This window comes from Orcinus orca, chromosome 3 (assembly GCF_937001465.1).
Source record: "Orcinus orca chromosome 3, mOrcOrc1.1, whole genome shotgun sequence".
NCBI classification, from domain to species: Eukaryota; Metazoa; Chordata; class Mammalia; order Artiodactyla; family Delphinidae; genus Orcinus; species Orcinus orca.
The window spans coordinates 23,648,707-23,720,197 of record NC_064561.1 but is presented as its reverse complement, the minus strand read 5'-3'; the positions used below and the strand labels follow the sequence as shown (position 1 = coordinate 23,720,197).

The following is a 71,491-nucleotide window of genomic DNA, read 5'->3' as shown; positions in this document are numbered from 1 at the left end:
TGCTTTCCTTCCAAGGGTTAGCTGAGTTGGCTCATCGAGAATATCAATCAAGTGATTTTGAGGCAGCTGAGAGACACTGCATGCAGCTGTGGAGACAAGAGCCAGACAATACTGGAGTACTTTTATTACTTTCATCTCTACACTTCCAGTGTCGAAGGCTGGACAGATCTGCCCACTTTAGTACTCTGGCAATTAAACAGAACCCTCTTCTGGCAGAAGCCTATTCGAATTTGGGGAATGTGTACAAGGAAAGAGGGCAGTTGCAGGAAGCAATTGAGCATTACCGGCGTGCATTGCATCTCAAACCAGATTTCATCGATGGTTATATTAACCTGGCAGCCGCTTTGGTAGCAGCAGGCGACATGGAAGGGGCAGTACAAGCTTACGTCTCTGCTCTTTAGTGCAATCCTGATTTGTACTGTGTTCGCAGTGACCTGGGGAACCTGCTCAAAGCCCTGGGTCTCTTGGAAGGAGCCAAGGCGTGTTATTTGAAAGCAATGGAGACGCAACCGAACTTTGCAGTAGCTTGGAGTAATCATGGCTGTGTTTTCAATGCACAAGGGGAGATTTGGCTTGCAATTCATCACTTTGAAAAGGCTGTCACCCTTGACCCCAATTTTCTGGATGCTTATATCAATTTAGGAAATGTCTTGCAAGAGGCACGGATTTTTGACAGAGCTGTGGCAGCTTACCTTCGTGCCCTAAGCTTGAGCCCAAATCATGCAGTGGTACATGCCAACCTGGCTTGTGTATACTATGAGCAAGGCCTGATAGATCTGACAATAGACACCTACAGGCGAGCTATTGAATTGCAACCACATTTCCCTGATGCTTACTGCAACCTAGCCAACGCTCTGGAAGAGAAGGGCAGTGTTGCTGAAGCAGAAGATTGTTATAATACAGCTCTCCGGCTGTGTCCCACCCATGCAGACTCTCTGAATAACCTAGCCAACATCAAAGGAGACCAGGGGAACATTGAAGAGGCAGTTCGCTTGTATTGTAAAGCATTAGAAGTCTTCCCAGAGTTTGCTGTTGCCCATTCAAATTTAGCAAGTGTATTGCAGCAGCAGGGAAAACTGCAGGAAGCTCTGATGCATTATGAGGAGGCTGTTCGAATCAGTCCTACCTTTGCTGATGCCTACTGTAACATGGGAAACACTCTAAAGGAGATGCAGGATGTTCAGGGAGCCTTGCAGTGTTATACTCGTGCCATTCAGATTAACCCTGCACTTGCGGATGCCCACAGCAATCTGGCTTCCATTCACAAGTATTCAGGGAATATTCCAGAAGCAATTGCTTCTTATCGCACTGCTCTGAAGCTTGAACCTGATTTTCCTGACGCTTATTGTGATTTGGCTCATTGCCTGCAGATTGTCTGTGATTGGACAGACTATGATGAGCGAATGAAGAAGTTGGTCAGCATTGTGGCTGACCAGCTGGAGAAGAATAGGTTGCCTTCTGTGCAGCCTCATCATAGTATGCTCTATCCTCTTTCTCATGGCTTCAGGAAGGCTATTGCTGAGAGCCACGGGAACCTCTGCTTGGATGAGATCAGTGTCCTTCATAAACCACCGTACGAACATCCAAAAGACTTGAAGCTCAGTGATGGTTGACTGCGTGTAGGATACGTGAGTTCTGACTTTGGGAATCATCCTACTTCTCATCTTATGCAGTCTATTCCAGGCATGCACAATCCTGATAAATTTGAGGTATTCTGTTATGCCCTGAGCCCAGATGATGGCACAAACTTCCGAGCGAAGGTGATGGCAGAAGCCCATCATTTCATTGATCTTTCTCAGATTCCATGCAATGGGAAAGCAGCTGATCGCATCCAACAAGATGGTATACACATCCTTGTAAATATGAATGGTTATACCAGGGGTGCTTGAAATGAACTCTTTGATCTCAGGCCAGCTCCTATTCAGGCAATGTGGCTGGGCTACCCTGGGACCAGTGGCGTGCTTTTCATGGATTATATCATCACTGATCAGGAAACTTCACCTGCTGAAGTTGCTGAGCAGTATTCTGAGAAACTGGCTTATATGCCCCATACTTTCTTTATTGGTGATCATGCTAATATGTTCCCTCACCTGAAAAAGAAAGCAGTCATCGATTTTAAGTCCAATGGGCACATTTATGACAATCGGATTGTGCTGAATGGCATCGACCTCAAAGCATTTCTTGATAGTCTCCCAGATATGCAGATTGTCAGGATGAAATGTCCTCATGGAGGAGACAACGCAGACAGCAGTAATACAGCTCTTAATATGCCTGTCATTCCTATGAATACTATTGCAGAAGCAGTTATTGAAATGATTAACAGAGGACAAATTCAGATAACAATTAATGGATTCAGTCTTAGCAATGGACTGGCAACTACCCAGATCAACGTTAAGGCTGCCACTGGAGAGGAGGTTCCCCGTACCATTATTGTAACCACACGTTCTCAGTACGGGTTACCGGAAGATGCCATTGTGTACTGTAACTTTAATCAGTTATATAAAATTGACCCATCTACTTTGCAGATGTGGACAAATATTCTGAAGCGTGTTCCCAATAGTGTACTGTGGCTGTTGCATTTTCCAGCAGTAGGAGAACCTAATATTCAACAGTACGCACAAAATATGGGCCTTCCCCAGAACCGTATCATTTTTTCACCTGTTGCTCCTAAAGAGGAACATGTTTGGAGAGGCCAGCTGGCTGATGTCTGCTTGGACACTCCACTCTGTAATGGACACACCACAGGGATGGATGTCCTTTGGTCAGGGACACTCATGGTGACTATGCCAGGAGAGACTCTTGCTCCCGAGTTGCAGCTTCCCAGCTCACTTGTTTAGGCTGTCTTGAGCTTATTGCTAAAAATAGACAAGAATATGAAGACATAGCTGTGAAACTGGGAACTGATCTAGAATACCTGAAGAAAATTTGTGGCAAAGTCTGGAAGCAGAGAACATCTAGCCCTCTGTTCAACACCAAACAATACACAATTGACCTAGAGCGGCTCTATCTACAGATGTGGGAGCATTACGCAGCTGGCAACAAACCTGATCACATGATTAAGCCTGTTGAAGTCACTGAGTCGGCCTAAATAATGACTGTGTGCACAGGAGAATTACCCCTGTACCTGAGCCTCAACCTTCTGGGGGAAAGGGAACTACTTTTTCCTTATCTGTACAATACCATGTTGCAGATGGGTGACAGACAATGATAAGAAATAGCACAGCCAGACTTGCTTCCTGCATGATCATGATAGGGAGAGACACAAGAGATGGGAAACTGCTGTTCCACAAGGAGTCTCCATAGAATTTTGCAGCAGCCAGGTGTCTGGAAGGTCTGGAAGGTAAGTCTGGAAGGTCTGATCTCCCTTGGTCTTCCATGGGATGGATGGTTAGTGTGGAAGGGAGATAGAGATTGCCCAGCCGTTTTGTGATTATCATGGATTGATTGAGTCTTCTGAATTAATATTTTTCTTTATATTTTGGGTATTGGAGCTTTTAAAAATGTTTGGTTTCAGGTATTTTTATTCATGTGAAGTGTATATGATTCTCTTGAGATAAGGTTTTAAGCTAAAATATTCCTTGTTTTAGTTTCTGAACTCTACAGATAAATGGGGACTTTGCTGGTGTAGTCTTTTTATAGGTTTTGTAAACCACTTGAGCCTATATCAGTCATTTTAGTGTCTGACATAATGTTTGGAACTATCAGTGCTTTGTTGGTTTATAGATGATGGCTTAAATTCTTTTCCTGGTCCGTTTCCTTCTTCCCTTCCCCCCACTTTAAAAATTCTCCTGTAACTTGGCTAACAAAAAACCAAGTCTGATTCAAAACCTCCCAGAGTGTTTCTCTTAAACGCATCATCTGGTGCCAAATGAAGATCCTTAGGAGTGATTATTAATTCTGAAGGGCACAGTTGTGGTACTGTCACTGATGATAATAATAATGGATTTTTGGCCTAGAGTGTTGACCTATTTCACCAGTGTTTTACCATTGACTGCCCCTCTATGCTGCTTCCAAAAGTCATAGTGTGTGATAAGATTTTTCCTTTCATTTCTAAAGTTTTTTTTTTTTTTTTTTTAGTGAGTCCTGTTCTTCCTTTTTCTTTCAGCAGAAATAAAATCCCAGATAAGTATAAGTATTCAAATATTTGATCAGTAAGTCACAGTAATCTCCAGTACATTAAATAACTTTCATCAAAGAAACATGTTATAGGTAAAAAGCTCTGAAGGACCAGCTATGTACATGATAATTATGTTTCAGATCTTCTAGGATATTATATATAATAACTTGTCTTCTGGACGTGGTCTTGAAGTCTTTATGGATTCAGCCTCGGTAGTAGCGAACTGCACTGCTACTTGGTTTGGAGTACAAATTAGACTTTAGCTCTCCTGGAGGTTGAGTTTTTGGTATTGAAAACCATAGGAATGAAATTATTGTATTTCAGCAAAGGATCGAGGGCTTGAGGCTTAAACAAGGCAACATATGTGTGGGAAGCATTCAGCCTTGAGAGCAGGCTACGGACATGCCAGGCATGCGGCCGCTGCTCGAAGGGACTGTCCCTACTTGTTCCCCTCCTTATTCCATTCCATGGGAGATAAATCACCAGGGCCCAGATATCAGAAAGAATGTAAAATTTGACAAGCAAAGCTGTCTCCCCCCTGCATGTGCAGGTTATTTTTGATGATTCTGGGTTTATGGGTTTTCTCCCAGGGAAGTTAACCTTGAGCCGAGACAGTCTGTAGGTAATGTAAACCACCATCTGGCAAGCTTCCTTTCTCTAGTCTATTTAATCTGCAACTGTAGCATAATGACTTTGGAATTACTGTTGCTGTATTACCAAAATCTTAAACTAGGATATTTTTGACAAATGCGGTCCTTAGTTAATTTTTAGAGCTACAAACTCTCAGATGGCTCTGAAATGACAATTGTATGGCTATTCTTCAGGGTGATCACAATATGGTAATGACCTTGAGGTATCACTAAAAAGCAGGAAGGCGTGAGTCTTCCTTTGGTTCCGGAGTGAAATGCGAGTTGGAGTTGGAAAAGAGGCCCACAACCAAGTGTTAGAGAAGGAAATGTGAGGTCATTAGTGAAAAACCAGGTTGAAGTTAAGGGGAAGAGGCATGAGGAAATGGTCAACTGTTCCAGTATTACAAAGATCATCAAGAAGCATATCCATGAATGTAGTTTGTATTGCAATAGCTGAAAAAGAGACAAATATCCCAGCCTGGCCTTCATGGAGATTATATTTTATTGATTCTGATAATAGATTATTGTTGAAAAGGGCCTCCTATAAATTATAACCATGCAAAGGCAGCAAGATAATTTTTTTTCCTTTATGTATGTGTTTCTCATTCCTACTCACTTCTCTCTTAGGGGAAGAGAAAATCACAAAAAACAAAATTGTCAAGTCTCAGCTATTCCTTTTCAAAATAATTTTTTTTGCAAAATCCAGTGGAGGCAATAGGTTAACTGTTAAGATTTGTAAGGCTCAAAAAGCTAGATTTTTACAAAGTGTAGCCAAATTTTATTCCATACATAATAGCTTTGGAAAGAATATGTGATGATGCAAAGTTGGAAAAAGGTGGTTTTTCTTCCGTGAATGGCTTCACTGTGTTGAGAGAAGAGGCACAGAAGAAATCAAAGTAATTAAACATGGGGTGAGTTTTCCTGATAGGGGGACTCTAGTGCTTTAAAATAGACTAGATAATCCTAGGGATAATCTGAGGGTAGAACAGACCAATGCCTCATTTCCAGTCTGGTACCCTGGAAGAAAACAGTATATTTCCTTTGAGGTCTTGAGAGGTTTTTCTTCTGTTTTGTTTTGGTTTTGGTTCATTTTGTAATCAACCTTATTAAGGTATCATTTACATACAATAAAATTCAGACATTTTTAGTCAACGGTTCAGTGACTTTAATTAATGTATACATTTGTATAACTAGCACCCCCATAAAGATAGATAACAATCCTAAAACCCTAGAAAGTTTCCTCCTAGGCTTTTGCAAAAGTATCCCCATCTCCCACCCCAAGGCCACCACGGATCTGCTTTTTATCTTTAGAGATGACTTTTGCCCAGTTTAGAATTTCATGTAAGTTGAATAATACAGTGGGTGCCCTTCTGATCTGGCTTCACTTGCTCAGCATATGGTTTTTGAGATTCATTCATGTTGGGATGTTTTAAACCAGGACTTTAGCCTGGGTGGCTGATGTTGTCTTGTGGGACTCGAGGGACATTGTTCCAGCTAATGATTAAGAACTCTCCAGACAATAGGGGCTTCTTAGACAATGGGTGAATTTCCAGGATGTCCGGCCCCCTTCCGAGAAGGAGGGAGATAAACAAAATGTAAAAAAGGTATCTGTCAAAGAACCAATCAGGAAGCCTGGGACAGGTTCCCTCTCTGGTCCGAACAGAAGCTAAGAACCTATCATTAAAAATCACAATTGAATCCACACTTTGCATAACAGGAAATTAAGACCTATAAAAATGCATGTTCACGCCCTGGGGGGGTTCCTTCTTCGGCCTCCTGCGTGAGGACCAAGGAACCCCGGTGCACCGGCCTTCAATAAACCTCTTGCGTTTTGCATCAGCTTCCGACTCTTGTTGTTTCCTGGGCGAGTCGAAACCCCTAGGAGACCGCGAAGGTCTAACAGTCTGAAGGCACCTATAGGTACATCTGAGTCTCTGGCATTGTCACTGTCTGTTCTTGGCTCAGTATTTTCAACTTTACTAAGAAGCACAAGGTTGAAGTAAGGAAGATCACTGTCAGTATAATGGAGGTGAAGTGGGTTCTGTTATATAATATTCTCAGCATAAATTGACCTGCTTGGAATCATTGTGTTGATAATCGACAAGGATACGCTTCCTCCAAAACCTTGATACTATAAAACTTCTAAAGGACGCTGTCCTAGGACTCTTTTAGTTTTCATTTTTTGGGAAACATTTCTGGAAAATTCAAATGCTCGCAACCTGAGAGAAGCAATTATTCACCTGAAGGCTAACTCTGCTAAAGTTGAGTTGTCCGACCTTTACATACTGATAGAAGCCAAATAGCCTTGCAAAACAATGCTCTCTTATTGGATATAAGCATATAGATTGTTTAAGATGGATGTGTATATGCAGTAAAGTGAAAAAACAAAGAATCTTTGAGTTTCCCTTGCTGGGTTTTTTTATTTTTTCATTTAAGTTTCTATAGCATATGCTAATAATTCACAGTAACCTCAGGTTAGTTTTAGGTCCACTCTTTACATAAATGTTGAAGTACTCCATACCCACCTTTTTTCTACCTTCCTTCTTTTCTTCCATCTTTCCTTTCTAACTTCTTATAATCCATTATACTTAATCCTGCATTTGCTGAGGTGGCAATTAGTGTAGGAAAATACTGTGAAATTTTGCTGTTCAGAATGCATGTTGACCAAATTCTATATTGAGAAAAGGTCTGAATTTACCCAGAGTAACCCTTTCTCAGCGTCTTTGAATAAAGGCCATAGAAAGTGGGCTATATATAGTATCCTGACAGGTATGTAGAATTCATAGCAATTGCCCTCAAAGAGCTTACCTAGCGTAGATGCATATGAATGCATTTAATAATTGCTTTATTGGCAGCAGTGCCAACATACACAGTCTATTTTGTTTTATATCATTCTCATTACCTGCTCTTTACCACTGTATACATTGCTAATGGCGTGGTTTCTATGGCTTGTGAATTTCACGGCCAAATAATATGTAATTTATTGCACACTTCAGTGTAGAAGATGGAGACTCCATAACTTTTCGTGTGCTCTTTGCCCCTTTGGAATGTATTACACTGAGATCAGTCAAAGTAATAAATTTATTTCAAATGTGCGTGATAGGTAGACATCAATTAGGACTGATGGGCAATATTTCTTCTTCCAGCAACATAACAGTTTTTAAAGACGAAGCCATTGAAGGTGGAGTTACTGAACATGGGACTCAGTTCACTGGGATCCTTCTTAGAAAAATAAAGGACAACTTGGATTGGATTTGTGTGGCTTATTCAAGTAGTAACTAATCAGCTACATCTTGGTGAACCTAATTTGTCACAATCGTTTGGTATTTTATTAACTCTCTTCCCACGACTCTCACGAGAACGGATCATGAGTATCTTAAAACATACTAAGTCGTCTTCCATCCCTGTGAATCTAACTACAAAAGCACACTTTCCTTATCCAATGCAACTTACTGTCTTTTAGAGTGGCTGGGGTTTTAATTCTCTACAGAATTAAAACCAGCAAAGAGAAACATTTTCAAGAGCCACCACATTGTAGAGCCTTAGAAAGAAGACTTTAGAATTAAGGACAAATATATCATTTTATAGCTAAAGCACCTGAGGCCTAAAGTAGTCAGGTAACCATCGAGGTCAGGGAAAGGGGTGGAAGATCAGGTTTCAAGCTGAGAAAGAGTCTACAGGGACTCAATCTGAGCAGGTCAAAAACTGAAAGGAGACCACGAATGTTCTGGGAAGGCTGGCATCTGGCCTCCAGTGTGGGATTCAGATGGGGAGTGGTTCCTGGGGGAACTGAGCTTCTGCAGTATGCAGAGAAGTCCACCTCATCTCCGGAAAGTGCCACTGACATCAGGGAGTTGAGGGGAAAGAGCAATGAGTTCCAGTCCACCTGAGAAAGCAGGCCAGTCTGATTAACTCTGAATTTAGGCTTATTTCAGATACTTCTTGAGAAAGAACTTGGACAAGAGCAAGTCCCACGCAGCCTCTTTTAAATCCATGCCCAGTATTTTCTGGTGGAGCTGCTTAAACCCTCCAAGTGACTCCAGTATTTTAATTTCACTCTGTATTTAATTCCGACAGTTCTATGATTGATTATTTAATGGGCAAATAAGTAGGGTCACAAAAGAGTGTGAATGTATTTTACAGGATGAGGATGGGCGGAGTGGAGCAGTCTGGAATGGGACACCAATAAAAAGGGATCTTGATAAAGTAGAACGTCTATTAGAAATGGAGAGGAATTCGCAAGGAAATTAGTGCCTGACACCATGCCCTTCTCTCTGCATGTCTAGAAGCTAGTTTCTAATTCTATTTTCATAGGAGATGTGCCTGTGATGAATTGTCTTTTACCTCCACACGATTTATCACATGGACATATTGTGAAGTTTGTGTGAGAGAAAGCAAGTATGAGAAATTGTCTTGCAAGCAGCTATAAGCACTGCCTGGAACAATCTAGGATAGAAGGGAAAGGAAAGGAAGGTGGAAACAAAGGAGAAAGACAGCTAATGATGCTGGAGTCTCTCGCTGGGATTTGTGGTATCTCTTTTTGAAACTAAGTACAGAGAGTCAGAACTTGACTGATTGTTTCTTGATCACGGTTTGTTTTCATTTTTGCTTTTTTCTTGCTCTCTCATCAGTTATTCCAGCCAGTGCCATGTCATTTTCAGTTTCAGTAAGCATGCCTGTCTTGTTTCCATTTGCATTATTCATGCAAACCTTGATTGAACTGATGACCCCGAGTTATCACGGAAACATTAGATACACCAGTGGATACATTTCTTAATTTTAGAAAAAAATTACCAAGTGAAGGTTAAAATAACTCCTCTTCAATTTGTCATTTAAAAAAACTTCTCCTAACATACAATACCTCATTACCTAACAATGCCAGATAAATGAAGAATTGCTATGTATTCATGAATGCAGGCTAGTCTGTATATCTTTTGGCAGGTATGACCGTTACCGAGGGTAATGGCCTTGTTTGCTGGCCATGTCCTGTCTCCTAGAAAGTTGTACTTTCTGTTGTCTTTCAGTTGGTCCATTGGATATCAGAGGTGAATTTATAAAACTATACTTCCCTTTACGGTTACTTTGTTTTGTTTTGTTTGTTTTACTTGAAGTATAGTTGATTGACAATGTTGTGTTTCAGGTGTACAGCCAAGAGATTCAGATATATATATTCCTTTTTCAGATCCGTTTCCTTTATAGGTTATTACAAGGTATTAAATATAGTTGCCTGTGCTATACAGCAGGACCTCGTAGTTTATCTACTTTATACATAGTATACACTTACTTTGTGTGATCCACGCTGGTCAGACCACATAATTATTTTCACATCTGATATAATTTTTTCAGGTCCAACCTCAAATCTTTGATGAGAAGATATTTTAAAATAAGTTTAGCATGTGTGTGCTCTGAATCCAACAGTAGTTATTAGAGATATGATTTTGCACTAGGTATTCCTCTCTTTTTTGGTCTTGGCCAACCAATTGAAAATTAGTTTTTATTTTCTGGTTGGTTTGCTAGATGTTTATGAGTATAATAAAAGTCTTAAATTTTGTCTCATATCTTAAAACACAATCTGAAATGGATATTGTGCTATACATAGGGGCTGTGATATAAATATAGTTTCTAACTTCAAAAACATATAGCCTAGAAGGGAACACAGACACATATGCAGCAATTATGGCAACTGCATTTGTTTACTAAGTGAAATAGCACTGAGATGGATAAAGTGCTAGCAAGCCTTGAACAGCCAAATTAGCTTCAAAAACAGATGCGCAGTTCTTTAAAAATCTTTTTAACATTTTTCCAGGTACATGTAGAATATAACTTAGCATAAAAACGGTATGGGTTTGAGGATATGGGGAGGAGGAAGGTTAAGCTGTGACAAAGTGAGAGAGTGGCATGGACATATATACACTACCAAACATGAAATAGATAGCTAGTGGGAAGCAGCCGCTTAGCACAGGGAGATCAGCTCAGTGCTTTGTGACCACCTGGATGGGTGGGATAGGGAGGGTGGGAGGGAGACAAAAGAGGGAGGGGTTATGGGGATGTATGTATATGTATAGCTGATTCACTTTGTTATATAGCAGAAACTAACACACCATTGTAAAGCAATTATACTCCAATAAGGACGTTAAAAATAAATAAATAAGTAAAAGAAGACTGACTCATCCAATTAAAAAAAAAAAAGAAATTCTCTTGTCCTGGATTCAAGAGAAGGGATGAAGTAAAAGGATGAGGAAGAACAAGAAGAGGAAATGTGAGCGTGGAGAGGGTAGGAGGAAGATCAGAAGGCAAATAAGTGTATGTGCTTCCCTTGCCATCCCTGACTTTTTTTTTTTTTTTTTTTTTTTGCGCTTCAGGAAAACCCAAAAGCCAGAGAAGAGCACGGAGGTGGTCACCACTGCATGTGAACAAAAAGGTGGAGAGAAGAGAATGGTGGTAATCTGCGCAGGCAACTGAAGGATGACCTGAGTGCATCTCGCCAGGGAACAGTCCCTGTTCCATAGAACCCCTGAAGATGCCAGGCTCTTATGTTTAGATGGGGGGCCGAAGGCGTCTGTGGGGTCACCACATACATCACTCCTGGAGGTGTTGTTCACATTGTGTTCTTTGTAAAGAGTGTCCCTGGTGAGGTTCCACATCTCCCTCTGCAGGACCCAGCCTTGCCCTCCCAACCCGCCGAGGTCAGCAGGCAACATCCCCAGTTAATCACCAGGTGTGGTGAGATATCTGGAGTGGCCCTGGTAACCCCCAGTTCAGGCGTCCTGGGGAAAGGGTGAGGAGGACAGAGGCACCGGGGCTTCTTCTCACGCAAGCAGACAGCTCACCTGGCCCAGCGCTGCTGCATCCCTGTGGGCACGTGGTAGCCCTGGCATCCGGTAGGGGACACTGCAGGATCCACACCTGGCTGGGATTTGCCCACCCCCTGGGACCCCGCAGCCTCTGTGGAGCCCCACTGAAGGGCCTGGGTCACCTCATGGCACCATTTCTCAACCTGAGGTTCTATAGATTTTCCATAGATGTGTAAAAATTGAATACAACACACACACAAAATGAAGGCAATTCAAAGCAATGCTAATTTAGGATGAGTTAAAGGGCCAGGATTCCAAGTTAATTATGACCTTAAAATTAGATAACAAATACATCTGGTTTTATTACACGCTGAAAAGCAGTGTCTTCTACAAACTTTTCATGTTGGGATATAGCAAAGCTATAGAATTTATGATTCTATGACCACAGCATCAGGATATTTTTAAATTAAAAAGCACAGGCAAGTTTGGCTGGGGTGTTAAAGAAAGAAAAATGATTATTAGGGGAAAAGGGAACATTGCAGTTCTCTGCCCACTTCCACTGTGCTGGTCTCATGATGGGCCGTGTTGCGTGTGGGCTGGAGGGACAGGGTCACTACTCCCACCTGTGTCATCAGACCTCCCACTCCTCACAGCGCCCAGGTGGGAGGGACCCACACTTTTCACCCTGGAGCCCCAGAGCCTCCCCTTTCCTCTGCATCACTTTCACTGTTCAGGGGACCAATCACTTGAATGCCGCCCGGCCAAATGCCCAGGTTAAATCGCCGCTGTAGGACAGGTCTCTCTGCTACCAGAACACACTTGGCAAAGAGCAGCAAACAGGCCCCAGTGCCCTGGGGATGTGAGCCCTGGGGGATGTCAGGGCCCAAAGTCACTTGCAGGGTCTGAGTAGCCCCCTGGGTCCCACACACCGACCCCAGGGAGCCCACCTCCCCACTGACTCCAGTCCCTGCCTTTGTGTGGCAGGTTCTGGTCTGACACCTGTGACGACTGTGACCTGGAGGCCTCAGCCTGAGACTCAGAGGGGATGGAGCTTGTGCAGCGTCTGGCAGCTTAAATGAGACAGGAAGCCAAGGAAGGAGGGCCGCCTCTCTGCTCCCCCTCCGCTCCTGAGTCAGCTAGTGAGTGCCGGTTACTTCCTGTCGGAGCTGTACAGATTTAGCATAAATTTTAGATATAGGTCTTATTTTTAACAGTGAAAGGCTGTTACATCAAGCAAAATTGATCTCTTTTTCTTTTAAACATTTCTATGTAAGATAACACACAAGTATAGAAAAGCACCCTCCGCAAAGGGAGGGCTCAGTGAATTACAATGGGCGCTGCACTCTGGGGAGTAGTAGTTTTTCCCTCTGTAAAAGCCCAGATGCTTCTGAGAAGCTCCTCAGCTTCCTTACTCTGGCCCGACCTCCACAGCGGAAATCCCAAAGGGACTGGATTCTCCCAGCCCTCCAGCACCCTCCACTACTTTCTGATTGTGCTGCCACACTCATTTTGAGTTATTTGTGTGTAAATCACTGCACTTGGAATATACGTGGAGTAACTGATTTCATTCTTATAACCGAATAAGTTAGCACTTATTCTTCTCCCCTTCTACAGGGGGCGGCCGGGTGCTGGGGACGTCCTGTATATTGAACTGGGTGTTGGTAACAGATGTGTTTATATTTACAAGAAACCATAAAGCTCTATGCTTAAGATCTGTGCCCTGTACAATACACCAAGGAAACTTCAATTAGAAAGAGATGCCAAAAAAATTTCCCCACAAAACAAACTTCAGGGCCCGGTGGCTTCCTCTGATTTCTACCAAACATTTAAGACAGAAACGATGCCCGTCTCCTACACACTCTTCCAGAGAACAGATACAGAGCGAACACACCCACACTGCTTTCATCGGACCAGGAGAATACTGATGTCGTACCCGCAGCAGATATTACAGGACAGGAGAAATTACAGGCTAAACACTTCTGAATGTCGATGTCAAAATCCAAAAGCAAATATTAGCAGTCTAAATCTAGAGGTTTTCAGAAAGGAAGGAAACTGGGATTTCGTGGTGGTTATTGCCAGTGGTTGATGTGAACAGGATCACTGGGTGTTTGGGCGCTGCTTGGGAACGTGGAGAGAAGGGACAATGCCATCGGGTTAGTGGAATGAACATTTGGTGACAGAGATTAGGAGGGCCTGGGTCATCCTCAGAGACAGTCCTGGGATGGGGTCTCTAGGCTGTGGCTATGGAGGGGTCCCTCTAGAAGGGCATGGGCCTCTCTCCTGTGCCACTGCAGGGTCTAGGGATGGATGAGGAGTTTGTAGGGGCTGGATTTTGATGAGGAAGGATGAGCAGGGAAGGTGCGCCCTCAGAGCCAGTGCAGCCACGGCCCCTCCCCAGCCAGGCCGTAGCCCAGGCTACTCAGACAGTTGCTCACATCAATAGTCAGGCGACAGTGGGTCACGCCAGCTTCACCCACTAAACCACCAAGCACAGCCCAGCAGGCCACTGTCCTCATTAATCAGCACTACCTGTGCATCCAGGGCTGGTTGTTGAAGACCAAGCTAATTTGTTAGAGACGTGCCATGTGGGCAACTGGCTTGGAGAGACCAGGGCTCTGAGCCACGTGGAGACAAGCCGACCACTGGTCAGACCACCAGGAGGCTCACCCAGTGTGTGAAGGCGCTGAGGGAGGAGGGACGTAGATGGGACCCCCTGATCCTTCAAGGGACCTTCTTTCAGGGATATTTAAGAGCTGTGGGGTCAGGGATCAACATGTAAGGGAGGCAGCAGGTCAGGCATGGGCCCTCCTGTTGGCTCAGACCCCTCCTGTCCTTGGAGCAACCATGGGGCAGGCAGGAGGATTGGGGTCATGGAGGGAGGGGAGCTCTGGGCTCAGGGGTCCAGAGCACCATCTAGAGGATTCAGGGGTTGAGGGATTTCTGTCCAAGGGAACCAACTACATTCCTGTCCCACATCCATCTGTCATCAGCTTTGCGACTCCGGGAAAGTCACTTAAAATCTCAACATTTTCGTGCCATGTACCATAAAATATGGTTCACAGCACCTGCCATGAGTTCCCCACGGGGCTGATGTGGGGATCACAGGAGATGATGACAGATATTCTTCACAAGCTCTAAAGCATCACATCCATAACCTTCCCCACTCCCCTGCCCTGTGGCATCCAGGTCCCCTCTCTGGAGGCAGCACTACCACATTTCTTGCTTATTCTTCCAGACATTTAATATTTGCACACTTAGGTAGCACTTATGAAGTAACCATCATTTTTCATCAGGGTCTCCCTGATTTGCTGTATTAAGCTTCATCATGTAATACTAATAAGTGGGCCCTATTAACATTTCCATTATCACAGAACAAGGAACTGAGGACAGAGGGTCTGCATAACTTTCCCAGGTTCATGTGGCTTCTGGTATGATTTGAATCCAGACCATCAGGCACCAGTCCCCACTCTGTCGGTCACTGTGCTGTGCTCCCTTTCTGTATTACCTCACTAAATAAAGTCATGTCTCCGTGCAGTCAGCCTGCTGGCTATTTTAAGTGCACACCACATTGCAACACCCTCTTCTCAGCCCAGCTTCGATTCACTTGACTCCCCTAGACTCCCCTAGGAGGCTGGTGAACAAAGAGAACAGACGTGTGACCTGCGAATGAATTGACACTTCTGCATGGTCTTCTCCCCGCAACATATCAATAGTTCTCTCAGTTTTTGTTGTGTTTTCCAGGATCATGACTCGGGTACCAAGAAGAAAAGGAAGATTATAAAGGAGTCAAACACAGGATGCACAAGAATATCATCTGCGATCAAGATAATCTGCTGGCCATCCGCAGCGGTGGTTCAGGCACATCAGAATCAGCATCTGGCCAAACAACAGGGTAGGGACACAAATAGCACCCCCACTAACCACTCCATTGAAGGTACTGTGGAAATAATACCAGCAAGTAGATTCAGGAGCAATGGCTGTAGTTTGTACAGCAGAGCCTGGATCTGGCTGAGGGAGGATTGGGCAGGGAAGGTGCCCACTCAGAGCCCGTGCAGCCACTGCCCGCTCTTAGCCAGGCCTTAGTCCAAGCTGCTCAGATGATTGGTCAGTTTCTAGTCAGTGAGACCCTGGGGGCCTGTAAACTTCATCTGTTAAGCCACCAAAACACCAGCCCAGTAGACCCTGTTCCCAGCTAATGAATATTAACTGCTCATCATCCAGGTTTGATCAGTTGAAGATGATGCTAATTCTCTGTGCAACTGTCATGTGGGCAGTTGGTTTGGAATGTCCTGGGTTTTGAGTCAGTTAGGGAGTCAACTAGACTACTGGTCATTCAGGGTGGTCACCTGACCACCAGGAAGTCTCACTGCAAATCAGCTGCTAGAATCAAGTGCTGAGGGGGAAGGGAGGGGAGATGCACACATATTTGGATACCCCGGTCCATCAGGGGGTCTGCATTTGGGGGAAAGACATTGTATTTGGGGTCAGGGATTGAAACGTAGAGGCAGGAGGTGGGTACAGATTTGAGCCATTCTCTTGGGCCAGGCACCTCCTCCGAGTACCAGCTGTCTCCCTGCAGCATCCTTGGGGCAGGAGGATGTGGGAAAGGGAGTGAGGAGAGCTCTTGGTTTGTGTATCCAGGGCATGATCTCATGTCCATGTGTTCAGGAATCTCTATCCCTCCCCTGCCTCAGACCCATCACTCATCAGTGTTGTGACTCTGGGCAAGTTACTCAATCTGTCTAAATTTCAGTGCCCTGAACCATAAAATATGGGTCACAGCCCCTACTCTGCCCACCCCACAGTACATCACAAGAAATAATATTCTTTCCATGAGCTCTATAACTTCTTACTCATGTCATCAATATGAAAAAGTAGGCTCTATCCTCCTGTTTGTAGCCTCCTAGGTGCCCTTTCTGGAGACGACCTACTTATTCTTCCAGGCATTTAATACTTGAACATTTATGTAGGTAGCACTTATGAAGTACCCATCATTTTTCTTCAGGCTTTGTATTTACTAATGTTTAGCCTCAGAACATAATACGAATAAGCAGGTCCTACTAATATTTCCATATCCCTGGCCAGGGAACTGAGAAACAGAAGGGCTAAGTAACTAACCTTCCCAGGTACACGTGGCGTTCAAATAGGATTTGATTTCAGGCCATCAGGCACCAGCACCCATACTCTCCCTCTTTGTGTTGTGCTGACTTTGTACTTGTCTCATGTAAATAAAGTTATTTTCCCCATGTGATCAGCCTGTTGGGTATTTTAAGTGCACGCTAAAATGCAAGGTCCATCTTCATAAGCCCTACTTTGATTCAGGGGACTCCCCGGGCAGCTAGTAATAAGGAGCTCTGAAGTTTGACCTGTGAATAAGTTAAGACTTTTGCCAGGAAGATGTCAACACCTCTCACTATTGTGAATGTATTTCCTAGGAACTTGTTTCAGGAATATGAAGAGAAAAAGACAAGGATTCAAACCAAGGATACATATGGGGATTGATCCTCCGTGAAGAAAATATACTGGCTGGCCCTCACCGTCATTCAACAGCTCAAAATGAACATCTAGTCCCAAAGGGTTGAGCCTCAAATATCATCCCATACAAGCCACTCTATTGAAGTCACTGTGAGAATTCCATCCTGAAACTGATCAAGAGTAATGACTATAAAAATGTTGTCATATTATCCTTTGATTGAGATATAATTCACATTCCATCAATTCACATTTTTTTTAACTGATTCAGCTGCTTTTAGTGTACTCAGGTTTTGCAATCAACATCTCTAATTCCAGTACATTTTCATCATCCCCAAGAGAAACCTCATACCTAGTATCAGTCATTCTCATTCTGTCCTCCCCTTTCACCCCAGCCCTGGGTCTTTCTGTCTCTATTGATTTTCCTATGCTGGACATTTCATATGAATAGAACCACACAATGTGCGGACTTCTGTGTCTGACTTTTGCAGTAAGCAAAATGTATTCACGGTGCATCCAGGTTGTAGCATGTATCTGTCCTTCACCCTTTTAATGGCTGAATAATATTCATTGTATGGATATAACACATTTTATTTTTCCATTCCTCAGTTGGCGAATAGTTGGGTTGTTTCCACTTTTTGGCTATTATGAATAATGATATGACAGTATAACACTCATGTACAAGTTTTCGTGTCAACATATGTTTTTTATTTCTCCTGGACATATACCTGGGAGTGGAGTTCCTGGGCCATACTGTATCTCTGTGTTGAACTTTTTGAGGAACGGCCAAACTATTTTCTTTTTCATATTTGCATCAGCGATGCTTGAAAGTGCCAATTTCCCCACATCATTGCCAACCCTTGTTTTTAAAAAAATTATATGGCACAATAGTGGGTATGAAGTGGTATCTCACTGTGGTTTCAGTTTGCATAATTTTGACTAATAATTTTGGACATGTTTTCATGTGCTTATTGGCAATTTGTGTCTCTTCCTTGGAGCAGTATCTATGCAGATTCTTCTTCTCATTTTTAAAATTTGGTTATTTGACATTTTATTGTTGAGTTGCCAGTGTTCTTTACATATTCTGAATACTAGGCTTTATCAGATATATGACTTGCAAACATTTTCCTTCATTCTGAAGGTTGTATTATGTCTTTCTTGATGGTGTTCTTTGAAACACAAAGGATTTTAATTTTGATAACGTCCAATTTCTTTTTCCTTTTGTTGCCTGTGCTTTTGCTATCATATTTAAGAGTTCATTGCCAAATCCAAGACTATGAAGATTTATCCCTTTTTTTCTTCAGAAATTTGTATAGTTTATCTCTTATATTTAACTCTTCGATCCATTTTAAATTCAAAGTCTATTTTGTCTGATATTGGTATAGACACTCCTGCTCTCTTGGTTACTATTTGAGTTTTCTCACTGAGTTTGGAATTCCCTTTTCTATCCTTTAACTTTCAACCTGCTTGAGTCTTTTGATCTCAAGTAAGTCTCTTGTAGACAGCATATAGTTGGGTCATATGTTTTTACCTATTCTGCCAATCTCTGTATTTTGATTGGAGAGTTTAATGCATTTACATTTAAAGTAATTGCTGACAAAAAAAGACTTATTTCTGCTATTGTGCTGTTTCTTTTCCATCTGCCCAAAGCTTTTTTGCCCCTCATTTCCTGAATTCCTATCTTTCATTGTGTGTGTTTAGCTGATTTCTTACAATAAAATATTTAAATTACTTTCTCACTTCCTTTTGGGACTATTCTATAGCTATTTTCTTTGTGTTTACCATGGGGATTACCTTTAACATCCTAAAATTAAAACACTCTAATTTGAACTTACACCATGTTAAACTCAACAACATCCAAGTTCTTGAAGCTAAAAGAGCATCTTACTATCTCAATGCAAAAGACCTTCTCCAAGACACACTGCAGTTTCTGCCTGGCTGGGACATTGCCCCAGAGTGGGGTTAAGTTTAAGGAGTCGAAGGAGGCATACATTTCCATCCTCTGGATCACTGCTCACCAAAAAATACATGATGCCAGGCACATATGTAATTTTGAATTTTCTACTGAACACACCAGGAAAATGAAAATGGTGAAGTCAATGTAAATAATAGATTTTTAATTCAGTATCTGCAAAGTGTTAGAATGTTTACATGTGGCACGAGAAATGTGGTCATATTACGAGGGCTTGAGAGCCGCATGGGGCAAGATAGAGGACAAAGAGCATGCACTTGAAACTCTAAGAAGTGAACGCTAACAGGCAGATGGGGCCTGGAAGTCCAAAGTTGAATAACAGCCCATAACAGGGTGATTATGGTGGGTTTTTTTCCTGCCTCTGTCTCCCAGCTTACGCAAGGCACGCAAAGTCCAGCAACAGCTGAAAGTTAAAACCATGGGATCAACCTTTTATTTCTAGCCAGACAAGTGAGAAAGTGGGGGGCTTGGATGTTGAGGAGTGAGGGGGTCATCCCCATTGGTCTTTTTCTCCCCAGTTACCACATCTCCCCTGCAACCTCAGTGATGGCAGAGGCCTTCACTGAGAAATGGCCTGTGTCTCTGGACAAAGGAACAGGTTAAGAGGCTCCTATTGTCTGAAGAGTGTGGGGGCATGCCTGTTATTTTCCTTTCTTTTCTCTTGCTATTTAAATTGACAAGAACAGATACTACACTTGATCTTAGCCAAAAGGCTGAGATGAAATAGACAAAATAAACTTTAAGCTAAAATTACTGTCAAGTATAAATTTTACTAATATAGTAATTCCAAAGGACCACAGAGCAGGGCAGTGGCTTTATTGAGAACCCAGGATTTCCGAGTGTCCACCATGCTCACTTTTAAATCATCAGCACAGCCCTATAATTCAGAGATTTAGGTGAAGTGACTTGCCCAGGGTCACACAGCTAAGTGAGAGTCTTCTGGGACCAACAGTAACTTTTGCAAAGGCGTCTCTTGCTATACTTAATCACTGCCACCATCTGACACTCACATTCTTTCTTTTTATACTATTCTGTTTCCTTGGGTCAAAGAATCCGACCCCTGAATTAAAGTTAAATAGGAATTAGTGGCAGATCAAAAGACAAAATCGCTTCAAGATATTCTTTTAATTCCCCCAAGTAATGCCTTTAGTCACAAAAATATAGAACAATATAGAAAATTAAAAGTCAAGTGACCTTAGTGTTCACAGGCAAGCACTAATACATTTTAATGTACCATGATATTAAAATAGAAATAACTATGAAACATTTTCTGCGGAGAAGCAGCCCCTGCGGCAGGCAGCAGAAAGGGACAGGAAGGCTGCATGGCGCCCAGGCCCCCAGTGGCCTAGGTCTCACCCTGCAGCTCACTGTTGATGCACCGGAACGCTGCTTCCTTCTCGGAGTCTAGGTCTTCAGCGGCGACAGGGAAACCCAGCTCAGGGGCTGGGGGCAGCCTCAGAGGCTCCCCTCGCCTGTGCGGCAGCAGAGGAATCCTGCGTTTTCGGGGCCTGGGACTGTCAGATGTGCAGGAGCCCTTCCTCCAGGGCCCTTTCTGCCCTCTTGTTGCCTCTGCATCTTTGTCGGGCTGGCTTTTCCTCTGGGAAACCACCGGAGCTGCAGAGGGCGACGGAGGGCCATCCTTGCTCCCTTTCTTTGCAGACTTTTGGAGCAGCCCTTCCGGTATGGCGGCACTCCTCATTCTCTTCACTGGCAGGAAACCTCGGGTGGAGCTATATGAGCTCGTGATGGCGTTTCTTTGGGGGCAGGAGCTCATACAAGTGGTCTAGAGTTTCCTGGTGGATCTGTCTTCTGCCCTCTTGGCGTGGAGATCTCTCTGCAGAGGTCCAGGCCTGGGCACGAAGAAAGAGCCCCCCAGGGGCCTAAATGCAGATCGTGCGCCCCCGGTGTCATTGGGGCCGCTTCTCTGGTCATCGTTCTTCCCTGTGACTGTGGGGACTTCCTCCTGCTTGGCCATCCCTTGCCCGCTCTCTCCCAGGGCCCTCAACACCGTCTTCTCTGTGCTGTAGTTCGAGACACAGCTGGGTGTCGTGGCCGGCACTGGCTGCCCCCGCGCCACACTGACAGTGACTGTGTCCACTGCAGACACTGAGCTGCGGGACGTCGTGGAGGTGCGAGCACCCATCACTGCCTTCTTCCGATGGCCTCGCCTGAAGATGGAGATAAGGATCCCCATAAGGAGTGCAGCGTCTGCGGGATGGTAGAATGGGGTCTCAGAGACTCTGTGGCAAAGCGCAGATGGCAGAGTCACTGGACACTTGTGGGCCGGCCTGCGAGTGGATAGCCGGCCATAGACAGCTGGGTGACCCGGGCCGGCCACGGGAAGTCGGTGGGCGCGGGGAGCGGGCTGGGGGCAGCCGAGCCCTCCTGGCAGGTGCTGGTCCCCCAGTGCCCGGGGCGGGGGTGAGGGGCAGGGCCTACCTAAGTAACTGCCCCTAGAGAACTTGGGTGAGGTCGGTCCTTGGTTAGAGAGCTGGGCTCCGAACACTCTCCTTCAGCTGCCAACTCGGCCAAAAGCGGAGTGCGCTCTCTTTGGCCTGTTGCTGGGATGCAGCTCTGGAACCTGTGAGCGAACAATGGGCGTGCGTTGGCGGGGCGCAAAAGTTTAGGGAGGGGTGGCGCATGCGCAGAGTACACGTCAGGCCCTGGGGCGCACAGGTGAGGATGCGCGCCCCTGGACCGTCTAGCGCTTCTGAATCTCCCCGGGGGTCTGAGGGCTGGAGGTGTTTGCCTTGAGGGTGATGAGCTTCTTGGCAGGGCAGCTGCCCCTTCTTCCCCGGCCGGCTCTAACTGTACAGGATGGGTCCCCAGCCACCAGAGTAGGAAAGCTGGAGAGCAGGGTACCTGGCTCAGCAGCCGCCGCCCGAGGTGGCAGATTTGGCATCAGCGCCTGTGCCTCCGCCTGCCCTCTCACCTGGTAACATTGGAGGAGAGAGCCGCTAAGAACAGAAGTGCAAAAAAAAAACAAAAAAAACCCCAGAAGTGCCCAAGCCAACCAGATCCTGCTGGGGTGACAACTGAAGGGGCAGGCAGGGCGGGCTGGGAGGGACATATATACCAGGTCCAAACCCAGAAAGATCTGAAATGCACGAGTCAGAGTGAAAGTCCAGAATCATCCTTGGGCTTTGGGCTGAGCTGGAAGTATAGCCAAACTCTTCAAGGTCTCCAGCTCCACCTGCAGTTTCTGCCTGGCTGGGACATTGCCCCAGAGTGGGGTTAAGTTTAAGGAGTCTTAGTTCCCCTACCAGGGACTGAACCCGGGGCCCCAGCAGTGAAAGTGCTGAGTCCTAACCACTGGACCGCCAGGGAATTCCCTGTATATGTATGAAAAAAGGATACCACAGTCTCAGAGGGTGGCGTTGACGTCATATAAAGGTAACACATATGACAGCTATAACAAAGAATGGAAGGTAAAAGAATCTATATGGATATAAGCCTTCTGAATTTTATTTAATTGGTAAAATATTAACTCTAGACTGTGAAACAATACGTATACATAGTGTTATTCCAAGAACAATTAAAAATGACAAACTCAAGAAAATTGGATAACCTCAATAGTCCTATATTTAGGAATTGTGGACAAGATAGCTAAAACATTCACATATGTGTTTTGTGAAAAGTTTTTCTCTTGGTTAATTGCCTAGGAGTGGGTTTTTGGGTCATATGGTAAGTATGGCCCTCTCAGCCAGCCCTGGCCACCACTTCAGGTGTCACCCCAGCAGGATCTGGATGGTGTGGGCACTTCCGTTCTTAGCGACTCCCCTCCAGTGCCGCCAGGGGAAAGGGCAGGAGGACGCAGAGGCGCTGCTGCCAAAGCTGCCGCCTCTTGTGGGAGCTGCACAGCCAGCAACCTTGCTCCACTTTTCTGGGCGGGGATCCCGTCCAGTACAGTTAGTTACCCCGACAGCACTGGGGCGCGGCCAGGGGAGAAGGGGCAGCTGTCCTGCCAAGAAGCTCATCACCCTCAAGGCAAACACCTCCAGCCCTCAGACCCCCGGGAGATTCAGAAGCGCTAGACGGTCCAGGGGCGCGCATCCTCACCTGTGCGCCCCAGGGCCTGACGTGCACTCTGCGCATGCGCCACCCCTCCCTAAACTTTTGCGCCCCGCCAACGCACGCCCATTGTTCGCTCACAGGTTTCAGAGTATAAAAAGGCAACAGGCCAAAGAGAGCGCACTCCGCTTTTGGCCGAGTTGGCAGCTGAAGGAGAGTGCTCGGAGCCCAGCTCTGTATCCACGGACCGACCTCACCCAAGTTCTCTAGGAGCAGTTACTTAGGTAGGTCCTGCCCCTCACCCTCGTCCCGGGCACTGGGGGACCAGCACCTGCCAGGAGGGCTCGGCTGCCCCCAGCCCGCTCCCCGCGCCCACCGACTTCCCGTGGCCGGCCCGGGTCACCCAGCTGTCTATGGCCGGCTATCCACTCGCAGGCCGGCCCACAAGTGTCCAGTGACTCTGCCATCTGCGCTTTGCCACAGAGTCTCTGAGACCCCATTCTACCATCCCGCAGACGCTGCACTCCTTATGGGGATCCTTATCTCCATCTTCAGGCGAGGCCATCGGAAGAAGGCAGTGATGGGTGCTCGCACCTCCACGACGTCCCGCAGCTCAGTGTCTGCAGTGGACACAGTCACTGTCAGTGTGGCGCGGGGGCAACCAGTGCCGGCCACGACACACAGCTGTGTCCTGAACTACAGCACAGAGAAGACGGTGTTGAGGGCCCTGGGAGAGAGCGGGCAAGGGATGGCCAAGCAGGAGGAAGTCCCCACAGTCACAGGGAAGAACGATGACCAGAGAAGTGGCCCCAATGACACCGGGGGCGCACGATCTGCATTTAGGTCCCTGGGGGGCTCTTTCTTCGTGCCCAGGCCTGGACCTCTGCAGAGAGACCTCCACGCCAAGTGGGCAGAGGACAGATCCGCCAGGAAACTGCAGACCACTTGTATGAGCTCCTGCCCCCAAAGAAACGCCATCACGAGCTCATATAGCTCCACCCGAGGTTTCCTGCCAGTGAAGAGAAGGAGGGATCCCGCCATACCGCAAGGGCTGCCCCAGATGTCTGCAAAGACAGGGCGCGAGGAGGGTCCTCCATCGCCCTCTGCAGCTCCGGTGGTTTCCCAGAGGAAAAGCCAGCCTGACAAAAATGCAGAGGCAACAAGAGGGCAGAAAAGGCCCTGGAGGAACGGCTCCCGCACACCTGACAGTCCCAGGCCCCGAAAACGCAGGATTCTTCTGCTGCTGCTCAGGCTAGGGGAGCCTCTGTGGCCCCAGACCTCTTGTATGAGCTCCTGCCCCCAAAGAAACGCCATCAAGAGCTCATATATCTCCACCCGAGGTTTCCTGCCAGTGAAGAGAAGGAGGGATCCCGCCATACCGCAAGGGCTGCCCCAGAAGTCTGCAAAGACAGGGCGCGAGGAGGGCCCTCCATCGCCCTCTGCAGCTCCGGTGGTTTACCAGAGGAAAAGCCAGCCTGAAAAAAATGCAGAGGCAGCAAGAGGGCAGAAACGGCCCTGGAGGAACGGCTCCCGCACATCTGACAGTCCCAGGCCCCGAAAACGCAGGTTTCCTCTGCTGCCCCACAGGCGAGGGGAGCCTCTGATGCTGCCCCCAGCCCCTGAGCCGGGTTTCCGGGTCACTGCCGAAGACCTAGACTCGGAGAAGGAAGCAGCGTTTCGGAGCATCAACAGTGCGCTGCGGGGTGAGACCTATGCCATCAGGGACCTGGGCAGCTCTCCCCAGCATAGGCAAGCAAAAGATCCAGCCTTTGCCTCTGCTCCAGGCCCCCCAGCTTCGGGCGGCCCCGCACAAGCATCTTCTGGAGGGGGTTCATCCACAAATTCCACCGTGGGCACCCATGCCAGCACACAGCTGGGTTTTGGGAGCAGAGCGGCTGCCCTAGATGATCTGAGCTGCATGTTTGCAGCTCTCAGCGTGACATCAAGAATGGAGGGGGCCCCCGAGCACCACACACAGCAATGAGGGCAGCGTGGGCCTGAACTCCTGGGGCCCTCCTCACCAGAGCCACCCCATGGCGACCACGGGACCCAGCCCTAAGAAGAAGCCTGGGTTTGGAGGCACTACTGCCCCCATCTTAACTCACATCCCTGGGGGCGCACCCAGGCAGGGCCCCCCTACTTCCAGCGGAGGGCGCAGCCCATGCCCAGCCAAGGCTGACTTTAGGGGTGTGTCGGTTCCGGCCTCTACTCCTATCAGCCTCAGCTCCGCAGTGGGCACAGCAAGGTGCAGCCTTGCTCTTAGGGCCCCCTCATCACCTGCCCAGGGCGTGGCTGGACAAAAAACCACTGGGCCATCGACCAAGTCATTCTCCTCCAGGTCGCGATTCATTACCTTGGGGTTTAAGAGGAGGAAGTTGGCCTGAGCCAATAACTTTGGGGCGAGGCCATCAGTGTCCACCTCCTCCCAGGCTGGGCCTCGTGTGGACCCTGTTTCGATGTGAAACTTATAATAAAGCTTTGTTCTTGTTCTTTTGCATAATCCTCACGTGTCTGTGATCTGTAGATCAAGTGTGGAAAAGCACTGGCTTGTATGAGTGGTAACATGGAAAGCCAGACCTGTTGACAGTTTCCTGTGACCCTGCTCATGGGTTGTGAAGAGTAGCACAACAAGATGGCTACAAGGGCCCTATATTAAAAGTGTGTTTTGAGTTTAAACGATGCAGCCGGGAATCAAATGGGCCCAGAGGGAGGGGTAAACAGGGAGGGTCATCCTTGTCTGTTGTAATTGCTACTTCCCACCCACCCCTCTGGCCTGGAGGGGGCTGGGTCATCCCAAGCACACACCAGCCGCCCATACTCTACACGTTTAGTATTTTCTAATGTAGCAGTTTCTTTGACTTTTTTTGTTTTACTTTAATAGGTCTTAGGCAAATCATTTACATGCACGTCTCACTCGGAGAGTATATGTCCATACAACCTAAAGCAATCTACAGATCCAGTGCAATCCCTATCAAAATTCCAATGACATTTTTTACATAAATAGGAAAAACAATCCTAAAATTCATATGGAACTGCAATAGACTTCAAAAGCCACAGCAATCCTGAGAAAGAAGAACAAAGCTGGAGGCAACACTTTTCCTGATTTCAAATTATACTACAAAGCTAGAGTAATCAAAATAGTATGGTACTGGCATGAAAACAGACACATACACCAATGCAACAGAATCAAGAGCCGAGAAATAAATCCACACACATACAGGCAACTAATTGACAGGGATCCAAGAATACTCAACAGGGAAAAGATAGTCTCTTCAGTAAATGGTGTTGGCAAAACTGGATACCCACATGCAAAACAAAGAAAGTGGACCCCTATCTTACACCATTTGTAAAAATTAACTTGAAATGGATTAAAGACTTAAATGTAAGACCTGAAACTGTAAAACTCCTAGAAGAGAACATAAAGAGAAAGCTCCTTAACATTGGTCTTGGTGATGATTTTTTGGGTATGGCAACAAAACCACAAGCAACAAAAACAAAAAGCAACCAATGGGACTACATCAAACTAAAAAGCTCCTGGAGAGCAAAAGAAACAATCAACAAAATGAAAAGGCAACCTAGGAATGGGAAAAATATTTGCAAACCACATGTATGATAAGAGGTTAATATCCAAAATCTATAAGGAATTCAAACAACTCCATAGCAACAAACAAACAAACAAACAAAAACAAATAATCTGATTCTAAAATAGGCAAAGCAGGGGACTTCCCTGGTGGTCCAGTGGTTAAGACTCCACACTTCCACTGCAGGGGGCATGGGTTTGATCCCTGGTCAGGGAATTAAGGCCCGCATGTCATGCAGTGTGTGTAAAAAAATAAAATAAAATAGGCAAAGCAAGACTAGGAAACAACTAAGTGTCCAACAGGTGAATGGATAAAGAAAATGTGACATATAGATATAGATAGATAGATAGATAGATATAGATAGATAGATAGATATAGATAGATAGATATAGATAGATAGATAGATAGATATAGATAGATAGATAGATATAGATAGATAGATAGAGAGATATAGATAGATAGATAGATAGATATAGATAGATAGATAGATAGATAATGGAATTTTATTCAGCCACATGAAAAGAAGGAAATCTGCCATTTGTGACAACACAGATAGACCTTGAGGGCATTATGCTAAGTGCATTAAGTCAGAGGGCGAAACATAAATACTGTATGAGATCACTTATATGTGGAATCTTTAAAAACAAAGAAGAAACAACTCACAGATACATAGAATAGACTGGTTGCCAGAGGTGGGAGGTGGGTGAAATAGCTGAAATGGTCCAAAGGTACAAACTTCAAGTTATAAGATAAGTAAGTCCTGGGGATGTCATGTATAGTGTAGTGACTATAGCTAACAATATTGTTGTGTATTTGAAAGTTGCTAAGAGAGTAGATCTTAAAAGCTCTCATCACAAGAAAAAAATAATTTGTTACTGTGAGTGGTGATGTATGAAAAGCCATGGAAGAAGCTTAAATGCATATTGCTAGTTGAAAGAAACCAGTCTGAAAAGACTACACACTGGATGATTCCAACCATATGACATTCTGGGAAAGGCAAAACTATGAAAACAAGAGGACATGTGGCCCCAGTGGACACCACTGTCTCTCCTTTCAGGAGCCTCCAGGTGCTGGAGACCTTCCCTCCTGAGATCCAGGTCTTCATGAAGGACTCCAGTGGCCAGGGCAAGCCTTACGCCATTGACCCTGATGACTCCATCCACGACTTGAAAGAGAAGGTTGAAGAGGCTGGAGGACCTTACATGGAGGGTCCCGGGGCCAGAAACTGTGGAATCAATAGCTTCTCTGACTGCACATCAAGGATTGTGACACCATCATGCTCGTTAAGAGAGGCCCCACATCCCCACGAGTGCCAAGATCAGGCTGTTCATTTTATAGACTTCTATGGTCATGTCCCCGTAGCTCACCCCTTTCTACCCAGACCACTGTGCTCTTTCTGAAGCACAAATAGAAACAGAATCCTCCCCTGCTTAAAATTCTCCAATGGCTCCTATTACCTACAGAATCAAGTTCAAGTTCCTTTGCTTGGCATTCAGGGTTCTTGACCATTTAGCTCTTGCTGACCTCTCAGTCTCTCCTCGTCACTCTCAAAACATACCAGACGTGGCCAAACACTTGCAATTCCAGAACACTGAATGTTGGCTCACAACTCCATGACTTTGTGTCAACTTTCCTTCTCCCCCATGTTGTCACCATTCAAAGTTCAAACCTCTAAGTTATTGATTCTCAAAAGTATGGACCCCAGACCAGCAGAATCAACATCATCTGGGAACATCTTTGAAATAAAAATTCTCAGCAGCTAGCCCAGAATTACCTGAGTTAGGTTCTCTGGAAGTGGGACTCAGCAATCTGTGTCTTAACAAGCCTTCCAAGTAATTCTGAGCAAATATGGAAGTTCCAGGGAGTTAACACCCCAGGGGGTAAGCCTTGGCCCATTGAAAGACAGGAACCAGCGAGTGCAGTGAGTGCATACTCCCCTCCTCCACCCCTCAGGTGGATAATTTTGAGGCATGTTCTGCATTGCTCCTTAGAGGGTCCCCAGTGGGATCAAAGCTCAGCTGCCCACAGTAGTGATCAATTTCATGATATTTCTTGGACTGTTTTTTCCTCCTTCTCAATCCCCCACACCTGTCCCTTGGGATCATTTCCCAAAACAAGTCTCATGCAAATCCTTGTCTCAGGCTCTGCATTTGGAGGAACACAAGCTAAGAGAAAACCCATCTTTATGCATCTTCCTCCTTCCTAAAACCCAGCCCACACCCTTCCTAACTACTAGCTCTTCCCCCACTGCCATAGAAATGTGCAAAACTGCGTGGCATTTCTACAAACCATAAAACCAATACACAATCGACTGCATGTTCCCCCTTTTTTTTTTTATGTGGTACGCGGGCCTCTCACTGTTGTGGCCTCTCCTGTTGCAGAGCACAGGCTCCGGACGCGCAGTCTCAGCAGCCATGGCTTGTGGGCCTAGCCGCTCCGCAGTGTGTGGGATCTTCCTGGACTGGGGCACGAACCCATGTCCCCTGCATCGGCAGGAGGACTCCCAACCACTGCGCCACCAGGGAAGCCCCATGTTCCCTTTTTAAATCGTTTTTTTTTCTTTTTTGGCCTCACTGCAAGGCCAGCAGGTTCCTAAATACCAGACCAAGGATTGAACCCTGGTCCCTGGCAGTGAAAGCCCAGAGTCCCAACCGCTGGACTGCCAGGGAATTCCCCCTTTTGAAATCTTGAAAGCTGCTGAACTCCCAGATATCTCATGAAAATGAATAATGAAATGAATCAAAACTAATATGTAAGGTCTATTGAGCAAAGTGGTGGCTACCAGTGGGGAAAAGGAAGTGGGGAGAGGCAAAATAGGAGAACGGGATTAAGAGGTACAAACTACTGTGTATAAAATAGATAAGCTACAAGGACATATTGTACAGCACAGGGAATAGAGCCAATATATTATAATAACTTTAGTTTTTCAAAGGTTTATTATTTATTTAATTTATTTTTGGCTGCCTTGGGTCTTAGTTGCGAGACGCAGGATCTTCATTGAGGCGTGCGGCATCTTTCATTGCAGCACGTGGGCTCTTCGTTGTGGTGTGGAGGTTTCTCTCTAGTTGTGACCTGCATGCTCCAGGGCACATGGGCTCAGTAGTTGTGGCGTGCGGGCTTAGTTGCCCTGCCGCCTGTAGGATCTTAGTTCCCCGACCAGGGATCAGACCTGTGTCCCCTGAATTGGAAGGCAGATTCTTTACCATTGGATCACCAGGGAAGTGCCTGTAATAACTTTAAATGGACTATAACCTGTAAAAATATTGAATAACAATGTACACCTGAAACTGATATAGTGTTGTAAATCAATTATACTTCAAAAAAATGTTTTAAACTAAGATGTAAGGTCTGAATGTTTGAATAACTTTTGTTTGAATAACTTTTATACTGCCTTGAAGCTCATTATCTGTCATTATAAACATAGGACAAATGTTTGGAATCTCACTTTATTGTTGACTTTGGTTTGCGAAATTGCCACTGCTCTTTAAACAGTTATAATATAGGACTGTTTAAGGACCAGGCACTACCAAACTTTGAAAATATGGAGACTTTTAGAATTTATGTAATTAAAAATGTGATTCTTTCCGTTTGGGGTTAGCCAGTTGGAGAGTTTAAATTGAAACGTGTCATGATTGAGGGGTTTTTTTTTTCCCCCAAATGGTATTTAAGACAACAAACACCCTCCACCCCACCACTTCCTCCAGCTAACACCTGGTCTTTCTCCTCCCTGTCACGACAAAGTTCTTGAAAGTGTTATCTACACTCCTGGTCTCCATCCTCCTCACCCAACTTACTCTTCAACCCCGCACCTAAGATCTGGCTTCTGCTCCCAGCTCTCCCTTACATTTCACCCACAGTGATCACCAGTAGCCTCTTGGGTGCTTCTCAGACCTATATTCCTGAACTTATCGGAAGCATTAGGCAATGTGGACAACTATTTTAAGCTCTCTGGCTTAAACAGCTACCCTTGTAGACCTCCCCACTTCCCACTCCTCCTTGTAACTTCCTCCCTTTGTTAATAGTACCCTCCATCCATTACCCAGGTACCCAAGCCAGAGAGCTGATAGCCATCCTGTCTTTTCCCTCACCTCCTACCTGTAGTCACCAAGTCCTGTTCACCCTTCCCCCAAGGTAGACCTAGAATCCCATCCCTTCTCCAGCCAAGTCCGGGTCACCTTCCCTCTCACCTGGATCACTGTACAGTGTCCTGACACCTCTCCCTACATATCTACCCCTGCCCCCTGCAATCCATCCTCCCCACAGAAGCAGCCAGACCAATCTTTCCAGAATGGTCATTTCACCTCTGGTCGCTCCTCTGATTTGCCACTACCCTCAGGACAAAGTCAGCGCAGATTCACCTGATATGTGACCCACTGGATCACTTTCTCTTTCCTAGAACAATGTTTCCACTTGGCTATCAAAACACACTCCGGATTTTTCTTCCACCTCCCTGGCTACTCCTTCGCATTCTTGTTTGCCGGATGCTTGCCTCTCCCCAATCACTTAATACTATTAAGTGTTTCAGGGCCCAGTCACTGGTCCTTTTCTTGCCTTGCTCTATACTCACTCCCTTGGTGAACCCACCCAGCCTCATGGCTTTAAATATATCTATGCTGGTCATTTGTATCTCAACCCCAGACTTCGTCCCTGAAATCCAGACTCAAATATGCAACTTCCTAGCCAACTCGGATCTCACTAGACACTCAAGTTTGCTTCCAAAGCCGAGCTCCCGACCTTCATGCCTACACTGTGCTCTGGCCCAGTCTTTCCCTTCTCAGTTAAGGACAATTCTATCCTTCCAGTGCTAAGGCCAAAAGCCTTAGAGTGGTCCTTGACTCTAATTTTTCTCTCACATCACACTCTATCCTTTAGCAAGACCTGTTTATATACTCAAAATATAGCCAGTGAAATGATATGAGGTCTGGGATTCACTTCCGAATAATACAGGAGGGGAGATGTGGATGGAGATATCATTGAAACAAGATTGTCTGTAGGTTGGGACTTCCCTGGTGGTCCAGTGGTTAGGACTCTGTGCTTCTACTGCAGGGGGCATGGGTTCAATCCCTGGTTGGGGAACTAAGATCCCGCATGCCGGGTGGCCAATAAAAATTAAAATGGGCAGAAGACCTGAATAAACATTTAAAAAACTGTCTACAGGTTGATAATTGTTGAAGATGGGGGATGGTACGTGGAGGTTCATTGTATTATTCTACTTTTGTTCATGTTTGAAATTTTCCATAATAAGAAAATTGAATCATACCACTTCTCCCTACCTTTCACTGCTACCATTCTGATCCAAGGCGCCATATCTCTTGCCTGGACTGTTGTAGTAGCTTCTTAACTGAATTCCTGCTTCTGCTCTCACCTCCACTCCCCACCCTCTGCTTTTAATCCAATCTTCCCACGAACAGCCAGTGTGATACCGTTAAAATGAAAGTCCATCCATGTCCCTCTTCTGCTTGGAACTCCCCAGTGGCTCCCCATTTCAATCAGAGTAAAAGCCAAAGTCTTAGTAGTCTTCAAGATCCTACACAATTTGCCCCCTACCCTTGTACTCAAACCTCATCCCCTCCCACTCTCCCCCTTTGATCATTCCATTCCAGTCACACTGCTATTCCTCAATCCCACCAGGCATACTGCCGCCACAGGGCCTTTGCACTTGCTGTTCCTTCTCCCATTCTTCTTTAATTTTTTTAAATTTATTTTATTCTTTTTAAATTTTTGGCTGAGCCGGGTCTCAGTCGCGGCACACGGGATCTTTCGTTGGGGCGTGTGGACTTCTTAGTTGCCGCATACAGACTCTTAGCTGCGGCATGCATGTGGAATTTAGTTCCCCGATCGGGGATCGAACCTGGGCCCCCTGCATTGGGAGAGTGGAGTCTTACCCACTGGACCACCAGGGAAGTCCCACTTTCTCTCATTCTTCCCTCTGACATACATACCGCTCACTCTTCGCCTCCTTCATGTCTTTGCTCAAATGTCTCCTTTTCAGACCTCCCCTAGCCACCTTTCTTGAGACTGAACCCCTGAACATTGCCACTTCTCACCCCCCCACACACACGTACTCAGTACCTTTTAACCTCTTTCCCTGCTTTATTTTCCTGATTAGCGCTTATCACCGTCTTAATTATTATAATGTTACTTATTTATCCTGTTTATTATCTGTCTCCACCATTAGAGTGTTAGCTCTCTGCAGTCCGAGAATTTTGCCTATTCACTGCTGTATCCCCAGGACACCTGCCTGGCACATAGCGGGCACTCAACAAATGTTTGTTGAATGAACGAATGAATGGCATTCCGAGTTTCAATCCCTGCCCACCTGTCCAGGCACAGCTCTCCCCTCTCCCCTCCCTGCCCTCCATGCCAACGTGGATCTGACAGCCGAGTCTTGGCACATGGCAGGATGATTCACACTTCTCAGCCTTATCCTGTCTTGTGCCCTCTGTCTCGTGGCCGCATTCCCAGTCTTTTAAGACTCATCTCAAGCAGGTGTTCACTGACACCACAGGTGACCCCAAAGAAACTCTTCTGCCTGAATTTCCACCAAGTTTCTGTGCCCTCTTTTCTCCTAGTACACAGGACACTGGACTCTCTGTGTCTCCTCTGTCTCCCCCACTGCTCTGGGAGCCCCTGGGGCAGGAACCACGTCTTACATTGTCTTCTTTGCACAATGTCTGGCACCCAGCCAGCACTCAATAGATGTACAGTGAACGAATAACAATACTTGCATTTACTTAATGTTTTCTCTGCTAAATGTTCTCTTGCTTAATCCACACAACCTATGGGGTAAGTATTATCCTTAAACCCATTTTAAGGATTATTTCTGTGAGGGTCAGAGAGGTTAAGAGTCTGGCAAAGGGCAGACTGGAATTCCAGAGTTTGTTCTGCGGAACCCTAGAATTCCCACTGTTCAGCCCAACCTCCAGCGAGTGCCTGCTCTTACTGAGCCTGTTTTGGGTGACAAGCTTGTGGGGATGGGATTGGTGGATACCATCCAACTCCCATCTCCTGGGGGAGTTGCCTTTCCCAGGGCCATCCTCAAGCCAGTTTCAGTTTCCAAGTTGTAAAAGGGAAACTAAGAGGTGAGAAACGAAACCTACAGCAGAAAGGGTGACTAAAAGCCCCGCCTGTTAAGGTGGTTTCACCCAGTGTCCCTCGGTACCCCAGCTGCAGTGAATGGCCTCCAGGAAGAGGATCCCCTGGTCAGCCAGACACCCCTTGTTTCCTCTCCACTCTGGTCCTTTGTTCCACAGGGTGCTGGAGGTCAGCTGAGGAGGAGTCCCCTTAAAGAAGAGTGTGTGTGCCAGGAGCTGGGTATGTGTGTGGGTATAGATCTAGCCACCAGTGGTACTCTCAAGACAGAGATGGCAGTGCCCCCGGAGCTCTTTGTCACCCCAGCTTCCAGGCTGAACTCCTTCGTGGCTCACTGCCTGCATCCCAGCCAGAAGTGGAAAAAAGAGGTGTTGGAGACTGTGCAGACCGTGGAGCAGTTCCTGAGGGAGCAGAGCTTCCAGGGGGAGCAAGGGCTGGACCAGGAATCGGGGGTGCTGAAGGTGGTCAAGGTGAGACTGGTTCCCTCCATCCCCAGGCCAGGGCTGGGCAAAATGCAGCTTGTGGGTCTACATCCCTGAGGATGCTGGGACCTGTTGCCTCATTATCTCTAGCCCATGCTACAGACATCTCAAGACACTCCATCCCAATGCACTGCTGCCTTGAGCAGAGCAAGTCCAGTAAGGAAGCTAATAATAATAGTGTACTTTTTGGATGCACTAGCCTAACCCCTTAACATGTATTATGTCTAATTTGTGTACCCTGTGAGGTATGTACTATTCTTTTCCCATTTTACAGATGAGCAGAATGGAAACTCAGTGATTTAAGATCCATAATGACCAAACGCAATGCAAGGTCTCTGATTGGATCTTGGTGTGAATGGACCATCTGTAAAATATAATTTGGGAACAATTGGGGAAATTTCAATATGGCCAGAATATTAAATAATATATATATATATATAAGGGAATTGTTTTTTTAATATTTATTTATTTTATTTATTTATTTTCTTGGCTGCGTCAGGTCTTAGTTGTGGCAATGCGGGATCTTTTGTTGCAGCGTGCGGGCTCGGGCTTCTCTCTAGTTGTGGCGTGCAGGTTTTCTCTCCCTAGTTGTGGCGCGTGGATTCCAGGGTGTGTGGGCTTTGTAGTTTGCGGCACACAGGCTCTCTAGTTGAGGCGTAGGAGCTCAGTAGTTGTGGCACGTGGGCTTAGTTGCCCTGCAGCATGTGGGATCTTCGTTCCCTGACCAGGGATCGAACCCGAGTCCCCTGCATTGGAAGGTGGATTCTTTACCACCGGACCACCAGGGAAGTCCCAGGGAACTGTTTTTTTGAGGCGTAATAGTTTTGTGGTTATGGGGGAAAATGTTCTCTTTTGTTGGACACAAATGCTGAAGTATTTAGAGACGATGGTACTTAGCGTTTGTAATTTACTTTAAAGTGGCTTAGTTGAAGCAAATATGGCAGAGTTTAGACTTGTTGAATCTGGGCGGATGTATAAGTGTTCATTGTATTCTCTTTCTATTTTTCTGTTTAAAATTTTTGATAATGGAAATTTTTTTTTAATGGAAGCTCAGAGAGTGAGGTCACTTGCCCAAGGTCACACAGCTAGTGGTGAAGCTGGGATTTCACCCAGGATCTATCTTACTCTGCTCCAGGCTGCCCTCACTGAGCTTTTTTCCCCCAAGCCCTTCCTGCAGCTGCATCATGTCACCTCCTGTCCTAGCTAGGATAATAATGCAAGAGGGTCAAAACTAGAAAGGTGTGATGAGAAAAACAACTTTGAGGAAAAAATTTTGTTTTTCTGAGTGGCTGCCTAGGCATTTTACAGTATGGTGACCCTACTAACACCAAAAGTTCAGAGTCTGGACTTTTAGATAGGTTTAGGGTATCCCCACAGGTTCCTGCTTTGCCTTCCCCGGTGGAAACTTTTAATATAACCACTGAGTGGGCTTCCCTGGTGGTCCAGTGGTTAAGACTCTGAGCTTCCACTGCAGCGGGCATGGGTTTGACCCCTGGTCAGGGAAGTGCTGCATGCCACACTGTGTGGCCAAAAAACATAAATAAATAAAATTTTTTAAAAATTTAGAGCTAAGTGGGTTTTAAATAAAATTTTTTAATGTAAATTGATACAGCCACTATGGAGAACAGTATGGAGGTTCCTTAAAAAACTACAGATAGAACTACCATACGACCCAGCAATCCCACTACTGGGCATATACCCTGAGAAAACCATAATTCAAAAAGAGTCATGTACCAAAATGTTCATTGCAGCTCTATTTACAATAGCCAAGACATGGAAGCAACCTAAGTGTCCATCAACAAATGAATGGATAAAGAAGATGTGGCACATATATACAATGGAATATTACTCAGCCATAAAAAGAAACAAAATTGAGTTATTTGTAGTGAGGTGGATGGACCTAGAGTCTGTCATACAGAGTGAAGTAAGTCAGAAAGAGAAAAACAAATACCGTATGCTAACACGTATATATGGAATCTAAGGAGAAAAAAAAAAGAAGGTCATGAAGAACGTAGGGGTAAGACAGGAATAAAGACACAAACCTACTAGAGAATGGACTTGAGGATATGGGGAGGGGGAAGAGTAAGCTGTGACAAAGTGAGAGAGTGGCATGGACGTATATACACTACCAAACGTAAAATAGCTAGTGGGAAGCAGCCGCATAGCACAGGGAGATCAGCTCGGGGCTTTGTGACCATCTAGAGGGGTGGGATAGGGAGGGTGGGAGGGAGACGCAAGAGAGAAGAGATATGGGAACATATGTATATGTGTAACTGATTCATTTTGTTATTAAGCAGAAACTAACACACCACTGTAAAGCAATTATACTCCAATAAAGATGTTAAAAAAAAATAACCACTTAGAGTTAAGCCTGTGAAAAGTTAGTAGCCTCTGCCCCAATCACCTTGTAAGGACTAGGTGCTTGCTACCCCGCTCTATCTCCTGCTGGCTTGTGACCTGGGGTGGAAGACTGCCCTTCCCCCGGCTCACTGTGTCCCCTTGCTTCTGGGATCTGTAAGTAATAAATCATTTTTTTTATTTTTTAAATTAATTTTTGTTGGAGCATAGCTGTTTTACAATGTTGTGTTAGTCTCTGCTGTACAGCAAAGTGAATCAGTTACACGTATACATATACCCCTCCTTTTTAGATTTCTTTCTCACTTAGGTCACCACAGAGCATTGAGTAGAGTTCCCTGTGCTATACAGTAGGTTCTCATTAGTTATCTATTTTTGAAAGTAATAAATCTTATGACTCTACTCCCTTTGTATGGGTGTATTGAAACTGCACCTTTCCTCCAAATGACCCCGGGGGTTTCATTTCCCCACAGAGGGAGTTTGGATGCTGAGGGAGCTACCTGCCCACACTGTGTGGGCGGCTTGTGCCCCCGGCCAACGAGAAATGAACACTTTATTTGGGCTTTAAACTCTCCCCCAACCCCTGAAAATCTGGTAAGCTGTGCTGGTCCACAAGAGTGAATGCTTGTCCTTGGGTTTGAATAGGTTTGAACTGAAGCAAGTCATGAAGCCTGTTCTAGAACGCTCTTCCCTCTCTGCCTATATCTTACCACTGGAAAAGGTGGGAAGGGCAGCACAGGCACAGCCTTCAGCGGGATGGGCTCTGTGCCATTCCCAGCCCTCTCACATAGGGCAGAAACGCCCCACCCCTGCCAATTCCTGAGTTAAAGCCCCACCTCTAATGTGACTGTATTAGGAAATAGGGTCTTTAAATTAAGGTTAAATAAAGTCATAATGGTGAAGCCCTAATCAGACTGGACTCGTGTCCCTATAAGAAGATAGAGACATCAGCGGCCTCTCTCTGTCCATGCACACACACAGGTAAGACCATGTGAGGACTCAGTGAGAAGGCAGCTGTCTGCAAGCCAGGAAGAGAGGCCTCAGAAGAAAGCAACTCTGCTGGCATCTTAATTTTAGACTGCAGAATTCCAGAACTGCGAGAAAGGAAATTTCTGTTGTTTAAGCCTCCAGTCTCTAGTATTCTATTATGACAGCCCAAACAGACTAATGCACCATTTTATGTTGGCTTTTTTCCCCAGGAGAACAGTACCTATAACAGTAGACTAGCATCCTGGTCCCCAGGCCATTTTGGTTCAGTTAAATTCTTAAAGTAGCACTTACATCTTACCTCACACTGAAATAAATCCTTTTGTAGCACGTGAGTGGCACAGAGTGGAGCTTAAAAGATTTAGTGGGCCATCAGGCTCTCTATAACCCACCCCTCGAACCTGTCTTATACCATCTTCTTTGCTTTCCAGTCCAAACTCTGTGTTCCAGTCTTTTCCCTGTCCCCCATTTATAGTGCCCACTCCTTCCTTGCCCAGTTGGAATTTTCTCTAGCTTCCATGCCGACTGCCCAAACCCCATCTCTTCTTCAGGGTCATGCTAAGCCCTACATCTTTGGGGCCTCTTCTCAACCTTCCAGCCAACCTCTGCATCACTCTGGTACTTCCTGCCTTTGCAGAAATTTAATACAAAGAGAGGAGGGGATTGGAGGCACTGTGCCTAAGATCTCAGGTGGATGAGATTCTTCCCTGCAAGCCAAGTGTCCGGCTGTAAACAATACCTTCAGGGCCTAAACAGTGAATAGAGGGATAGAAAGTGACTTGACTTTGGTGTATGTATGTGTTTATACCCATATATGTGAAGTCTGTGTTCTTGGAGTAGAGCCCCATTCATTTAGAGAAAAAAGAGCCTGCTCCAAATTCCCCATCTGGAACTAGCAATTTGTCCTTAATGAGGCACATGTATAACACAGGTTATAGATTAAGACTGACCTGAAGAGAGCACACTGACTTTCGTCTAAGCACGTCACACGTCAAAGACAGCTAGACGTGGAAGAAACCAAGAAATCAAGTGTAGGATTTCCCAAACTGCAGTCAGTTACTAGCCACATTAATAACTGTTTTAAACCTTATTCACATTGCATCAAAGGGATGCTTTGATGCACTGCTGAGGTCTTCTCAGCAAAGCTCATGGGAATTTGGTATATGAGGATCCACAACAGCGATCCATTTCATCGGTGTCAATCTTTCTGGACAGTTTGGGTGGAAAGGACAATTCCTGAAGGTGCGATACCTTCACCGCATGTACTAGCATTGGGCCTTGCTTGTGTGTGTGTCACCGACTTCAGCCTTGCTGTAGCAATAATAGCTAAGATACTGTAGAGCTGAGAGGCTATTTAAGTATTTATAGATATATACATAAGATAAAAGCACCTAACTTTTTTCTACCTATTGCTTACTTTCCACAGCGGTGTACACACCACACTTTAGGAAACAGTGATGTTGTCCAATTTGTCTTCTCATTTGAAGATGAGAAATGAAGGTCTGGAGACCTTTCATTGCTCAAGGTCATTCGAGTGTTTAAGGGCAGGATGCTGGGGTTCCTGACTTCCCGGGAACCTAACTTTTCTCTGAAATTATACTGCCCCTTAATCTCTTAGCAGTACATAAAACAAATATTGGTGACCTCGTGACATACCAGCCCTTGGGTGAAATGGAGATCTGTGACTGGCTCTCAAACTTTTAAGATATGGGAGTCTAGAAAAAAAAACCCAAAACAGTCATGCAAAGACTCACTGGGCTGGAAGGGGAGCCCGTGGTCGTCTAGCTCAGTGCTGGGCTGAACCCTGGATCGTCCAAGGAGGGTCTTGGAGGCCTCTCTGCAGGCCAAGAAGTCAAGGCATAAGGGGGAATAAGGCAGGTTTGCTTCTGTGTCTTCATGTTATTTTCATGTAAGATAGCACTGAAAATTTCAAAAGTAACACTGGAAATGTGCTGTGCTTGTCCATTTTCATCGTATAGATAATGACATGAAGGCTCAAAGGGGGATCATGTTTTGCTAGTTAATAACAGACAACATTTCTCATCCAGCATTCCTATAGCTTAAAAAAGCAATAGAGGCAAGTGGGTCCATGAACGTGGGTTTTGTGGTCATGCAGATTTGAACTTGCATCCCAGCAGGGCTTGAATGGAGTTTTTCTCTCCAAATTAGGCAAATTGTTTCTCCAAGCTCATGGAGTGGTCAGTGTTGTTATAGGGGAATGAGATAAAAGCATTTTCCTCACCATATCCTGCCCCAGACATGTTATCTGAAAGGAAGGAAGGAAGGAAAAATGGGAGGGATATATGGAGAAAGAGGGAGGAAACTAAGGTGGCAGAGAACATTCCTACAAGTCCTCCATGTTACTTCTGCTGTGCTTCCACACGCTCCTTGGGACCTTGCTTGCCAACAGAAATGTTGATTAAGCACTCTGGTTCTTATGTACGTTCTGCATTGGGAACACTTATAGTTAGGTTTCAGGGCTCTGAACTCCCCAAACTGGGAACTTGTCATTAAAAGGTCCTTTTAAAAAGCACAAGTGCCCCCAAGTTTAATGGCATTAGATTTTGGCAATGATTTCTTGAATATGACGCCGAAGGCACAGGCAACAAAAGGAAAATAGAGAAATTGACTTCATGAAAATGTTTAAAAATCTGTGCATCCAGACCCTATCAACAGAGGAAAAGGGCAATCGCAGAATGAGAGGAGATGTTTGGAAATCACATATCTGATAAGGGATTAATATCTAGAGTGTACAGAGAACTCCTAAAACTCAACCACAAAGCAAACAACCTGGCTAAAGAATGGGCAAAGGACTTGATTAGACATTTCTACTAAGAAGATACATAAATGGCCCATAAACACCTCAAAAGACGCTCAGCATCAGCGTTCATTAGGAAAATGCAAGTCAAGACTACAGTGAGACACCACCTTACACACATTAGGGTGGCTACTGTGAAAACAAAAAATAACAAGGGTTAATGAGGATGTAGGAAATTGGAACCCTGTGCACTACTGGTGAGAATGTAAAATGGTACAGCCATTGTGCCAAATATTATGGTGGTTCCTCAAAATTAAAAGTAGGATTACCATATGGTCCAATTCCACTTCTGGGTATATACCCAACATAACTGAAAGCAGGTTTTGCAAGATACTTTGTATACCTATGTTCATAGCAGCATTGTTCACAATAACTAAAATGTGGAAGGAACCCAACTGCCCACTGACAGATGAATAGATAAGCAAAACGGGATGTATACACAACAGAATATTATTCAGCCTTAAAGAGGAAGTTCTGACACAGGCTACAACATGGATGAATCTTGAGGACATGATGCTAACCTACCAGTCACAGAAAGACAAATGCTCTCGATTCCACTTGTATGAAGCACCTAGAGTGGTCAAGTTCATACGGACAGAAAGTCGAATGGTGGGTGCCAGGGGCTGGGGGTAGCAGTTGCTGGAGGGCAGAGAGTTCCAGTTTTTCCAGAAGAAAAGAGTTCTGGAGATTGGCTGCCGCACAACGTGAATCTCCTGAACGTTTCTAAACTCTACACTCATAAGTGATACGATGATACAATTTTATGTGCATTTCACTACAATTAAAAACCAAACATGGACTTCCCTGGTGGCGCAGTGGTTAAAAATCCGCCTGCCAATGCAGGGGACATGGGTTCCAGCTCTGGTCCGGGAAGATCCCACATGCCGTGGAACAACTAAGCCCGTATGCCACAACTACTGAGCCTGCACTCTAGAGCCTGCGAGCCACAGCTACTGAAGCCCGTGTGCCACAAGTACTGAAGTGCATGCACCTAGAGCCCGTGCTCCTCAACAAGAGAAGCCACCACAGTGAGAAGCCCACACACTGCAACGAGGAGTAGCCCCCGCTCGCCGCAACTAGAGAAAGCCCGCGCACAACAAAGACCCAACGCAGCCAAAAATAAATTAATTAATTAATTTAAAAATTAATTTAAAAAATTATTAAAAAAATAAAACACCAAACACAAGTGGCCCTCGGAGACACAGTAAATATTTTTGCCATTCACAGTTCAGAGCTGCCTCATTGTCAGGGTGCTAGTCTTCAGTCAACTAGCTGAGAACTGGTACAGAGGGGATGGGAACTTCCATGAAAGAGCTTCTGAAGCTAAGTAGCCTGGTCCATTTCCTAATTTCTTTAGCGAATATCTGAGTGCTTGCTGGAGCCGGGCACTGTACTTGGTCCTCGAGATAGACAGCTGTGAAAAAATTATACAGAGATCCTTGCAATCTGGGAGTGAGAGGTGGGGTAGGGAAGGACCCGCAAATGAAAGCATGGAAGTTTTTAGCATGTTACCAGATGATGTAGGTTACGGGAACAATAAAGCATCAGAGGGAAAGAGGGCTACCCTAATTAGAAGGGGACATGTGGACAGACCGGAGAGAGCAGCCCCTGTAGATATGGAGAGAAAGAACATTCTAGGCAGAGAGAATAGTAAGTGCAGGAGGCTATGGGGAGGGAGCTGCTAGGAACAGCCAGGGACAGCGTGCCAGTGTGTCTGGAAGGGCTTGAGGGAAGGGGAGGGACGGTGTGTGTGTGTGTGTGTGAGAGAGAGAGAGAGAGAGAGACAGACAGACAGACAGACAGACAGAGACAGAGACAGAGACAGAGGGCGGGGATGGGGAGGGGGAGAGAGGGAGAAGACTGCTTTTATTCGAATCCAGATGGGAGCCTCTGAAGGGTTTTGAGCTCCGAGCAACACGATCTGACTTGGGACTTACCAGGATCACCGTGACCACTGTACCTAGAACGGATTGAATGGGAGGGGGCAAAGCAGAAAAACGCATTTGAAAGGGGTGCACAGAATGGGAGAGCAGGGCTGGTGGGACCTGAGGGGAGAGGTTTTCTGTCTCTTGCAGGGTGCCGGGTAGGGTTTAGTCTGGGTGTGGCCGCCCCGCTCCCCGTCTGCAGCACTCTGCCCTCCTCACCTCCTGTAAACGGAGGCTAAGTACATCCCTGAGGCTCTCCCAGAGAGTTGATGGCCTGCCTGGGACAGTCCTGAGTCACAGCCCCTTGGCTGTCACCAGCTCCAGGGATGCTCCTGTCCTGAGCATTAACCTCCCTCAGGGGGAGTCCTCATTCTCCAGGGAGGAAATGGATATCTCACTGCTGCGGGCTCTTAACTCCTGTAAAGCTGCAGGACAAATGACTTCCCTGAACATGCTTCATGCAGGGAGGAGTGGGTAATCTCAGAGAAGGGAATAAAACTTCTCAAAACTCCGAACCGGGGGATTGCGGAGAAGCTCGCTGTCTTCTCTCTTGGGTGCGTGTGTGTGAATAGGGGAAGGAGAGGGCGGGCACCGACTTGGGTCTCGGTTCGCTCCCGCGGACCATTCTTCCAGGGCAAGTTTTTCTTAGTGTCACTCGATTTCCTGAAGTGGGAGAATGAATACCCAGTGTAGAAAAGGGGGAAGAAAAGCGTGAAATATGGTCATCTGATGACTTGTCCATTATGTATTTGAGGAAGCGAAGATTCTGAAGACCTTCACCTACTCAAGGAGAGGAAATTGCCTCTGTCTAGACCAGGACCTCTTACTTTTGCCACTGGTGACATTTTGTGTCCGATAATTCTTTGCTGTGAGCTATCCTGGGCATTGTGGGATACTCCTACAGTATCCCTGGCCTCCGCCCAGCGGACGCCAGCAGTCCTTCCCCAGCTGTGACAGCAGAAATGCCTCCTGAACTTGTCAATTGTCCCGGGGGCGGGGAGCTGGGGGGAGGGGGGCAGAGTTGCTCTGGGTTGAGAGCCCCTGACCCAGGCTCAGCAGGCACATGGGTGAAGTCAGGACTGTGTATGTCATGTCCTCTCTGGCTAACAATAATTGATGGAGTTAAAACTAATAGTGGCTTCTGCTTGGTCACTGGGACAGCAGAGCATTCACTGTTCTGCCTTGAGAGAACAATTTTCCTGTGTTTTAACTAATAAGGCCCTTGTGACGGCTGGATTCTGGGCACCCCAACTAATAAGTGTGCCGATAAGGCAAAGAAACCAAAACCAACGTCCTCCCTGATTGCCAGGGAGGGGGGCATGTTTTCTTTCCCCTCCCTCTCCTGGATCCATTCAGTAATTAGCCAAAGTAAAATGAATTTTAGCTCATGCTTAATTGCCTTTACAGCGTACTCGCCAGCACGGATGCAGTAGTGCTAAAGCAATGTTTTTAAATAAATTTTTTTAAATTTATTTTTATTTTTGGCTACCTTAGGTCTTTGTTGCTGCGCGCGGGCTTTCTCTAGTTGCGGTGAGCAGGGGCTACTCTTCATTGCGGTTAACGGGCTTCTCACTGGGGGACTTCTCTTGTTGCAGAGCACGGGCTTTAGGCGCGTGGGCTTCAGTAGCTGTGGCACGCAGGCTCCGTATTTGTGGCACACGGGCTTAGTTGCTCCGTGGCATGTGGGATCTTCCCGGACCAGGGCTCGAACCCATGTCCCCTGCACTGGCAGGTGGATTCTTAACCACTGCACCACCAGGGGAGTCCCTAAACCAGTTATTTTTTTAACTTTATGGCTTTAAATAATCCTTGGCTCTGAAATTCCCTGTACCCCTCAGCTACGTAACCACAGGCCCCTCTGCCCTAAATCCTTTTCTTATACTTTTGTAGCTTTGTAAGCAAGGCCCCTCTTTAGGAAGACATAATCCCTTCTCTGTAGAAAACATGAAAGACCTGAACAAATCAAGATTTCTCCATGGAGAATTCAGCTAGTCCTGTGCTTAGCTCCAAACAAGGAAATCCATCTCTCTAGCAAGCATGCCATTACCCGGACTAATGCCTGACTTGAATAACAAGCAAATTGTTGTGCTTTTAATTGTACCCTGCTGGGTCACAAAGCTTGTGAGAGAGGAATGTGCCCAGCTTCTGCAGGACAAACAGGTCAGGCCTCTAATCCTCCTTTTCTGTCACCTTCCCCTCCCCCTTTCCAATCCTTTCTCATCCCAGCAGAGCAGAGGGACAAAAAAGAGACAGCTAAATTATGTTTAAAATGGAAGAGTCTAAAAGAAGAAAAACGGTGGTCAGTACTGACTTGGGAGAGGATGCATTATCTATCCACAGCCTCTGCAGTGTGGCCCATTTGAGGACAATCAGTGTTCTCACCGGCTTGCTGGAGGGCGATATCTGAGAGCCTAAACCAGGCTTTCTCAGCCTCAGCACGACTGCTGGGTGGGGTTGGATGCTTCTTTGCTGTGGGCCTGTCCTGTGATGGAAGGACATTTAGCCTCGCGTAAGCTGTGACCATCCAAAGTGTCCCAAGACACTTTCAAATGTCTCCTGTGTGCAAAATTGCCCCTGGTGGAGAACCACAGCCCCAAGCCCTTCCATATTGGGATGTACTTGCTCTCTCTCTCAATCTCTGCACCCCCCCCCCCAGTACACAAAACCCAAGAAAATCATGGTTCCTGTGTTAAAACTGGGGAGATCAACGTGCTCTTCATGTAGGTAGAATGAGTGGAAAGGAAAAAGACGCTGACTTGTGTGTAGGGGACAGAGTGGGAACCCCCTCAACACCAAGACTGAAAAGAGTCTTAGGATGTGGGTGTGTTTGTGGCTCCCGCTGGGAAGTGGCAATGACCCTGGTTGAACAAGCCAACTTTCGAACTCCTCTACCCTGTGCACTTTGGAATAGGGCTTGCTGTGGGCGAGATGAGGAGTGATGGCGAGGCTGCAGAGATGAAGGCGCCTCTGAAGGTGCTGACTGTCTCCTCCCACACTACTTGGGACAGGGGAGAACTACCCAGCTTCACAGAGATGCCCATTGCTCAGACAATGACAATCCTGTCTTGGACCTAAACATCGGGATGAAAGAGGGCTACTGACAAGACAGACGTTGTGCAAACATGGGGTTGCACTTTCATTACAGACATCGAGGCAAACATTTCACTCCTGGTGATATAATGAGACCTCCCTATTTTTAGGAATTTACAAGAAGCATTATTGCTTGTCCTTACCGGCCAGAAGGAAAGGCGGGAGAGCGAGCACACTGCAGTGAGCCCCCATATCCACTAGATGGCGGTGTACATCTTCCTCAGAAGCCAGGCGGACAGCGCTCCGGGCAGCTCGTTGGCCTAAGCAAGACAAGGGCCACTCTTCTTTTGGGAGACAGGCGTCTCCTCTCATTGTCGGCACAAACAGCCCCAAACAATTGCACTGACCACTCAGCTCTAAGCCATGTTCCAGGGCACTGCCGTCTGTTCAGGAGTGAATGCTGGGGAAATGAACCACGCTGCTAATTTGCTTGATTGGGGGCAAAAATAAGATCTCAAGTGACAGTGGGTGTGATTTATTTTTCCAACAAGAATAGGAGCAAAGCCATTTCATCCCACCCCCCCCACCCCCGACCCAACTGCTACCATAAATGAAAGCAATCACCTAATTAGTCCTGAATTACTAACTGGCAGGGTAAAGATCTGCTGGAATTCAAGCTGAAGTGGGGAGTCTGGAGAAAGGGATGTGATTTCTGCAGGGGAGGAGGGGAGGGGTAGGGCAGGGTGGGAGGGGCGGGAGGGGAGGGGAAGGCCTGAAGCCCATTGTGAGGTCCTGCGCCCCTGTGGTCTGGGGGCCGTGCTGGCCCTGACCCTGGGAGAAAAAGAGGCTCAGTGATGTCTTCAGGCCGTTCATTTTGTGCAGGAGAATGACTTTATAAACTGAAGGAAAAAGAACCTGTTGGAGAAAACCTATCCGAGGGTTTCTCTGAAAATGCTACAGATGGAGATGAACTGGCTTGGGAAGGAGAGCACAGCCCTGTGGCGCCTGGCCACCCCGCTGCTGGTGGACCCCCCAGGAAGGTTCTGTCATGGAAACGACAGGCAGATCTGAAACCAAGTTGGGCTTTACGTCATTAAGAAATCCCCCAAAGGAATGGCATAAAGGCCTCCTTTCACACTTTGGGTTTTGCATGTGTCCCGAGGAAGCGCCTCTTCCCCAGCTGAGACAGCGCGCTGTCCCCGCGACCCAGTGAGCGGCCCTCGTCCTGCGGGGAAAGCAAAACAGCAGCGGGGTGGGTGCGCGCCCAGAGCTGCCCCTCTCGCAATTGATTTGTTCAGGGGTGACTTCTTGCGTTCTATTTAGATGTGACTTTAATCGAAGTGCTTTCCTAAGGCGATTTATCACAACTGTGAACGGTCAGTTTGCACAGCTGCTGCTCTTTTAGGGAAACGCACAGGCTCGGGAGGCGGAGGGGCCGGCGCGGGCTCCCCTCTTTCCCACGGACCGGCCCGCGTGCCCCTCGCCCACCAGAAATATATGCACCGCGTCTTCAGAGGCCGCCGCTTCTGTGCTTGGGCTCCTCTGCTGTTTCTGGCTGCTGAACAGCCATCTCCTCTCTCCTGGGAGGGGCAGCTGGTTTCCTTTTGGGGCGCTCCCCTTCTCCCCGTCTCAGCTCCTGCAGCGGAGACGAGGCTGCCCCTATCTCCCTGCACGCTGTGGGCTGGGTGTGCAACCCGGCTCGGGACACAGTCCCCCCATCCCCCCCCACCCCCCGTCCCCGCCGACCCCGCTCGGCGCCCACCACAGCCGGCAAAGCCCACACGGGGCGCTCAGTTAAAGCTGAACCTTAGGTGAAAACCACGACTTTTTAGGGTGTCTTCAACATTGCATGCAACATACTTCTACTAAAAAAACTACTGTTTATCTGAAGTTCAGCTTTAACGAGGCGGGCATCCTGTATTTTGTCTGGCAGCCTTCTAGGTTCTAAAGAAAATGTTTGTCCAGAGCAGATCAAATTGGAATCAGCCTAGGACTTTTAACTGGAGCTTTGGGGAAAAAATACTTAAAAGGTATCTGTTGGGACTGCTAGGCTGGTAGGATTCATGCTTGCAACCGCTGGGAGCCAGCTTTGCTATCATGTGGGGAGAGCTGCTTGAACTAGAAGCCAACACCACAGAGAGCAGACCTGTTTCATTTGAACAGGTGGATCCAGCTGTTCTTGAAGCTGGCCCGGTGGGTGGTAGAGGTCAGGGTGCTGATGGCCAGGAGGGATAATAATTTCCTCCTCAAATCTGGGAAGTGAAAACAGCAGGGCTGAATGTGCCCACGGGGCATGGCTTCTGTTCAACTGGAAGAGTGGTGAATGGCTATTGGGTGACCAAAACAGTCGGTCTACTATATTCTTACTTTGTTTGCTAATTGTTTTGCTGCATGTAAACTCTTTGTTGCATTAGCTCTTGTTCATGACATCATGTCTGGAGGCAGGGTCTGATAGACTTCCATGTGGAATTGGAGACTTAAATTTCAAATCTGCCTCTGCCTGGTTGAGTGGCTTTAGGGTCCTCATAACCTCTACAAAGTTGAGTTTCTGGGTCTGAAACCTAAGGACAGAGGTTATCATAATCCATTTGGACTGCTATAACAAAATACCAGAGCCTGGGTAGCTTATGAAAAACAGAAATTTATTTCTCATAGTTCTGGAGGTTGGAAGTCTAAGATCAGGGTGCGAGCAGATTCACAGTCCGGTGAGTCTCCTCTTCCTGGGTCACAGTTGGCGTGTTTTCTCTGTAACCTCCCATGGCAGAAAGGTCGAGGGACCTCTGCGGGGTCTCTTTTATGAGGGCACTAATTTTGTTCATGAGGGCTCTATCCTCATGACCTTATCACCTCCCAAATGCCACACCTCCTGATACCATCACTTTGGGGGTTAGGATTTCAACATATGAATTTTGGGGGAGGCAAATGTTAAATCTATAGCAGAGGTACTTTCCCCATAGGATGGGGGAGAGGGAAAGTATGTAAGCACCTGTCATAGGGCCTGGTGTGGAGCAGGTGCCCCATACAGATGTTATTACAAAACATTGAGTATAGTTCCCTGTGCCATAGAGGAGATCCTTCTATCTATTCTATGCCTTCTTTGAATGACCGTAGCACTTGTTGTCTGTATCATTTTTATGTCTGTTGTTGCTTTGTGACTGAAAACGAAAAATTTCTATTTGTCCATGTCCTGGCGCTTACATAAAAATGTGTTCATATATCTATTTCATATTTATTGACTACATCTTAGACACCGTGTTAACTGCTGGTTCTAGATGTTAGTAAAATATAGACCTTCCTGCTCAAAGGGTCACAGTATTTGTGGGAAAATAAAAAAATGAACAACCTATGTCTCAAAGAGCTTTGTACTTCCCAAAGAGAACACACCTCGTAGGTACAGTAAATACATGTATCATATGTAAATGTATAAATAGTTAATGGGATTATACACCTGAGATAACTGCTTTTCGATTCTGATGAAATGATGATTATATTTCACCAGGAGCTCAATACCACTCTGAGAATGAGGGCTTAACCCCCGACTTGACTCACTGCATCGCTTTCCTATATAAAAATACACAAGTCTGTACATATGCTCTAGAAAAAGGCTTATCTGGCATGAATTTCAGATAGCAAGAAGAAAACTTCAAGAGGTTCAGAGAAGCATCCAGAAGCTCAGCTGACTCTCTGGCACTAATACAACTTGCTTGACAGGATAATAGAGCTGTAAATCTCACAAAATCAGATGATCTTTTAAGAATTTCAAAACCTCCTGCTATTAATTGGAAATCCTAGAAGAATAGCTTCTTTTAAAATGTACTGATAATATGCTTTACAGCTTAATATTCAGAAGCCTATGTTTTGGCTAAGTGAGCTTCAGGAAGGAAGGAAATTTGTGGTTTACCTCCACTTACTTTGGAACCGCTGGTTCCAAACATCTACTTCTATGCACAGTCATCTTATCATCTGTAAAATGGAGGCAACTCTAAGACAACAGAGTTACAGAGATGTTGCACAGCTCCATGTGTCATTGTCGTCATTTGTTTCAGAATACCAATAACATCTAAGCGACTACTGAAAGAGTGCTATATTATTTGGGGTCATCTAGTGCAGCTCTGTCAAAGTAAAGAAAAGGGACCTAGAATGACTATAATTTTCCCAAGAGGACACAATTATTTTATGGTAAATCTGGGACAAGAACCCTGATCTCTTGGATCCCATTCCATTGTTCTTTCATTGGGTTCTGAACAACCCAGAGAAATAAAGAGAAATAAAACTCCTGTGTGCTGTGTCACTGGTACAGGACATGGCAAGATTGGAATTGGAGCACTACATATTAAGAGGTATCTGAGAAATTCTTCAAACTAATTGAGATATATACCAGGTACATAGAAAACACTATGTTTTATGAAGATGATTCTGTGCAATGAACAGAACTGGTAACACACACTGGAAGGTGAATTCTCATTTTCTGGCACCTTGAAAATGCCACCTCAACATACACGTTAAAATAAACATTTGAACTGGGTCATATTTAATTCTGCATGCTCTTGTAAGTCAGCAAAATATTCCATATATCATTTAAGTTGTCACTCACTTTTTAACTTGACTTTCAATTTCTAAAAGTCTTTCCAAACATAAAACAGAGGTGGGAAAATGGTATATGGGAAGCTGCAGAGATGAAATGAGCTTATTTCATTAGGCATAAGGATGAATATCCAAACAACTTCTTCATGGCTGAAAGTGTGCAAATCTACTGTCTTCATTTTGTAGTCAAGGCTTCCAGAAAAATATGCTAATGGATTCTTTATTACCCAAATGCCCCATATCAGTTTCAGTAGGTATCATTATATATTATGGAAATTTTTCTCAGTGACAGTGAAAGACACCCTGACTGAACATCCCCCTGCCCATGACACAGAGATGATGGTCTCAAGCTATCTTGAAGGCATTGGAGCCCACACTATCTGTTACTAATATTAATGGAGGATAAAACTTCATATTCTGTTTGCTCTATATTTGTTCAATCACTTCTTCCCTTCATTAAACTGGATGGTCCATAATTGAGTCTGTAGTGTATCTATCATTGGAAACTGAACAAAGTTTTGTTGGTTTTATTAATGTCATACGTTCCTAGGGAGGGTCTATTCAATAACTAAGTCTAGTTTCACAGTTACAAATAAATTATGATGTAACTTTGAATAAATTAAGCTCATCATAAAGGAAGGATACTGAGAGTTGCTACTACCCCTTCCTTGAGGGGCTCTCGTAAGGCACTAATTAAAGTAACAGAGGTGTATATGTATGCATATATTTTCAATGATATTTGACAGACTTAAAAAGAACTCTACAGAATGCATTATAAAAACCTTAATGCTGTGTGTCCCTAGTTCCCAGCTCTCTCATTAGAACTACTTAAATGAACACAATCTTATCTGTTAGGATAGCTATCAGAGTACTCCAAATACTACTTCTTGCAGTACCCTGTCCCAACCATTTGCCATCCTCTTCCCATTAGTCCTCAAGTCAGAAGCCCCGAAGATCTGTTCATTAATTTATGAACACATTTCTTCATCCAGCCAAGAAAATTGATTGATCCCTTACCAAATTTCAGGCACCATTCTTCAGTATGATTTATAGGCATGTTCAGGAAACACAGCAGTGATTAACACAGATGAATATAGTCTCTCTTGAGCTGAGGGGGGAGACAAAAGTAAATAAGCAAATATAAAGTCATAAGTATAGGGCTTCCCTGGTGGCGCAGTGGTTGAAAGTTCCCCTGCCGATGCAGGGGACACGGGTTCGTGCCCCTGTCCGGGAAGATGCCACATGCCGCGGAGCGGCTGGGCCCGTGAGCCATGGCCGCTGAGCCTGCGCGTCCGGAGCCTGTGCTCCGCATTGGGAGAGGCCACAACAGTGAGAGGCCCGCGTACTGCCAAAAAAAAAAAAAGCTATGAAAACAAAACCTATGCATGGAGACCTACATGAAAGATGGAAGAGTATAATAATGGCCAGAGTACATTACTGTGGCAGAAGCAGCAGCCCTTAAGGAGGACAACTTTATAAATTACAAATTGGATTTAAATAGACAGGGAATTGAAAGTGGAGACATTATTTTCTGCAGAAGATGATGGACAGGGGAGAACAAAGAAAATAAAACTGAGATTGTTAGCAAAATACAATGCTAAGCATGTAAGTTAGGACTGAGTTCTTAACTTTCATTTTTATTAATGAGTGGGTGAGTATAGATTACTGACTACACAGAACCAAGCCTGGGAACACATTTTATATTTATGATCTTTGTGCCTAAAACTAGATTCACCTGCAATTTAATATGACACTAGGACAATGACTGGCCAAGTTTTAGATTAATCACTCTTACACAAAGATTTTTCATTCATATAATCTCCAACAAATACTGCGTCACCAATTAAGTTCCAGATCCTATGCACTCTGGCTGAAGATAGAAATATCTTGCAAGCCCAGCGTCACTTTCCTCTTTCTCTGGTAACAAATCACACTTTCTATTATGACAATGGCCCCAGTTATCGGCCCAGGAATAAACACTTGACTCAGGAAGAGCCAATTAAAGCCCTCCTTTAGAGTTGATCGAGAGCTTGAAGGTTAGAGTATTTCAATCTTATGAAATTTTTGTAAAACAAAATTATTTCAAAATCTACTAATTATTCTTTAAGTTCTAGAAACTGCATTCTGTGACTAAGAGGACAATTTATTTGCCGTCGGTTCTGCTCTGCCCACTTTATGTTTCTGTTATTGTGAGATAAAGGCAGTGGGGAATGGCAAACCAATTCTGATTCATTCAACACATGAGTGCTTCTTAGGTACAAAACACCATTCTGAACATTGTCCGAGGTAAAAAGATAAATAATACCTAGCCCCTTACCCTCAAGGATCTTCCAGCTTAGCAAGGGAAATAAAACATGCACACAGATGACTGCAACAAAAAGAAGATAATGATTGCTGCCAGACGTTTGGGGAGAATGAGTAGAGCAAAGAGAGAACACAGAATAAGGCAACATTCAACAGTCAGCCAAGAACTATTTGTTGAGCAGTTGCAAGCTGTGACCTGCAAATGGAAGAGGAGAACATAGATCTTCCCATGGGCAGGTGAAAAATCAAGTGTTCTCACTTGTAGCACAGCTCTTCAAATATATGTTTTGGCACCAAGTGCCTACTAAGTAGCCTTAAATTAAAACTAAATAAGGATACAGTCTCTATCAAATATAGCCTCAGGTACTGCTGCCTACATACTAGGATCACAGTATTTGTGTCCCAAGGATGCCTTTCTAGTGCTTTGCTTCTTTCCCCCTTTGCAAACTAGCTAATGCTGCCTTACCAGGATATCTATTTCACTTGTTCCAGCCTTTTTGATCCAATGTATTGAATAGCAGAATAGGTGAGTTACAAGAGGATATTTTGACTTCAAACAACAGAAATAAAATACCATATAATTGAAAAAAAAGAGGCAATCTTTCAGGCACATGTGGATCCAGGAGTTCACATGTTCTAACCAGGTCCCTTTCTCTCTTCCCCACCCCTTCTTCTCTCTGCCTTTTCTCCTCTCTGGTAGTTCTCATTATGGGATTCAAATATTTCCCTGTTTATGTGGGAGCTTCTGGCACAGCTGCGGGCTTTTACGCTCGCAGCTCCAGGGCTGGCTGGAAGGGGCGGGCGCATCACAGCATAAGTTTGCACAAGGTGTGCACTTATATAGCAGGGCATCACATCTATGAGTGATTGATGATCACATTGTATACAGGGGTAGCTTCACATAGTTTTTACATCACTTTTCTTGAAGATGGCAGTAAAATGGTATGTTTTTACAAAATCAAATAGTGTAACATTGTCCAAAAGATATACATAAAGCATTTAGAGGAAGGAGGCTCCTTTTTCTTTTAACTCCGGCACGGATTGTCTATTGGACAGTGGTAACCCTATGTCATCAACCTCGTTACTCCAGCAGAAGTCCAGGGATTAGCCCTGCATAACTCTTGTTAGCCTCTATTCCCTTCCTTGAACACTGTAGCAAGAAGGTTGTTTTCCTCCTCAAACCTTAAGTATTGAAACCTGGAGGAGGGGCATGTCTGAAAAGAAAATGATGGACTGGACTCTCCCTAGAAGGAAGATAAATGGGTGGTCAAGAAGAAAAAAAATAAAATCCTCTGTACCAGGAAATGTTTGGAGTGTTGTTTGGGTATCAAAAAACGGGTGCCCTACACATAAAGCAAAAAAGGATATTGGTCTAAAAAGAACACCATGGCCAAAGGTGCATGACCTATTTCAACAGAGGATTTGAAAGTTAAAAGTTAACCTGTAAAACATTCAATTCAATTTCATCATTTTACAGATGGGCAAAGTAAAACTCAGGCACAGGAACAGAAGTGCCAAGGTCATACAGGTGGTTGGTGGAAGAGACAACCAACTTCTGACTTTTTAGGTGTGTGTGTGTTGTTTATGTACAAGGACATTTTTCTTTAGTACACTAACATTACAACAGAAAGTATAGTCTTGTTTTGGTTTTCTCTGCGCCCTCAATTCTGTATAAGACAGTTTCGCTGCCCTCCAACAGAAAGGCTCAGCAAGAGTAGAGACCACCATAAGCAGTACACGTGGGCACCAAGGGCAGATACATTGCCCTTCCTTGTGTAGGAACTAGGGCCACTTGTTGCTTTAATGGGCCAAGTTTGGGCTGGACCTGCAGGAGGGGACACCTTTGAAAAACAGCTTCCTAACTGCACTACAACCTGCTCTGGCATCCTGGTTCCACTCCCCAAACCCCCCAAATCTTCAGCCAGAAAAAAAAAAAGAAGAATGGATCACTGGATCGATGGGGAGATTTCTGTCTGCTCCTCCTACTGCCACCTCTTTCTTGCTATTTCCTGCCCGAGGAAACCTGACATCAGCCCAAAAGCATCTCTGGAAATGGGTAGGAGGGAGCCTTACACCTGTCAGCGCCAGAGAAGAAAGGGCGCTCTGCAGAGTTCTCAGTTGTTCCATCTCTTGCGATGAAAGGAAGAAAAGGAGCGAATCCGCCACAGATTTACTGGAGACCAGGGTTACTTCATCCGGCTCCGGCCACAGTAACCCCTGAAGACCAAAGATGCATTTCCATTCCCAGCATTTCTTGTTGGCGTCTTTCCCTACAGGCTAGCCCAGTGCCTGGCCCCGGAGAAGTCTCTGCGTAAAGGTTCTTTAGGTCATAAATCAGGCTCCTGTGTGTATGTGTGTTTTTCTTAGGAAAAACTGGCACAGACGAATTAGCAGTACAGACTGGGGTCTCCCTACTACCCTTCATGCTTGGCGGCATCACCTTCGACTACCTCGCATTCTCCCGGCGCTGACAGTCCCGGCTCCGGACCTCAGGGTTGGAAGCAGTCAGCCCCAGCTAGAACCGCCCTGTCCGGGGCTGATGCCACCCTGTGCCTAGAATGCGCGTGTGGGTGCAGGCGGGCGAGCGGCTTCTACAGTGAGACCGAAGCACGAGCTGAGCCTTCGCCTGCGACCTGCAATCCCCAGATTCCCTGGGGACCTCGAAACTCCCAACCGGAGGTACTCCCCCCCACAGCCGCCCACCCATTCCCTCCCCCCTTACCTCAGCACGTAGCCCCTCCCTGCGTGATGATGCAAAACCGTGGGGAGGGTGGGCGCTGGGAAGGGTGGGGAGAGCCTGAGAGCGAGCGAGGGTGGGAGGGAGTGGGCGGAGGAGGAGAGGGAGCCGAACGAGCATTTAAAGCGATAGCCATCGTCGCTCTCTCCCCAGTGCTGGGCTGTTGGAGAGCTCGAGCTGCAAGCCACCGAGCGCGAGCTCGAGCGCGGCGCGCTGGCCGGGGAACCCAAGAGCGCACGGCGCCCCAAGATGGCAGGCGCCGCGGGACGCCCCCACCCTCGCCGGCTGCCCTTCCCCGGGCGCCCCTACCCTCCTCGCCCGCAGGAGACCCTGGGCTTCCCCGGAGGAGCTCACCCCAAGGGGCCAGGACTCCGGCGAGCCCGCCACCGTCCCCTCGAGTGCCGCCGCCACCACCGCAGCCGCGGGAGCAGCATGGTCCACCTGGGGAAGCTGCTCCGCGCCCTGACTCTGGCGAAGTTTCCCTGCTGCGTGCTGGAGGTGCTTCTGTGCGCGCTGGCGGCGGCGGCGCGCGGCCAGGAGATGTACGCCCCGCACTCCATTCGGATCGAGGGGGACGTCACCCTCGGGGGGCTGTTCCCGGTGTACGCGAAGGGTCCCAGCGGAGTGCCCTGCGGCGATATCAAGAGGAAGAACGGGATCCACGGGCTGGAAGCGATGCTCTACGCCCTGGACCAGATCAACAGCGATCCCAACCTGCTGCCCAACGTGAGGCTGGGAGCGCGGATCCTGGACACTTGTTCCAGGGACACTTATGCGCTCGAACAGTCGCTCACTTTCGTCCAGGCGCTCATCCAGAAGGACACCTCCGAAGTGCGCTGCACCAACGGCGAGCCTCCGGTTTTCGTCAAGCCCGAGAAAGTAGTTGGAGTGATTGGGGCTTCGGGGAGTTCGGTCTCCATCATGGTAGCCAACATCCTGAGGCTTTTCCAGGTAGGGGGGCGCTCCCTCCGGGGCAGAGCGCGCCGTAGCTCCCCGCGCTCTTTATCCTGAAGGCTGGCTTGGACTCCAGGGCTGCGGGGTCTGGTCAGCCTTCGCTCATTTCCACCCTGGAGATCCTGCCGAATCCCTCCCACCTCACCCGAGGAGGTACTTTCCCTGCTTGAGTCATTTCCCTTCCATCTCTCCCCTGTCCGCGCTCCACTCCATCCGGCTTGACATTCTGGATTTATGGCCCCATTGACAAGAAACAGTCTCCGAAAAACAAGGCGATGATTTAAATGGGTTTGCATTCGAGTGAAATATGGTTCCAAAACAGGCTTGTAAAAGTGCCGGGCTCCTGCGAGAGCCACTTAGGCGCAAGGAATATGAAAGATGAGAAGACGCCTAGAAACTAGGCATTTCTCAACTCCCCAGCTTCCCTGCCCCAAGCCGCCCGACAAGCTGCAGCTCCCTTGGAAAATTTCGAGAACTTAGGGAGGCAGTTCTTAAACCGAAGGCTAGGTCTTCACCTACATTTGGACGTGAATTGCCCATTTCGCTCGGGTTGGATTTCCCGACCTGTAACCTGTCTCTGCGAGGGCATGGGGCGGAAGGCGTGGGGACTGTCCTCAAGCGGGGAGAAGCCACCCGCAGACGTGCCCCCAGGTGATTTGCTCTGGGCAGTTGTTTGCACCGTCTAAACTGCCTTTGCGATCCGGCCACTGGCAGGAGCCGGGCGATCAGCTTTCTACTCCTGCCAGCTCAGAGCCCGGAGGTGAGCTCATGCTAACTGCGAAACACGGTCGCTTTGTCTGCACCCACCCTGTGCCCATCCTTTCCCACGACCTCCCTAACGCAGCCCCCAACCCCAGTCCTCGGTTTTGAGGACGATTCTCAGAGCCAGACAAGAAGGCGCCTGGAGGGAGGCAGTAGGGTGCGCTGAGCAAGGCCGTGCGGTCCTCTAGCTCCGGGTGCAGGTGGGCAACGGCGGAAGATGCGAGGACGGCGGATCGGGCCCGCTGAGCGGTGGGCGGTGCTGCAGTGCTCTCTCACCGCCTGCTCCCGCAGCCTCGGCCCCACGGCTCCTGTGCCGCCCTGGGTATAGATGGATGGCTTCTGGATGAAGAAATTGAGTTTCAGGGTCTGCGTGACTATGGGTTCTCTTGTTTCTCTGTCTTTCTTCCTGTGTGTCTCTCTCCTTGTGTCTCTTTCTCCCTGCTTTTTTTTTTTTTGTCTCTCTGTTTTTATGTTCTCCCTTTCAATTTCTGCCTCTCTTTTCCTTCTCTACCCCTATCTCCAAGTTTTTTGTTCATCTCTGTCTTGAAGTGATCCTTTCCTAATGCACAGCTCTCTCCCTGCCTGGTAGGACCCAAGCTCAGTTAGTCCCTTCTCCAGATGTTCTGGCTGACCCTTATGCTCCCTGTAGCTAAAAAGTCGGCTCCCTCTCAAGTGCCTTTCCTGAAGCATGTTGGGTTTCTGGAGAGGACTCCTTGTGAGATTCAAGCTGTCACTACATCAGCACCCAGGGGTATGAAGTTTGTGTTTGTGCCAGAAGGAGGGGTGCCTGTCTAAAGCTGCAGCCTGGTATGGCCCCTCTGAGCCTCTGAGCATCCCTAGCACCTGTTGAGTATGCCACCTCTAGATGTTTGCAAGGCCAAAAGTGCTTCTGGGCAGCCTTCACTTTGAGGTACTGCTTTCAGGAAGAGCGTGGGTTGTTGGAAGCAAAACCCAGAAGCACTTCCTTTACCTCTGAGCTTAAACTAGAGAACCTGAGGAGGCAGCACTGCAGGGAGGATGAGGCCAGAGGTCACCTGAGAACCACAGGGGCAACTCACAGTATTTTTACTGGAGCTCTGGGGGTTGAAGGCACATTTGCTGTTTGACATTTTAAAAATTATTTTGGTGCCTTCACTTGGAGCTTGGGAGCTTGCAGATGGGCCTGCCTGTCGAAAAAAGAGTGAAATCTTCAAGAGAGAGCTTGCAGACTAGGTGAAGGATTGTGTTTGCTGAAAAAGATTCCAGGGGGAGCTGATTCCTTCTCTGGTGTGTGGATCTGAGGCACTTGCAAGAAAAGAGAACGCTTGCCTTATGCTTAGTTCCCCCGTTCCCTGGGCTGGGAAGGAAAGGAACTGAATGCCAGCATTAGCTGTGTGCGTTGGGACCAAAACCATTCAGAGAAAACACTGTCATTTTCCTGTAATTTGCAAATTGCAGCTATTCATGTTGGATTGAACAGCTGAGGGAAAAGAGCCCCCAGTTTTCACCTGCATTTATTGAGAAGAGGCTGGTAGTAGGAGGGATGCACCAACTTGTGGCTCGTGCTGCAAGCTGGATATAAGCTTGGTGTGAGCATCCTGGTTAACCACTGCCCATGTTCAAATATACAGAGATAGATTCCAACAATCTCTTCCAGTAGCCTTATTTTTGCGTGTGATCTTAGAAGCTCCTGGCATGTAAGTCCAGTCCCCAGTTTCCCAGCCTCTGTAAACCTGCAAAATGAATAGAGAGAATAGTGGAACACAGACCCCTTGTTCAAAGACACAGTCACTTTAGGGAAAGAGGAAAAGAACGGGTAGGTGAATCTTCTCTGGGATTGCAGGGTTCAGCTCAATGAAGACTGTCCTGGATAAAAGAAACTCCTCTAAATGGTTGAATTCTTAGCTCTCCAGAGATTTGAGTTTTCTTTTCCCCAGTCCCTGTGGGTTGCTGTGGGGAATGTGTCAAACCTATCATTTGAGATAAAAATTTATGGTGAGGTAAGCTTCTAGGCTGGGGGAAGGAAGACTTAGTGACTGAAATGGGGGATGCTAAGCACTGGGGGGCAGGAAGGAACAAGGAGCTAGTAATGGATGTAACAAATGCTGCAGCTGCCAGCAAAGCCTGGATTGAACTTCCTTCCTGAAAATGAGGACCCGGGCAAGAATGACCACTCAGATGTAAACAGTGTCTCTGACTGGGAATTCTCATCTGCCTGCCGGTGGGCCAGAGCTGAGCAAGTCCTTTCTCTCCTCTGTATGCACACTGAATTGGTTAGTAAGTGACATGTCAGAGGACAGGAATCATATTCAGTGGATCTTTCAAATCCAGGAGTTTGAGGCTAATGAAATTAGTGTGTGGCCAGGGCTCTGCCAACTAGAATTAAGTCACTGCAGCCACCCTGCAATGCATTTTCAGCCTGAAGGGAGCATCAGGGAGGAATTTCGGGAGATTTGTTTCGGAGCCTGTACAAAATAATACTCTCCTAATGCTAAGAAAGATTAAATGTAAATTAATATTGACTACGAGTAACATATTTAAAAAATAATCGCCGAGTGGGGGATGGCTTAAAGTGGAGAGATTATATAATATGGTGGCCAAAGAATAAATCTCCTCTGACCACTGTTTCATGGGCTATAAGTAAGATCTATTACAATGGAAAGTAATGGGAACGTTTTTATTCAAGGCTTCTCTGCTATTGACTTGAGAGCAAACACTCTGAGAGTATAAATTACTCTTGCTGTGTGCTGACTCTGAATGAACAATATTTCATGTGCAGTGACATGGTCTAAGCTATAGACTTGGAATTGAATGGCATCTGTTTCAATTGTTTTGTTCTCTCAAGAGCAACTAGATAGAAAAAAGTGGTCAATTTGACCCTTGTGGGAGCGTGTTGCAAATCTAAACCTGTGTCCCTCATACCATAAATGAAATACATTTGTAAATTTGTAAGTGTTTTCCTTCTGTTCATTGATGCTTGAGTATAATCTCAAACTTTGGCAGCAACATTTTATACATAAGTACTTGGTTTTCTTCCTTTCTTCTTTCTCTTTCTCCTCTCTCTCTCTCCCTCTCTCTTTCTCCATCTTATGTAATTGGATAGAACTGGGCACCTAGGATGATGTGGTGTTACTATAGTGGGATTTAAAAAAAAAAAAACAACTCTAACTTACCCTTTTAAACATTTCATAAATACAGGTGTCAGTGCCATTTGGAATAGTCTCTATAACAATTTCTGTCTCCACATTTACTGTGTTTCAGCAAATTTACCTAACAGATGGTGAGTGGGCAATTTTTAAAGGGGCATTTTTTAAAAGAGCGGAGAGGGAAGGAATAGAGACAGGCACATACTATATTTGAAGTTACCTCCACGTGTATTTTATGTATGTATACCCATACAATTAAGACGTCTTTGGATGTTTTATCTTCAAGAATAATTCAGATAATGGATTACTTGACTATCATAAACATTTAGGGTTTAACAGATTTGTTACATATAGATGTTGTATCATGGATTTAAAAGACCGTAGCCAGCGGGCAGCGGCGGGCGGAGCGACCGAGGGGCGGCGAGGGCTGGGCGGCGGGTGCGGGGGTCCGTGCTTCCTCGCGGTAGAGGGCTGGGGTTCGCCGGGGACGCCGGGTTGCTCCGCGTTGCCAGGTTACCGAGCGCGTGCCCCCCGCCCGCTCTTCCGCCCGGGCCGCCCTCGGCGCCGCCTGAGCCGCGGTGCGGGCTGCGCGGGGCGCCGGTTCCGCGGAAGCCTGGATCGTGCGCTGCGTGCGGGACTCTCGTCGCTCGTGGACGGGGCGCGAGCGCGCGGGGGACGTAGGGCGCCGACCTGGGCCTCCCCGGCGCTCCGGCTCCTCTCCGGGCGCCCGCTCAGGGGCCTCCGGCGCGAGGCCCCCTTCGTGGTCAAGATGGCGGCGCCCAGGCGGGCCGCGCCGAGGTGAGCTGGAGCCGGGCCCGGAGAGAGGCGAGTCTGCCACGCCCAGGACTTGGACCCCGGGCTGGTCTCCCGTCTCCCGGGGAGCGGCGGGTGAGTGGGCGCGGCCGCGCGTAGGTCCCTCTCGTGGGGTGGTCAGCTCTTCGTGCGTCCGCAGACTTCCCTCGTCTGATAGTCAGATCTGGGGTGGCCCAGGTTGGAGGCGAGGGTGCTTGATTGGGGAAACCTGAGGGGTTTAAGGACTCTGTTGGGATCGTTTCAGATCCCAGCAAGAAGCTGAGCAAGTGTTCTCCTCTGTTCCCGGCTAAGTTTTCTCCCTTCTCTGAAGACGCCAGCTTTTCTGAATCACCTTGTTCCCCGGGGGGATACAGTTGGTGGTTCTGACCGTGGAACGTAGGACCCGGCGCGGGGAAGCCTGAGCTGGTTCTAGTTACTTTGTTTGCAAAGCACTTGTCTTGTCTTTGGAATCTTTGTGTATATAACCAACGTTGGGAAGAGCCAGCGTTTTCTCCTCCAAAACACTGCGAGGGGTAACTTTATACGTAAGAAACAAGTGGGCGTTCACATCCATCTCTTTTCCAACCACTGAGTTTTGGTTGTGTTTCCTTTCTTTAAGTTTGTCTCGTTTTGAACTGATAACAAAACAAACAAACAACCAAAAAAACCATAGCCAGTTACACAAAGTATATACTCTAGTCTCAGTCCTGCCATTAATTAGCTATGTTACCTTAAGTCATTTAATTTTTCTAGGCCTCATTTTTCTCATGTGATGTTTTTTCTTTGAAAAAGTATAGTTTCTCGAAGTCGCTAATCTCTGTGTCATAGTTCAGCTTGGAGAAAACCTGTTCTTAACCAAACTCCATGACATTGTATTTCCAGCTCCAACTTTGGACTTTGAGTGAGTTGGGGGCAACTTTTTAAGGATATTTTCACACAGCTTTTTTAGTTAATATCAGTCTAGCTGACTTGTCATACTCAGACTTTCTCCCATATTCTTTTACCAGTGTGTTCCTTAGTCATATATATAAAGACTGTTGTGGGAAAAATGACCTCCTGGGTCAGCTTACTGCATGGTCATCGACACAGGACAGGGAGTAAGATTCTGTGGATTTTACAGAAGCAGATACAGGTTTCATTAACCATGTCCTCTCTCCTTTCATCTTACAAAAACAGCAGGCTTTCCTTGAACTGCCAGATAATGCCATCCTGCCTCCTCACGGGCCCCGGGGATGAGTCGCCCAGGGACTGAACTCTAGTAAAACAGGTGATTGGCTCATGGGTAGGCATCTGACCACGGCTAAGTCTATCAGACTGCTCCCCAGGACTTTTCTCTCAGAGCAAAATGGAAGAATTGTCTTTTCTCTCTGGAATTTCTAAGCTGGGGAGATATGACTCTGGGACTCCCAGTGACCATCCAGCACAAGGAGAGACTTTCTGTAAACTAAAGTCTTGCAGAGGTAAGCAGGGCTGAGGGATGGAGAGAGAGCTGGAACCCTGCTGATACTCTGGAACGTCCAGATCCAACTGTATCTGAATATGGCTGCATCCCTGAATTTCTAGTACTTGTTTGTTGAGGTGGTTGTTGTTGTTTGGTTTTTGTTTTTAAATTTCCTTTGACTATTTTGAATTTGTTTTCAGCCATGTGCATTTGAAAGCATCATAGCTAAAAGAGCTAATTTCCTACATTAATGTCAGGTTTGCTGACTGGCATTCCTTAAGTGAAAAATCATATCCGCTATTTTCTTTAAATAAAATCCTTCTAGCTCAGGTTTGAGATATTCAAAACTCTGCCTCCTACCCCCCTCTTTTCCAACATTTACTATATCACCTTGAAGAACTTGTGACCACATCTTTCCCATCTAGACGCAGTTGAGAGAGAGAGCAAAGACTTCTGATATAAACTGCAACCTATACGCCTCCTACCTGGAAGCTTTAGAACATACTTGATTCTTGTCATTAAAGCAAATCTTTTGTTGTTGTCTCCAGGGCACAGAAGCATTTTCATGGCATAATGGAGTACAAAGTACATTAAGCCTAACTCTACTTCTCACCCTCTTTTACTTTAAATAGGCAGAAAAGAACAATCTCAAACACATTTTCCCAACAAATAAAATACATATACGATTATGTTTAGAAGACATTTATGCAACATATAGTTAGACTGATTAATTAATGGACCTTTCGCCAATTGGCACAGTAAATATATATGTTCAATGTGCTCAATTAAAAAGAAGACAATAACATATTTTTACAGGTTAATTATCTGAGAAGAGTATTGTGCCAGCACACTTGATACTACAGTATTTCATGTTTGACAGGTAATCTTCTTTCAATTATATTTACTGCTAAATGTTTCTTGGATCAAGCTATTAAATTATAAGGTCAAAAGTAAAATGATATGAAATTGCAATGATAAAGGGACACATATCCCACTTTATGAGAATAGAAGTTCTAATTTCTTTTCAATACTACTAGTAGTGACCACAGTACTAATTTGAGCCCTTACTATGAGCCACTGTGCCCATATACATTTAGTTCTTACAGTAGTTCTGCAAAGGGCATATAATAATCCACCCTGTAAAGCTGAAGAAAGTGATTCTCATAGCTGAAAGTCACATAGCTGGTGAGTGGCAAAGTCTAGATTCAAACTTAGAGTCGTCTGACAATGCCCAGGTTGTTGACCACTATGTACACTGCTCAATTGCTGCACCAATAAAGAAGTGCTTGTAATAATTATAGATTTGCCTACCCCGAAACTGCAGTGATTTAAAGACATCAAAGTTGCCAGTTGCTTAACCACATCTACTTACAGTAAGAAATTACATTTTATTTCATTTCTAAAACAAGATTAATTCTGCAGGCCCATCGAAACTTGAGCACACAAATCCTACCTCCAAATGAAAGATGCTTGTTTTCCATTATTCAACACATGGCCCTGTACAGAGGCAATAAATATATAGTAGAATTTTCATTCAAATAAATGAGAAGAGAGGTTTCTTCTTGTCCTGATTCAGTGCCCATCATTATGGATTATGATGGCTCTTCCCAAACTTTACTTCATTCACTCCACTCTTTCTACAAAACTCCAGTAATGGAATCCATCATTCAGATATATGTGCAAAGCGAAAAGGCTGTATTAATACAGTTGCTGAAAGTCAAGATAGATAGAGCACAGGAAATACATCCTAATAAATGCAACATTAATGTTTGTGTGGGCCTTGGAGTGAGGGGTAGAAGAATTTTCAGTTTAATGGAATATTTTGCCTCTTGCTATGAAAGTGTGGCTTAATAGTCTTGTAATTGGTCATTTACAGAATCCTCCATCTCTGGGTTTCATGCTTTCTTTACTCTGCAGCTGTTGATTCCTTCTCTTGTTCTGGATGGAAGAGAGCAACGAAGCCACTTCAAAGGGCTCAGCCTGCCTTTTTGTGTTATTGTTGAGATGAAGATATTTCCATTTATTAAAGCATACTATTTAAACATTTTTATCGTGTTTCAAACTTGACTGTGTCCTGAAGGTATGAGCACAGGCAGACATAATGGGGGATGTTTTCCAGGAGAGAACATACCCTTATCAAAGGAATTATCAGAATTTTCATGTATGGATTGAGAATCAAATTCTGGAGTTAGACCTGAATTTAAATTCATACTCACAACTTATTACCAGTCTCATCTTGATCAAACGGTTACCACACTTCTCATCAATTTCCTTATCTTTGAAAGCAGAATAAGAGAAGTATGCCTGGTGGAGTTACACATAAAGCTCATCTGATAGAATATTCATAAGGATTTTGCACAAAATATACATGGAAATATTTTAGCACCGAGTTTAGCATGCGATTCGTCTTCAATACATTTAAGAGCTATTATTTTATTATTATTATGCTATCATTAAATATCACTATTACTTAAGTGTCATTATTGCTAAAATTGCTGTAAAACTACCGCAATAACCCATGATGAATTCCCCTCTTCTGTTTCCTTTGTTTAAATGGAAAATATATATATAGATCTAGACAGAGAACACTTTAGTGATCCTATTCAGTGGAGTGAGAATTTCCATGGCACTGATTAAAACAAATGCTGAATTGCATGGACTTAAGATAGCAGAGAGGGGCTTCCCTGGTGGCGCAGTGGTTGAGAGTCCGCCTGCCGATGCAGGGGACACGGGTTCGTGCCCCGGTCCGGGAAGATCCCACATGCCGCAGAGCGGCTGGGCCCGTGAGCCACGGCTGCTGAGCCTGCGCCTCCGGAGCCTGTGCTCCGCAACGGGAGAGGCTGCAACAGGGAGAGGCCCGCGTACCGCGAAGAAAAAAAGAAAAAAAAAAAAGAGAGGCTAAGAGATTTGAAGTTAGACATCCCCAAGTGTGAATTCTACTGTGACCCTCTTCTAGCTCTAAAACCTTGAGGAAGTTACTTAAACTTTCTGAGCTTTACTACTAGTTTCCTCATCTGTATCTTTTTCAGGACTATTTATCAAGCATCTTCCTGTTCTCTATGCTTGGACGTATCAATGAATAAATTAGACAAGAGCCTTTGCCTGCGTGCTCCTTCTTGCATGCTTTCTCCCTCCTTCCACTCTCGTGTGGAAACGGATGTTATAAATAAATTCTATGCTTTGTCACAGGTTGATGGGCGCTACGGGATAAGGAAAAGGATGTGAAGCTCACTGAAGAGGCTTGGGTTGGGAGTGCTGGAGGAGTGTACATGTAGGTTCTGTTTTTAAATAGGGTAGTCAGGGTGGATTTTATAAGTTGACATTTGAGCAAAGACTTGAAGTGAGGGAGTTGTCAGAATGTATGATGGGGAGACCACTCCCTGGGAGCGGTCCCAAAACTCTAAGGCAGAAATATGCCGGGCAGCTTGGAGGAATATCAAGGAGGCCACCCTGGCTGACTTAGTCAGTGGGGAGGAAGAGACAGCAGGAGGGCTGGAGGTCGGATATGTGATGGGATGGATTGGGTAAGTCCTGGGAGGCCATCACATGCATTGTGTCTTTTACTCTAAGTGTAGGCAGCCAGGGGCAGGATTTTAGCCGAGGTGTGGCATGAACTGTCTCTTGTTTGAAAAGCATAACTGTATCTGTGGTCTTGAGGATGTGGGGAGAGAGTGGAGTCAGGGAGAATCTCGGGAGGCGACTACAGGATCCTCGAGGTCTATGTTGGTGGCCTGCACCAGGCTGCTAGTGGCTGGTAATTCTCAGAAGTGGCACATTGGGAAGGTTGTGACAGCATTTCGTGGTAGATTGAATGCAAGAATGGAAAGGAAGAGGGGGTCAAGGGTGAATTCGAGATTTAGGGCCTGGGGAACTGGAAAGGTGTGGTTACTGTCACCTAAGATGGAAAAAGTTTGGGGTAGAGCATGTTTGGGGGGATTAAAGACCAGTTTTGGAGGTATAAGATTTGAGATGTTTTCGTGACGTCCAAGTAGAGACGCTGAGTACACAGTTGGATACACAAGTCTGCAGTTCTGAAGAAAGGTCGAAACTAGAGATACACTTTAATACAATGGAGATATTAAGAATAATTACATGGAAGCGCTATTTTAAAGATAAAATGAAGTAATGCAATTAGCACTCTGTCTTCTCAAAACATTTAATAACTGTTAGCTAAAATAATTACCTAAAATGAAAAAATACGTATAGTTTCTTTTGTTGTTTGCAGTAAAAGTGAATAAAATGTCACAATTATTTTAATAGTATTTGTGACACAGTAGTTTTAGTTAAGACACCATGACTACAAACATTTACAATAAACCTTTCAGTCTCCGGCTTTTCACTCTGATAGGGTACTTGGAACCATATTTTGTAAGGTTTAAGTTAGTTGTCATAGGGTACCTCTTTAATTAGACGTAATTCTGAACTGTCTAGTTCCATGCAGTTTTATATACATATATGTATAATTATTATTTTATGATTTATCAAACTCAGTTGAAAATTTGCATCACTGATATACATTAGAATTTAAGCATTTACCCAGGTACTCAAGGAAAAAAATGTACTTGTCTTGTAATTTCCATAGGGGTACTTACTTTCACATTTTCGCTTCACTTTGCAATTGCAAACATGGCAGGGGAAATATCTTACAAGTCTTTGAGTTCCCCTTAGCTATCTGCAAGTCCTTAAACAGCCTTTGTGGCTTAACCAAAATTCTCTTCCATCTTCATTCCGCTAACAGATATTGGTCTAAGCATGTACTTATACTAAAAAATGCATGACCACGTTGTCTCTACACATCTATAATTTTATGTTAACACTATCATTATGTAAGCTATACTTTAATTGTAATTATAACAGATTTTATGTCAACACACATCCATTTCTAGTGTTCATCTGGTGGTCAAGGGAAGAGCAGCATGTCGTAAATTTTATCAAAATATAACATCTGAAGAATAGAACAGAGGGTAATTGTGTAATTCTGTATTCACTCTAATTAAGTTCAGTGGAGTTGGCATAATAGAATTAAGATGAAAGAAAAAGACATCGAGGTACCATGGCTCCCTCTCCTAACACACCCTTTTCGTATCCGAGAGCAGAGACTCAGCACCTTTCTGTACAGAAATGGAGACAGGAAGAGGCCAGAGGATGAATGACAGGCACGAATGAGGTGGAACTTTGAAGAGCAACATGGAAATAAAATACTTCTTTTGTATTTGGTAGGTGGGGAAAATGTACCAGCGTGTATGCCTACTGGGACCATGTTTTCCAGAACAGTTAAGCCCAGTGTCAACTATGCTGTCCCACCTTCCTCGTAAGTAGGAACATCCTGTTACTTGAATCTTTGCTTCCTGTTTCTTGATAGCTGGTTGAGAAGATTATCACAGGAACTGCATCTTGTTAGCAAACACACTGTTTTGAAATGATTGACACTCACTGAAGAGTGGCAACTCCAAGCTTGCTCTCTCTTGATCTTGGACTATTTAAGTCTGGAGTGCAGGAGTGGGTTATGGGGAAAGACCATTGGAATTCTTATGTCTTCAGCATAATGGTTATAGCATAATGGTTAGGAGTGTAGGTGCTGGTTCAAATCTCTGCTTTCCACTTGCTAACCATATGAGCTTGGGCAATTTACCTGATTACCTGAACCTCAATACTCCTGCCTATAAAATGATGTTAATAATATTTCATCCTCATAGACTTGTTTTCAATGTTAAAATGAAGTCACTTACACCAAGCACTTAATACAATGCCTAGAGCATAGTAAAGTCTATTATTATTACTATTACTACTACTAATACTATTATTACTATTACTGTCACGATGCCAGGTGCTATTTTTCCTATGCCTTATTCCATTATCTTTTGCCCTGTCCCCCCATTTCTGTCTTGTTTCTGTACAAGGGTAGGTTTGTCACAGAGCATTTTCTTTCCCTAGTGTCTGACTCTTAGTCATCAAGGTGACTGGTCCACGACCCGGCATTCATTGCTGCTTGTTGAAGCAACCCATTTTGAGAAGGGGAGTTGGATATTGATGCCAAGTTGGGTCAAGGAGAGAGAATTTTCTCTCTTCTGCACTCAGAGAGCTAAGTGAAATATTCAGGCCTCAGAAGGAGAATCAGGCAAAGGGCAACATGCTTAATTTCATACCTTAGTGATTAAGAACAAGTCAGACAGGCTGGTTTTGAACTCATTTCCGTCATGTACTGACAACGGGATCTTAGGTGCTTTTGTAACCCGTCTGAGGCTCAGTCAACATCTGAAAGAGACGAATAACATTATCAGGACCTAGCGTATAGCCTCGTTGTAATAAGTTAGTAAATCCTTTTAAAACGTTCAGCACGTTGTTTGGCATATAAACACTTAATAAAATTTAGCTTCTTTGACTACTACCGCTGCTAATATTATTAAGTAGCTGAGCAGATCCGAGGCCCATTTTTTTCTTAGATTGCACATAATCATTTGGACAACCAGCTCACACTGATCAACCGTTGCTTATATATAAACCCCCATGAACCCAAAGGTGCTTTAACTCTCTCCCAGTCAGAGCCTGTTCTGGGGGCAGAAGCAACACCGGCACTACCCCCGTCATCTTTGCCTTTATTGTCACTACACTCGCCTGCTGTACTGAGCACTTACTGTTTGCCAGGCATCAAATTTAGCCCTGCATATGCACTATATCATGTAGTTCTCACACTCAGGTGGGAGACATTATCATCATCCCCAATTTTCAGATAAAGACGCCGAGGTGTTGGAAAGGTAAGAAACTTGACCCACAGCAAGAGATGGAGCCGGTGTATTCAAACCCTTCTCTCTGACCTCAAGAACCCTTAAATATTAGCATACTACTACATCCTGGTAAGAAAATCTGCTTCCAGCCACTCTGGTGAGAGTAGAAATGATTCTCAGTCCCCACATTCCTCTATTGCCCATGCCACCCTAGCCTCAGGACTAGGTGGGAAAGGAAGTGATCTCTTCAAAGAGCAGCCAAAGGGAACCTACTCCCTTCTGCCATGTCGTAATCAACTAACCAATATTTTATTTCCTTCTTAAGAGTCCCCACGTGTTCCTTTTGGTACTTAGCTTGGCCTTTTAGAATTCTGACATTCTGTACATGACTCATCCACTATATTTCATGTTACTTTATTGAGGTCAAGTATAGGGTCTTACTCATCCTGAAGTCCGGTTATCCCCTGTCACATCTAACTCTGTTCTTTTCTTCTTGTAGGACATCTGCAGCTATTTATTTGAATTTTGTTGAATTGTTCTCATCAACAGTACATTAAAAGTTATACAGAAAGTGCTTTCTTATAAGGAAAACCATCTAAATAGATTTCTAGCTCTTGACTTTTTATAGCACTATTGTAGAGATTATAGATCTCCAGGTAATATTTTTTAGATTGAGTTCTTCATATCATCTTATTTTTACATATCATGATAAATCTGAATTTTCTCTATCAAAACTCTGAGACTTCACTGGCTTGTAACTTAGCTTGTTGATATGTGTTGTTGACTTTTCCATTTACAATGATGTTTGATCCTGGTAAGGATGGGGCTGGGTGGGAAGGTACATCTTAGGGCCATCAGTTGGTTTTGTAGAGAACGAACATAAAGATCTAAAGTCTCATCATATTTCTGCAGAACTCATGAATCATTTTATTATAATTCCATTCATTCAGGGAGTATAAAACCATTTTCAAATTGTTATTCCTAATTTGTTCACCTTCTCTTCCTTAGTCTTAGTGAGAAGAGAGCAGGCTGAATGGAAGACAGTCATTATGACCACTGGGGCCACTAGGGTAGGCATCAGTCCCAGAGTTTTGTTTTCATCTCTCCGCTATTAATAGTGGCTAATGTCTTGAGTGCTTACTTGGTGCAAATTACTTAGCCGACCATGGCAAATGGGTTGTGTCATTTCATCCCCTGATAGTCATACAATTAATGTATGTATTATTATGATATCCCATAATGCATACATGGAACAGAGCCTCAGAAGTAGTTATTTGCTCACCAAAATATGGTAGATGTGGAATTTGGACTCAGGTCTGATAGACTCCTAAATCACTCCTAGTGATTTTTACCACTGAATTAAAGTTGTATACCTCTGGAGAGTAGATAGTTTGTAAAATTTCCTCAGCTTTAACATTTTATAATTAAATTTTTGTCTGATGGCAAGCTTAACAGTTAAGATGGGTAGGAAGGAATGCCAGCCTGTTGAATGGAATTTCCCTGAAATAAGCCTGTTTTATGACACCAGTTCACTGATTCATTCACTCAGCATGTATTGAATGTTTGCTCTGTGCAAAGGCATTTTAGGCATCACAGTGGAGTGAGCGCCCCTTCCATAGACTCTCCTGCAGCACTCAGAGAAGTCTTGGACTGGTTTGCCTGTTATGGAATGGGGCTTGGTGATAGAAGCCTGGTTTGTCCTCCACTGATAAAACTAAGACATACTCATATGAGTTTAGAGGCATCTTGAAGCCGTGGGATAGTAACACACATGAATCTTACCATTTTTGCCTGGGATTAATGATATAAAGGCTTTGGATTTGGGTATGGAAAACGGGTGCAATTATGGGCGTGTTGGTTCTACATATATAGACATCACGTGTCATCAGCCTGCAGCTACCTGCCATTCCTCACTACTCCTTCTTTTCACAAACCAAACAAGTACCTTCTTATCTCTCCTGTGGATAAGCTCTTGACAGTGGCACTAGGGCCTCCCTCAATAAGTACATCATTGGCTAAACCAGTGGTTTCTCAGATATGCTCATTGAACAACCCTTAAGGTGGATTGACATTCCACTGCCTAGAATAGAATATGGTGTTCTTTAGAAATCGGGGGGAAAAAATAGGCCACCAGATGTACTTTCTTTAATTTAAATTGTTTTTATATATATATATATATATATATATATATATATGAACAATTGTTATATATGTATCTGTATACGTGTTCATATATATGAATGATTTAAAATTGAAGAGATAGATATATACACACACATGTATATTTAAATTTTGGCTTCTGTTAGCAAGTAGTAAATTAAATTATTAGCAGATCCATACTGCAGGGAAATAACCAATCAGATTTCATTCAATAGCTTGCTTTTTTGTAGATTTATGGTTGTGATTTTATATCTGCAGGTATGTTTGCTGAAGAAAATATTTCTGCCACTTTACACAAAATTAAATTCATTTAATACCAATGCGACATGTCTCAAATGTCTTAATACAGTTTTAATCTTTAATCGCATCAGAAGTATGAAATTAGAAACATACCCCAAAATCATTTGAAGATATAATTACTTTCATTTCCCTTATACTTTTGAGACTTTTGAAAAATAAGTACTTAGTTGTACTTATCTGTTTCTGTCTCTCTAAGGATAGCAAACACTGAAACACAATTCTTTTTAAAAGTCAATATTAAAAATATATTGTCCAAGATGATCAAAACTAAGGAAGTGGCAAAGAAATTCAAAAATTTAAACTTTCAAAGGATGCTTTTTTTGTGAATGTGTAGTACTTGTT

At 45.3% G+C, this 71,491-nt stretch overlaps 2 protein-coding genes, 1 long non-coding RNA gene and 1 pseudogene across 3 annotated transcripts; 3 read left to right on the top strand and 1 right to left on the bottom strand.

The window, feature by feature from the left end:
* Window positions 1-19,603: 19,603 nt before the first annotated feature.
* LOC125964129 (uncharacterized) lies at window positions 19,604-19,709 on the bottom strand (annotated as a pseudogene).
* Window positions 19,710-23,127: 3,418 nt separating this feature from the next.
* On the top strand, window positions 23,128-44,227 carry LOC125963956 (uncharacterized). Its single transcript, XM_049707861.1, has 5 exons — window positions 23,128-23,279; window positions 23,511-24,744; window positions 27,634-27,841; window positions 33,830-34,138; window positions 44,126-44,227. The coding sequence occupies exons 2-5, from the start codon at window positions 23,525-23,527 to the stop codon at window positions 44,225-44,227; spliced, it is 1,839 nt and encodes a 612-aa protein (XP_049563818.1). The 5' UTR covers window positions 23,128-23,279; window positions 23,511-23,524.
* A 3,135-nt stretch (window positions 44,228-47,362) lies between these two features.
* On the top strand, window positions 47,363-67,189 carry LOC125963955 (metabotropic glutamate receptor 7-like). Its single transcript, XM_049707860.1, has 4 exons — window positions 47,363-47,458; window positions 55,044-55,841; window positions 65,154-65,235; window positions 67,061-67,189. Exons 1-3 carry the CDS (start codon window positions 47,363-47,365, stop codon window positions 65,187-65,189), a joined length of 930 nt encoding a protein of 309 aa, XP_049563817.1. The 3' UTR covers window positions 65,190-65,235; window positions 67,061-67,189.
* Window positions 60,459-65,101, top strand: LOC125963866 (uncharacterized). The gene is made up of 3 exons (XR_007476288.1): window positions 60,459-60,619; window positions 62,781-62,844; window positions 64,994-65,101. It is a non-coding gene; the product is annotated as an uncharacterized LOC125963866 (long non-coding RNA).
* Window positions 67,190-71,491: the final 4,302 nt, after the last annotated feature.

Excerpts from the sequence above, each read along its gene's own strand:
- LOC125963955 (XM_049707860.1), top strand. The coding sequence starts at position 47,363 with ATGTGGGGAGAGCTGCTTGAACTAGAAGCCAACACCACAGAGAGCAGA. Across the intron at positions 47,459-55,043 it reads CTGTTCTTGAAGCTGGCCCG|TGCTGGGCTGTTGGAGAGCT; the intron begins GTGGGTGGTAGA and ends CTCTCTCCCCAG. Across the intron at positions 55,842-65,153 it reads ACATCCTGAGGCTTTTCCAG|GTTGATGGGCGCTACGGGAT; the intron begins GTAGGGGGGCGC and ends GCTTTGTCACAG.
- LOC125963956 (XM_049707861.1), top strand. The coding sequence starts at position 23,525 with ATGGGGATCCTTATCTCCATCTTCAGGCGAGGCCATCGGAAGAAGGCA. Across the intron at positions 27,842-33,829 it reads CTGACTGCACATCAAGGATT|GGTGCTGGAGGTCAGCTGAG; the intron begins GTGACACCATCA and ends TTTGTTCCACAG. Across the intron at positions 34,139-44,125 it reads GGGTGCTGAAGGTGGTCAAG|CTTTGTAAGCAAGGCCCCTC; the intron begins GTGAGACTGGTT and ends ATACTTTTGTAG.